At 51.6% G+C, this 56,176-nt stretch overlaps 4 protein-coding genes across 11 annotated transcripts; 2 read left to right on the top strand and 2 right to left on the bottom strand.

Moving 5' to 3' along the window:
- Positions 1–10,703: 10,703 nt before the first annotated feature.
- Positions 10,704–19,073, bottom strand: AP5S1 (adaptor related protein complex 5 subunit sigma 1). Of its 3 annotated transcripts, none has more exons than XM_087853731.1 (3): positions 18,802–19,073; positions 13,134–13,325; positions 10,704–11,838 (listed from the first exon to the last, which is right to left on the bottom strand). In XM_087853731.1, exons 1-3 carry the CDS (start codon positions 18,915–18,917, stop codon positions 11,412–11,414), a joined length of 735 nt encoding a protein of 244 aa, XP_087709857.1. In that variant the 5' UTR covers positions 18,918–19,073; the 3' UTR covers positions 10,704–11,411. The 3 variants fall into 3 exon arrangements, with proteins under 3 accessions (XP_087709857.1, XP_045664403.2, XP_045664411.2); XM_045808447.2 differs by lacking the exon at positions 18,802–19,073 and adding an exon at positions 14,396–14,717; XM_045808455.2 differs by lacking the exon at positions 18,802–19,073 and adding an exon at positions 14,033–14,384.
- Positions 19,074–22,629: 3,556 nt separating this feature from the next.
- On the bottom strand, positions 22,630–32,333 carry CDC25B (cell division cycle 25B). Of its 4 annotated transcripts, none has more exons than XM_045808376.2 (16): positions 32,007–32,332; positions 31,041–31,150; positions 30,199–30,250; positions 28,336–28,377; positions 28,083–28,119; positions 27,713–27,835; positions 27,439–27,606; positions 27,153–27,287; positions 26,678–26,758; positions 26,401–26,577; positions 26,143–26,238; positions 25,500–25,562; positions 25,244–25,342; positions 24,897–25,030; positions 24,083–24,194; positions 22,630–23,935 (listed from the first exon to the last, which is right to left on the bottom strand). In XM_045808376.2, the coding sequence occupies exons 1-16, from the start codon at positions 32,204–32,206 to the stop codon at positions 23,795–23,797; spliced, it is 1,770 nt and encodes a 589-aa protein (XP_045664332.2). In that variant the 5' UTR covers positions 32,207–32,332; the 3' UTR covers positions 22,630–23,794. The 4 variants fall into 4 exon arrangements, with proteins under 4 accessions (XP_045664332.2, XP_045664335.2, XP_045664341.2 ...); XM_045808379.2 differs by having other exon boundaries at positions 27,484–27,606; positions 32,007–32,331; XM_045808385.2 differs by lacking the exon at positions 27,713–27,835 and having other exon boundaries at positions 32,007–32,333.
- Positions 32,334–40,381: 8,048 nt separating this feature from the next.
- CENPB (centromere protein B) lies at positions 40,382–43,300 on the top strand. The gene has a single exon (XM_045808368.2). It carries the CDS (start codon positions 40,631–40,633, stop codon positions 42,470–42,472), a length of 1,842 nt encoding a protein of 613 aa, XP_045664324.2. The 5' UTR covers positions 40,382–40,630; the 3' UTR covers positions 42,473–43,300.
- A 132-nt stretch (positions 43,301–43,432) lies between these two features.
- On the top strand, positions 43,433–50,388 carry SPEF1 (sperm flagellar and cilia associated 1). Of its 3 annotated transcripts, XM_087853729.1 has the most exons (8): positions 43,433–45,893; positions 46,669–46,783; positions 47,071–47,254; positions 47,449–47,488; positions 47,623–47,683; positions 47,878–48,001; positions 48,110–48,213; positions 48,478–50,388. In XM_087853729.1, the coding sequence occupies exons 1-8, from the start codon at positions 45,785–45,787 to the stop codon at positions 48,800–48,802; spliced, it is 1,062 nt and encodes a 353-aa protein (XP_087709855.1). In that variant the 5' UTR covers positions 43,433–45,784; the 3' UTR covers positions 48,803–50,388. The 3 variants fall into 3 exon arrangements, with proteins under 3 accessions (XP_087709855.1, XP_045664328.2, XP_087709854.1); XM_045808372.2 differs by lacking the exon at positions 48,478–50,388 and having other exon boundaries at positions 46,669–46,780; positions 47,098–47,254; positions 48,110–48,467; XM_087853728.1 differs by lacking the exon at positions 48,478–50,388 and having other exon boundaries at positions 43,433–46,780; positions 47,098–47,254; positions 48,110–48,467.
- Positions 50,389–56,176: the final 5,788 nt, after the last annotated feature.

Below are 56,176 nucleotides of genomic sequence, written 5' to 3'. Positions count from 1 at the left end.
GCTTAGTTTTGCCTGTTCTTGAAATTAATATAAAAGAAATCAAATAATACATTCTGTTCTGTGTCTGGCATCTTTCACACAGCTGTTTTGTGTGTGTGTGTGTGTGTGTGTGTGTGTGTGTGTGTGTGTGTGTGTGTGTGTTTAAGTAATCTCTACCCCTAATGGGGTACTCGAACTCAGGGTTGCATGCTCCACTGACTGAGCCAGCCAGGCGCCCCTCCCTACCCAACATGTTTCTGGCATTCATCTATGTTGTTCCATGTACCAGGAATTTGTTCCTCCGTTGCCGAGTAGCATTCTATTCTATGAATATGTCATAATTTGTTTATACATTCTATTTTCTATGGAATATTTGGGCTTCTCTGGGTTTGGGCTACTAGCAATAAAGCTACTGTGAATTTTCATGTATAAATCTTTTTGTGGAGTTAAACCCTCATTTAAAAATTGCTGGACAATAGGGTATGTTTAGCTTTATTAGAAGCTTCCAGGGGTACCTGGCTGGTTCAGTTGGTAGAGCATGCGACTCTTGGTCTCAAAGTCACGAGTTCAAGCCCCATGTTGGGCATGGAGCCTACTTAAAAAAAACAGAAAACAAAAAACAAAAAACAAAAACTTCCAAGCAATTCCCCAAAGTGGTTACACCACTTTCCACTCCCGCTAGCAATGTACTCATGGTTTCAGGTGATTCAGTTCAGCCCTCTACTTCACCAACACTTAACATGGTCAGTTTCTCTTTTCCCCAGAGGAAGGAATTTAGTACAGAGAATTAGTTTGTTTCAAAACTGGAGGGGGGGGGGTGCTGCAGGCAGCAGAAGGCAGCCAAGGGAGTAACTGAGCTCAAGAGCACATCATAACCACCGTCAGAAGTGAGAAGGCCTCTGCTGCTACCCCCAGCTCCACCCGGCTCTGTTCCAATGTCTAGTCAAGGCAGGAATGCCAAGTCTGGCTGCTGAGACTGAGCTCGAGAGCACATCACCTCACATATTTGTGTCCTTGCTGTCAGCAGAAAGTCGCAGCAGGAAGATGGCCTCCACTCCCCAAATCTCTGATGGGGCATCTAACTGTCCTACCTCATTCTAAATATATATTTGTAGTTCTGTGCACATATATATATATTTTTTTTTTACTCATATATATATTTTTACTCATATATATGAGTGTGTGTGTATATATATATACATATATATATATATATATACTCATGAATTTACTCATATATATACTCATATGTGTGTGTGTGTGTGTGTGTGTGTGTGTGTGTGTGTGTGTATAATTCGAGAGAGAGCACGGGAGGAGTTGGAGGGGCAGAAGGAGAGTTCCAAGTAGATTCCCCACTGAGCACAGAGCCCAACTCGGGACTTGGTCCCATGACCCATGGGATCAGGACCTGAGCCCAAATCACGAGTCAGATGCCCAACCAACTGAGCCATCCAGGCGCCCCCATCTTATATTAACTCAAGATGCAAAGGAGTCTCGTAAGTGTATTTTTCCACTTTCCAGCCTCTGCACCATCTAAGGAGGTAGGGAGGGAGCTGGTTTTTATCAATTGGCTTTTGCTGAGTAAAAAAGCTATCCCAAAATGTAACTGACTAAAATAGCAACCCTGTATTTAGCTCACAATTCTGCAGGTTTGTGATTTGGTACTGGGCTTAGCTAGGCAGTTCTCATCTTAGTTGGGCTCACTGAGGCTGGTTACCAAACCTGTTGGGAACTGACAGACCAAAGATGGGCTCAGCTGGGATGGATCACCTCTGTTCCATGTGGTCTCTCACTCTCCAGCAGGCTAGCCTAGGCTTGTTTTCATGATGGCTGGGCAGCTTTCCACGAGGGAGCTCAGTGTTCTTTAGGCCTCAGCTCCAATATAGCACATCCCTTCTGCCACATTCTGCTGGCCAAAGCTAGTCACTAAAGCTGGCCCAGATTCAAGGGGAGTAGAAATAGATCTCCACGTCTTCCAGAAGGTGATGTAAAGCCACAGTGCAAGGGTGTGACTAAAGGGCGGAATGAGGAGTCAGGACAATCTACCACGCTAGTCCACAGCACCCGCCATACCCCCACTCTTGGAACCAGCCGGCAAGTCCCAAGTACCCTCTTTCTTTTCAACAAGCAACAAGATTCCCTGTATCTTACCTTTTCTTTTCCTTTATTTTGTCCTGTTTCCTGGGTTCCTTTATTTTCCAGATCTTCAAATTAATGTTTAATATAAGCAATACCTTAACTTTCTGAGAACTCATTTACTCTCTGTTGTTCCAAAAGGCAAATCTATGGGTGAGATTTTCCTGAATCTAATTACTGATAATAGTAATTACAGAGGCTTAAAAAAAATTTTTTTTTCTACTGTTCCCTGTATGCTTTTCCTCTAAAGCCATTTTATGCTCTTTGCTTAGTTTCTTTTTTTTTTTTTTTTAAGATTTTTTATTTATTTATTCGACAGAGAGAGAGACAGCCAGCGAGAGAGGGAACACAAGCAGGGGGAGTGGGAGAGGAAGAAGCAGGCTCATAGAGGAGGAGCCTGACGTGGGGCTCGAACCCGGAACGCCGGGATCACGCCCTGAGCCGAAGGCAGACACTTTAACCACTGTGCCACCCAGGCGCCCCTGCTTAGTTTCTTTTTTGCGTTGGCAGTCTTTCCCCTAATGTCTGGTGAACATTGTTTGCATTAAGAATGAGGCAATAAAAAGCACTGGGGAAGTTCTGTGCACATCCACTGGTTGGCTTCCTTCTGGGGCAGCCAGATGGGGACTGGCCTGTACAAGAGGCCCTATAGGCCAGAACACAAGGGTCTCATGTATGGGGCTATTCTGTTTCTTTAGAACATGGGTGCTTAACCTGGTTCAGGCCAATGACTCCTTGGATTGTCTGTAAAGTCCAGAGGCCAGAGTAGTGTTTTTAAAGGGATTTAAAAATACATAGGATTACCCAAAAACCCCAATTATACTGAAATACAGTCACTGAACTATTGAACAACATTTTCTCTCTCTCCATGGGCACCCAGGGCTCTTTCTGTTGGTGGGATTCTCTATCTCCTGACCACTACACATCTTTAAAGTGCACAATTTGATGAGATTTGACATACATGCATACCTCCCAAACCACCGTCACAATCAAGATAATGAACATATCCATCATCCTGCAATTCCAAAATTGCCTTTTGTAAATTTCCTTCCTTTTTAAGTGTTCGCCACAAGTGACAATGGTATTAGCAGAATCTGAGACTTGGCCACTAAAAGAAATGATGGATATTTTCATATCACGAAGAGAAACTTCAGATTATCATTTATGCATAATGCTACTTAAGTATGTTATTTACTGAAACAAACATTTGTCAAAGGGTTTTAATATCCTTTTACTTTTGATCAAGTATCCGCCCCAAGCGATGCCCAGAGAGTAAATGCTGTTGCCTGCTGGGCCAAAGGTTTTGGACCCTCAGGCTACCATGCCCTGCATAATTGGGGTGGACACAGAAGGTGTTACTCTGACCACTGGCAGGCTTCATAAACCCAGGTGATTATTTCAGGCAGAGGAGTCCTGACCACTCTTTTACTCACCTTTCCCCGGGGCAGAAATCACAGGCCTGTGCTAATACCCAATCATAACACTAACCTCTCGGAACACTGAAGGGAAAGATCAGTGTAGAAAGCAAGCCAGCCTAAGTTCTGAAACAGGGAGCTTGTAGCAGGAAACTTGCAAAAGCTACACCTTCCTCTGCTGTAACAACCAGTTTATCATCTGGGAAAGGGACATGTGGTCCTGGGTGTACCATCCTTGAGAGATAACAGAGGCAGTGTGTTGTTTCTGCTTCCCAGGAGAAAGAAGTTGTTACATGGTGATGTTGCAGAGTCCCTGGCCCCATGGGGCTCCTATAAACCACCTACTCATTCATGCATTCATGCATTCATTTTTTTCATATATTTTGGGTGCCTGCTACGTGCCAGGTGCTATGTTTAATTGTAGAAAACAAGAGACGTAATGTGAATCCTCCTGGAGGTCATAGCTTGATGGGAAAAAGAAACATTAAACTAAGTAGCACACAGATAAACATAGGTAATGGGGGGAGGGTGAAGAAAACTGATTTTAAAAAGTTAGAATAGCTATATCTGCTTCTTAAGGGGTATATGTAATTCATGCCTGGAAGGATAGATCTTTCTATGGTCCCCTTCAGCCTACAAACATCAGTGGGGAAGGGATTCTTGCTTGAGAATGTAATCATGTCCTGTAAAAGTTTGAAAGAATTGAAAATATGCTTTGAGTTGCTGCAGATGGAGAACTAGAACAGTCTTTTTCTTTCTCTTTTTCAAGTGGGCACAGGTATGTCAATAGGCAGGCCTGGAGACAAAGTGGGTGGGGGAGGAGGCTACACTACTCAGTAGGAACAGGATGGGGGAAACAAACACCAATGAAACAAGGCTGCTGAGCACAGAGGGCACAGAAGGAAGCATGGGGAAGTACTACAAAATGCACGCACGGTTTCAGCTTCACATGATGAAAACATGCCGGAAACAGATACAATGCTGTGACTATACTTAATGCCACTAAACTGTACCCTTAAGAATGATTAAAATGGTCAATTTTGTTATATATTTTTTATAATAAAAAGGAGAAAAAAACCCACAATTTTTAATAAAAAGAAAGAAGGGAGCAGCCTGAAAGTTGATGGGGGGCTGAGGCTCCAGGAGGAGCTAGGAGTTACAAGACCCCTGTGGGGGGAAGGGTCTAGAGATTCAGAGAACAGGAATGTCCAACAATCAATCTTAAATTTTTAGCTCTTTGTCCTTTAAAATAACTCTCCTATATCCTCCCAAACTTTAGTAAAAGTTTACTACACCCAATTGCCAGATTTGAGGGGGCATCAAGGGAAAGAACACATATTCTGAGTCTGGGCAGACATAGCACCACAGAGAAGAGAGGAGCCGCATGTCTTGAGACCCAAGTGAGCCTGACACCACCGCAGAAGCAGAGAAGACTCGGAGACACATATGATGTGCTGAGGCAGTGCTGAGTTTCCCACTGCAGGTGGGATGAGGGCTCACACAACTGCCATTGCACCAACTCCACGGGGTGGAGGACCTGGAACCATCCAGAAGGTAGAGGTCTGAGTCACACAGGTGAGCCTCATGAACTTCACAGTCTACAGGCTCTCTCCTAGGCCAAGCTGAACCGGGTCCAGCGGGGCCTCTGCATGCAGTTCCTACCTCATGGAAAATAAGAGATACATCCTCCGGAAGTCATTTTTCTTTTCCAATGCTTTCTGGGATCTGCCATGTTAAAAGGATAAAGAGGTGGAGGGATGGGTGAAATAGATAAAGGGAATTAAGAGGTACTTCCAGTTATAAAATACGTGTCGACAGAGATGAAAAGTACAGCATGGGGAATAGAGTCAATAATATTGTTAACAGCGGCACCTGGGTGGCTCAGTCATTAAGCGTCTGTCTTCGGCTCAGGGCGTGATCCCGGCGTTCTGGGATCGAGGCCCGCATCGGGCTCCTCTGCTAGGAGCCTGCTTCTTCCTCTCCCACTCCCCCTGCTTGTGTTCCCTCTCTCACGCCTCTCTCTCTGTCAAATAAATAAAATCTTAAAAAAAAAAAAATAATAATAATAATAATAATATTGTTAACAAGACGTATGGTGACAGATGGTGACTACACCTGTGCGGAGCATTGCATAATGTAAAGAACTGCTGAATCACTCTGCTGTGCAAGTGAAACTAATATAACATTGTATGTCAATTATACTTCAATAATAATTTCTTTTTACCTTTTTTTTTTTTTTTTTTTTAAAGTAGGCTCCATGCCTAGCGTGGAGCCCAAGGCAGGGCTTGAACTCACAACTCACAAGATCAAGACTTGAACTGAGACCAAGAGTCGTTCACTTAACCAACTAAGCCCCAATAATAATAATATTTAAAAAGGATTAGGGAGAAAAAAAGATAGCCAGGGATAACAGGCAAGGAAGAGCCAACTAGTACTTAAATGGAATCCCTGAAGGGAACAAAAACAATGAAATACAATAGCTATTAAAGATATAATTCAGGAAAGTGTTTCTGAAATACACAAAGATTTCAATCTACATTTGAAAAAAAACACATCATGTTTACACTGCAAGATATATTCTAGTGATGCTATTGGAAAATAAAGAATCTTTGGGGCACCCAGGCCAAAAAGAGCAAGTACACAGGCTCCAAATTCTTCTTCTTTTTTTTTTTTTGAACATACAAGAACTCAGGAATATTGTTGTTATGAGGCCGTGCAGAAATAGGAAATCAAAGGGGAAAACACTGAAACTGCAGATTTTGTAGAAAATATCAATAGTGAAAACACCATACCACAGGATACAGCTAAAGCAGTGGTCAGAGGAAAATTCGTGACTTAGAACACAAAAGAATTAAGTGCCCTTAAAAAGTTACAGATAATAGAAGGAAATGAAAACAGAAGGAAGGACTTAATAAAAATGGTAGAAATGAATGAGTTAATGCTGGGGTTTTTTAAAGTTTAATGATGGGTACTTGAATTATATAATTCCAACTACCTTTTTGTAAACATGAAATATTTCACACTAATTTTAGATTTGTTAAACTAACTATAATATAGTCACATAATGGATAAGAATAAAAAAGAATAAGAATCTTACGTACTGCTATGAAAAGATCTCCAGGCTACACTGTTACGTAAAGTAAGCAAGTGCAGAATCCTACATGAAGCTGGCAGCCTATTCTGTAAGAAAACAGTGCAGGCAGGAAGTAGGATAAGAACACAAGTTCATATTTGCTTGTAGTTGTATAAAAAGAGATAGATATGTAGAAAATCTAGAAAGCTATTACCCTTTGGGGCAGTGTGGGGTACAGAATGGATGCGGAAAATAAAATCTAATTAAAAAATAAAGTAACAGGGGCACCTGGGTGGTTCAGTGGGTTAAGCATCTGTCTTCAGCTCAGGTCATGATCCCAGGGTCCTGGGATTGAGACGCAGGTCAGGCTCCCTGCTCAGCAGGGGAGTCTGCTTCTCCCTCTCCCTCCTCCCGCTGTGTTCTCTGTCTCTCTCACTCACGCTCTCAAATAAATAAATAAAATCTTTAAAATAAAATAAACTAGGGGCACCTGGGTGGCATAGCGGTTAAGCGTCTGCCTTTGGCTCAGGGTGTGATCCCGGCGTTATGGGATCGAGCCCCACATCAGGCTCCTCCACTATGAGCCTGCTTCTTCCTCTCCCACTCCCCCTGCTTGTGTTCCCTCTCTCGCTGGCTGTCTCTATCTCTGTCAAATAAATAAATAAAATCTTTTAAAAAAATAAAATAAATAAAATAAAATAAACATTTTAAAAAGTCAAGGCTGGTCCAGATTGGTTCACTGGTAATCCTACCAAACATTAAAGGAAGAAAATATACCAATTCTCTAAAATCTCTTCCAGAAGACAGAAGCAGCTCATTCTATGAGGACAGCATTATCCCAGTAACAAAACCAGATGATATTATAGGAAAGGAAAATTAAAGACCAATATTGCTCATGATCATAGATGTACAAGTCCTCAACAAAATATTAGCAAATAGAATCCGACAATGTATAAAAAGAATTATATACCATGACTGACCAAGTGGGGTTATCCCAGGTATTCAAGGCTGGTTCAACATTTGAAAATTAGTTAATATAATCCATCACATCAACAGACTAAAGAAGAACAATCATATGGGGCGCCTGGGTAGCGCAGTCGTTAGGCGTCTGCCTTCGGCTAAGGGCGTGATCCCGGCATTCCGGGATCGAGTCCCACATCGGGCTCCTCCGCTGGGAGCCCGCTTCTTCCTCTCCCACTCCCCTGCTGTGTTCCCTCTCTCGCTGGCTGTCTCTCTGTCAAAATAAATAAATAAAATCTAATAAATAAATAAATAAATAAATAGAAGAACAATCATATGATCATAAAATAGATGCAGGGAAGGCATTTGATAAAATCCAACACCCATTCATGATAAAAACTCTCAGCAAACTAGGAACAGAGGGGAACTTCCTCAACTTAATACAGAATATCTACAAAAATCTGCTGTCAACATCATAGTCAATGGCAAGAAACTAGAAGCTTCCCCACTAAGATCAGGAACAAGAAAAGGATGTCCCTTCTCACCACTCCTTTTCAACACTGTACTGGAAGTGCTACTTATTCAATAAGACAAGAAAAGGAAATAAAAGCTATATATGTGGGGAAGGAAGAAATAAAACTATATCTATTCACAGATGACATGATTACCCATGTAGAAAATATGAAAGATTCAGAAGAAAAAACTGTTGGAACGAATAAATGATCACAGCAAGGTTGCAGGATATAGAATACTCAAAGGTCATTCACTTTCCTCTTTACCAACAATGAACAAACGGAATTGAAATGAAAAATATATCACTGTTCACACAGGTACCATTAACACCCTCAAAATGAAACTTAGATATAAACCTAACAAAATATGTACAAGATCTATATGAGGAAAACCACAAAACTCTGATGAAAGAAATCAAAGAACAACAAAGTAAGTGGAGAGAGATTATTCCCTGTGCGCGGATCAGAAGACTCAACAATGTCAAAATGTCGGTTCTTTCCCAACTTGATCTACTGATCTACAGATTTAATGCAATCCCAGTCAAATTCTCAACAAGTGATTTTGTGGATTTGACAAACTGATTCTAAAGTTTATATGTAGAGGCAAAAGACCCAGAATAGCCAACTCATTATTGAAGGAGAACAAAGTTAGAAAACTGACACTACCTGCCGTTAAGACTTACTACTGTGTAAAGGCACAGTAATGAAGACAGTGTGGTATGAGCAAAAGAATAGAGAAAGGGATCAATGCAACACAAGAGAGAGCCCAGAAATAGACCCCCATAAATACAGTCAACTGATCTTCGACAAAGTAGCAAAGGCAATACAATGGAGCAAATATACAGTCTCTTCAACAAATGATGCTGGAGTAACTGGACATCACATGCAAAAAAATCAGTGTAGACACAACTTATCCTTCTCACAAAAATTAACTCAAAATGGATTGTAGACCTAAATGTAAAACACAAAACAAGAAAACTCCTAGGAGATAACATAGAAGAAAATCCTTTAGATGTTTAAAGCACCTTGGATCAATTTAGAGATGCTTAACCTATGCCGCTTTGCAGACGTCTGTGCCCAGCTGTCTCCTGGATTCTTGGGGGCATCTCACACCCTAACAGCACCTAGGCAGGTTTGCTGAACCCGACGTAAGCAGAAGAAGTTGTGGTGGAAACCTGGCTCAGAAGTGCTGGGGCAAAAGTGGGAGTATATGGAAAGGGCAATGGGAGAGCTCACAGGGTTAAGGAAACCCACCTACTAACTGGGCATCTGGAACAACAGAAACCAGGGGCTCAATGGTCCCAGGGCAGGGACAAAGTCTCTGCCATTCTCTGCACACCCATTTGCTTCACCTGACGGGAACCAACACCACCAGCCCCACCCAACCCCAATTTCCCACAGCTTCCAAGGGAGCAGGGTCTCACCCTCTTCCTCAAGTCTGGTTAGAAGAATAGGCAGAAAGGTTTCAGACCAGCCAAGCTTGGGCTCTTCAAACAAAGCCAGAGGGGCCTGTTCTTGTGAGAACACGGGCACTCCACCAGGACCACTAACCTGCAGTGAAGGAAGGGACAGCCCAACAGAGCAGACTGTATAGAGCAGGGGTGTCCCACTAGGGATCTGAGGGACATTTCCAGAGGCATGACTTGCCACACACAGGGTAAGGTCCCTCTAGGTCTTCAAAGTCAAGAGAGTGATTTGTGGCACCCTATGATGGAGAAGGTAGCCTTGTCCCAGTGGTGATGGTGGAAAACACAACATGGCTGGTGGCATTGGCTGCAGACTCAAGAAAAGCAAAACCCTGATTATAGGTGCTGCCTCCTGAGTGGGTGTGGGTGGGTCCTTCCTGGGTGCTAAAGGGCAACTGATACTTGGCAAGCATGATGGGGCCAAAATCTGAACCCTGACCACCTAGGAGGCTCATTTCTCCTGTGCAAGAAAGCCACACCTCACAGGTAACATTCAGATCATGAAAACATATTTAAATGGAGGTTTTTTCCAATGGAATAATTTTAAACCACCACTAGGAGCTGCTGATTAAAGACTCTCAATAGCACTTTGGTGCCCCACGCCCATCCCTTTGGGCTCAACCATTGTGCAGCCAGGCCCAGCTCCACACTGCCCTTTTCTGGAGGCAGAAAGAGCCAGGGAATTTGCCCTAGGACCAACTCACAAGTCCTCACTGGAGGGAATGACACACAAACATCCATAGCACTCACCCCTCCAGTGAGGTCATTCAGAGGTGACTGTTGTATTACAGATCCCCAGAAGCACGAAGCTCCCTACCCACCCTTGATAATGTACTTGTATGGGCTGCCTCCCCTTCCAGTGCTTCCTGGAATCACCTCCCACATAAACTGCTTGTACCTCATCCTTATCCAGGCTCTGCTTCTCAGAGATCTACACCAACCCACCACATTTTGGTAGAGAAAACAAGTGCTACCATCCAAAGGAGGCACATAAGGAGACAGGGGTGATGTGGGGCACAAGAGGTAGAGACCTCTCAAGATGCTTCTTGGGGGTATCTCTGACCATGAAGGCTCAGAAAGCCAGCTCAGGGCCATACAAAGAGGCAAGTAATCATCGAAGGAAATATGCATTAGGGAAACTTACAGGAACAGGAGCGTGAAATTACATAATCAGGGCTTTTAATTCAAAATGAGAAAGACAACTTCATCCTGGCCAGACCTCTTGCACCCACCTGATGGTACCTTCTCTCCCTGCAGACGAAGGAAACCTATGATTATCTCAAGGCTCTCTGGTGGGCAAGGGCTGAGCCCAAAATGAGCTACAGAATCCCCCTGCTGAATGAATGACACATTTGTGAACTATGGTGGGGCTGGACACCGAGCAGGCCCTCACTGACAAAATCCTTGGTCATAATGTTGCCTAAATGGGTGCAAAGGCAGCAGCCAGCTCCACCACCCTGGGAGTCTCAGATTCCCTTTGCACCGTGATGACTGTGGGTTTGGAAGCGGAAAGTGGGCTGAGTTCCGCTCCTCATGCTCCAACACTAGCAACTGGTGGACTGTTTTGGGGGCTGGCTGCCGGAGATGGGAGAAACTGGGGTCAAGGACAGGTGCGGCTGGCCCACGGCAACAGGATGAATGAGTCACATGGCAACTCCAGGCACAGGATGTTCTGGGATTCCTCCCCACCACCCTCTGCCCAGCCCCCTTTTCTGCCAGCTTGTGCTGTCCACTTGTCCTGGGTGTGGTACCATGCCAGAGTTGGGAGCAGGCTGGGAAGGAGGCCGATGCCAAGCTTCACCTGGCTCTGTGTCCATCCATCCCTGTCCTCCCTCCTTGCCCTTTCAGAAAGTCCTATCCCAGTGAGGGGTCAGCGGGGCCACGCAGCACTGAATTCCTTCTCCAGACCCTGGACAAACTGGTCATTGAGGAAGAGCAGTTGACCATGGGGCAGGAAGCGGGTGAGGATGCCCTCGATGCGATCAGCCCGAAGCAGAAGGTTGGTGCTGGGGGTCAGCAGGCGGAGGTGGTCGAGAAGGAGGCGTGCCAGCAACCGGAGTGTGCTCTCAGCCAGCAGCAGGTTCTCGTGGGCATCCAGCACCAGGACAAACCCTAATGAGAGCACACCCAGCCATACCACTGTCCGAGGCTCCTGGAAAGGGTCCCCTGCTGCCAGGCGGAAGGCCCCAAGGGGGGCCTCATGCAGGGGCACTGGCTCATCTGAGGACTGAGGCTGCAGGTCCAGGGGGGTCCGGCCAGATGCCTGCTGCTGCAGCCGGCACATGGATTCCACCTGCCTGGGGAGAGTGGATGGGTCACTGACTTCTGTCATCCTCATGACCACCCTTAGAACTGAGAGCTGCTTTTAATTCTGTACCTCAGATGTAGAAACTGAGCCCCCGAGAGATTAAATGACTTGCTCAGGACCACAGAGCAGGAAGCATGAGCCATGAAAGGAATCCAGGCTCCTGTCTCCAGGCCCTGAACTATTTCACTCCATGTGTTCAAGAGAAGGCAGGTTTTGAACACAGCCCCTTCGGCCAGGAAAGGGCACCAGGGGAAAAAGATCCTGCCCCACCAGCTTCACAGAGGCCTCCTTAACATAAAGAAAAGCAAGCCATGAGAAGTAAAAGCCATGTTCAACTAAGCTGTCCAACTTCTCCACCCCCATCCCACACTGCAACCCTCTCCAAACGAAAAAGAAAGACCTTCCACTTGGCCATTTAGGCTTTTGAAATCATACTCTGATCCCTCCTGAATCACCTTCTAATTTGGGCCGTGCACAGGCTGCTTTTAAAGGCCTTTGGTTTTCTGTGCCACAGGAGGGGGGTGGAGGCCCAGAGGAAAAGAGGGATGGCAAAAGGCTAGCACAGGGCTGCCCCAGAATGTTAATCCCCCCACCCCACCCCGCACCCACCTGCCACAGAATGCAGAGAGGCAAAGAGATTCTGGCACTTGCTGGCTCCATCTGGGTCAGGGATGGGAAAGTCCAAGGCCAGCCATCACATCTGGAACAGTGTTTCCTAAACTGTTCTCTGTGGATCCCTGGCTTTCAGGAGGCTCTGGGCTCAGAGTTCCCATGTACCACATTCTCTATCCTCCTTAGGGATTCATAAAACCTACACATATACTAATAGCTCTGAGAAGTCCTACACTGCAAAACACACTTAAACTGTTCCAAAGTTTACTGCCTACACTCAAATCCCAGCTCTGCCATGTTCTAGCTGCATAACCTTGGGCAGCTTAAGTTCCTGTGCCTGTACCTCAGTTTACTCCTCTATAAGGTGGGGTAATAACTACATCTATCTCAATAGACTGTTACAAGAATTAATGAGTTCATATACATGAAATGCTCAGAACATAAACACAGCACAGATGTACAAGCTCCATTAATGCTAGCTATAATAGTAATGATGATGACAATAGCATTATTATTTCTTTAACCCCTTTTCACAAAATACTTGTGAACAACTGTGGATGACTCGTGGAAACACTACTCAAACTATCTCTCTGCTTCTTAGTCTGATTCTCTGTGCCCTCTCAGAAAGCCTACAACAATCAGGCATGTGTTCAATGAAGGTCTGTGTGTTACCTGGCCACAGCCAAAATCTGCTCCTTTCGGAGGAGCCTGTCCCTCTCAGCACCATGTGGTCGTGGGTCATCGGCTGAATTCTCAGCACCAAAGACACAGGAGTAGAGCACTCGACAAAGGCCCGTGTCCTGGGCCTGGGGAGCCCGCAAGGTGTGGATGAGGAAAGCGTGGACCATGGCTCCGGGGTGGGCACTACAGGGAAGCCAGAGACTTTGGTGAGATGAGTGTGAAAGCCCAGCAGGGGAGGTAACCACAAAACGGGTCTGGGAGCATGTCCAGAGGCTGCTGTGGCTGGTCACTGGTCCTCCTCTGCCACCCAAGACACACTCCCTGCCCCTGAATAATGGTGTCTGGTCAGCAGCACTTCTGTCCACAGCAGAGTCAAATGGTGAAGAAATCGCAGATAACCCCAAACCCGGTTCTACAAAACAAACGGCCAGGAATCTTCAAAAGTGTCAAAATCATGAGAATCAAGGGACACCAGGGAGCTGCTCCAGACTGACGGAGACTAAGGAGATAGGGCAGCTGAATGCACGGTGTGATGGGGTCTCCATCCAAAAGGGTAGTTTCAACATACAGCATCATTAGGACAACTGGAAACATTTTAGGTAACAGTCTTGATCAATGTTACCTGGTTCTGAACGTAGGCGAATGTCCTCGTTTTTAGAAAATACACACTGAAGTACCTCTAAATACAGAGGTAAAACGGCATCGTAGCTGCAGCTAACTTAACTATCAAAGGGTGTAGGGAAATTCTTTATAAGAAAACTGAAATTTTCTACAAGTTCCAGATTATTTAAAAATAAAGTCTACTATATAATGACACTAATAATAGTAGCGTCTGGCTGGTCAGTGGCCGGCCCAGGGTGGGAAGCAGCGGACACACTGGAAGCAGATACCTGGATCTGTAATTAAGAGTAAGTGGATCGTCAGTTTAAATTGGTCAAGCAGGAAGGTTCGCGAAGGCGCTTTGAGAACGGCAGCCCGCTGACCCGGCGCTGACCTCCGGTGACCCTCCAGCCTCATGAAGAGTGCGTCATCAGCCTTCGCCACCGTGTCCCTCCCCCCGGCCCCACACACACTCACAGAGAAATGGTAGCGACCAAAACCCTCACGTCACTGCCTCGCTCAAGCCTGCGGCGCAGTGCATTTGGGGGATTGTAGTTCCTTGCTCCAGTCAAACAGACCTAAGCGGAGCACCCCGCCCTGAGTGTGCTGCCCCTTCAGCCCCGGGGCCGCTGTCCTCCAGGCGTCCTACTCACCCTTCCTTCCCTGCTCGCGGACTTCTGCTAACGGGCCGCTCCACTCCGCACCAGAAGAGCAATGGCGGGGGCGCGGCTCTTGAGCGCCTGCGCACACCGGTCGCGGGCGCGCGCAAATGCGCGCAAGGGGCCCGGGCGGGGGCGACGCCCCCCACGTCAGGTGTACTGTTCCGTGAGTGGGAGGGGTCGTGTTCTGACGCTTGAACTCCGGCGCGGGCGGCTTTCGCCCTCCGACCAAAGACCCCTTGATTCGAACTCCCAGCAGGGCCCACGCGGGCTATTCCCAGACCCGGTGTGGGGGCTCCCGCTCGGAGCCCTGGACCAGCCGAGTCCCAGGCCACCGCCCCCGGCAACCGCGAGGGGGCGCAGCGGCCCAGCGTGTGAACCTTCGGGAAAAGGCCGGGTGGTCGCGTCGTCCCGGGCGGGCGGGGTTCGGACCTCTGCGGTCCCTGCCAGGCTTGTGAGGCTCGTGGGGCCTAAAGGTACAGGGCCGGTTCTCGAACTGGCCAGTATGCGTGGGAGTCACTAGGGTGCCTGTTAAAACGCAGATTCCTGGGCTTTATTTGTGGCAATTGTGACTTTAAGGGAAAGATGCATGTTTAGGCAGTTAGTGGGGTAGGGTTTGGGGTTGTGGATTCCCGCAGCGGATTAAGACCGGGGTTCGTTTTGGAGTAGAACGATTCAAATTTGTCCCCACCCTGTCCCCGTGTGTTCCTGGCTGGTGAGTCACTTCCTTGGGCCCCAGTGAAACTCCATAGGGTGTAGCAGGCTGACCCGTTTTTCCTTTCATGCTCCGGCTCTAACAAGGTGACCCCTCTTTGAGGGAGGCCATCAAAGGTATAGTGAAGAGACTTACTTCAAACTGAAAGGGGCGCTGCCAAGCACCAGCATCCGGAGCCAAGCGGTGGGATGAAAGCCCCAGTTCGAGGCTTGGCCCAGAGGTGTTTGAGGCCCTGCAAGTTCTGTCCTTAGCCTCACTGCCTACCCTGGGCATTCTCACACAGGCATGTGCACGCTCTTTTACCTATTGGCATGTGAACGCATCAAGACTCCCAGTGTTCTGTGCCTCAGAGCCTCTACACTGGCTGTTCCCTCAGCCTGGAATGCCCTTTCCTCCCCTTCTTTTGCCCTTCAAAATGTGCTCAGACCAAATTTCAGGGGAAACCTTCTTGCCTGGACTGCCCATTAGCATTCAGTTGTCCCCTTTGCACCCATTGTTGAGGGTCTGCCTGTGGTGGTGGTGTCGCCCATGGGGCATACCCAGGCTATGGCACTCATCCTCCCTCCCCAGGGCCATGCACGCTCCTTGCTGAGAGAAGAAATGCAAAGCAGGGCAGCCCAGGCAGGGACCCTGGAGCCAGGACCCTCCAAGGGCAGGGCATGTATTCCGGGCCCCTTTGGCCATAGGACATGGGCAGGGGGACACTGAAGGAAGGCTAGAGGAGGTGCGGCCAGGGGCAGACCAGGACATCTGGGCATTTTGACCACAGGTACAACACATAAATATATTTGTAGATGGAGGGACAGACCCAGAGACGGTGTGGGGACTCAGTCACAAGGCTGGGAGTCATGTTGGCTCAGTTCCTGTTTCCTGGTCCCTATCAGTCTCAGCCAGAACCCATGTCTGCTAGCTGATTACAGCAGAGAGCTGGCAGAGGGCTCTGGTTGCTTGGGGCCACCTGGCATCTGGAACACAGTATTCCAGCCTCTGTCCACTCCTTGGGCAGTGAATCCACTCCAAGTCGCAGGCCCCTGAGGGGCTGGTTGGCCTTGTATGAGGTATGTGAAGGAGACAGCAGTGAGAAACTAGCCTGAGCCACTACCATGGAGGGCTGTGGAAGACCCCAGATGGAGGTGGTGTCCTGATAAACAGCAGAGCAGACTCAGGTGTCATTCCTGACTTTTTGCAGCCCTCTGCCAACCTGTGCCTTCCAGGTCAAAAGCCCGGTGCTGAGGTCAGCGAGGCAGGAAGGAGCCTGGGTCCCCCAAGATGTTGCAGAGCCTTCCTGCTGAGGGAAGAGCACACAATGTTGATTTTGCTAACCAGCTGTGTGGGGTTGCTGTTATACACAGTCTAATTCATTCCTAAGTGAGGCAGCATGTGGTGAAGAGGTCAGGGTGTTGCCTGGCATATGGTAGGCACTCAGTAAATCAATAAATGTTGACAACCATTAATACAGAGGCAGGACAGGAAAAGGTGTCAGAGAGGTGTTGGTCAGCACTGGAAAGCAAGTGAGGCCTTCTGGTCTGATGGGAGGCAGAGGCAGAGGGATGGGCAGGCTGAACTTCCCGGTGCTTCTTGGAGTTATAAGACCTGCCCTGAAGACAAAATGGGACAGTCTGAGTGTGATGGAGGTAGCATGTGTTCCATGTTCATGTGTGTGAGGCTTTCAGAGTGGTTACCCTACAGATTGCAGCCAGGCCAGGCGTACGATAGGCACAGATATGGGTTTGTGGGATATGGAACAGAGAGAGGTAGAGACAGAAACTGAGTAGAGAAGGAAGAAAAGTAAAATTAAAGCACTACAAAAAAATTAGAGCTTTAAGGAAGCAGGTAGCTGGGTTTAAGGCCCGGCCCACCTGTCTAGAAGTGGCTGGGGACCACACCTTCCTGTCATTTCCCCTCCCCTCCCTCTGGCTGTGGGCAGATGTGCCATCACCCCACTCCCCAGCCCTGTTCTTCTCAGTGGTCCTGTGAATTGGGGGGGGGGGGGGCTGGTATGCCTACAGCCTCTTGCATCGGCCCCTCGCCCAGACTCCCACCCTCCACTGCTGTCTGCCCCACGTCAGGGCGAGGCCTACCCCACAGTGCCCCTTTTCTAGTACCCCTTGGTGCCCACCACTGCGATGTGTGCACAGTCACTGATACTGATTCAATTTGGAAAGCAGGTCCCATTCCCCACCAACCCAAGCCACAGCAGTATCCTGAATCACTGGTAGGCAGCCTGGCTTGGGAAGTTCTGCTGCTTCTCCTGGACATCAGGACCAACTCCCAGGTCCTGCTTACACACCCCTAAGGACAGGGAACTCACTCCTTAGAGACAGCCCCATTGGTTTTTGACAGCTGGAAACCCTTACTGATGATCTTGAGTCCTCACATCAGACTAGTCGAGCAACCACCTACTTCTGGGTGTGGGGAGGGCAATTGGGTGGAATCTGCCAGCCTCAGGCAGTGGATTTTTTGAAGGACTCCCTGATTAGGATGTCTAGCCATTTCTTGAAGAGTATAGCAGCAAACTAAGAAGAGGGGATCTGCTTTTTTGAGAATCCAGGCAGGCTGAGATTAAGTAGATAATGTTAATGCCCTAGAATAAAGCGGGCCAAAGTCAGACAAGCCTTGTCCTTTTGTCCCCCCGCTCCTCCCTAGGCCTCCTCAGAGATGGCATTGCCCTGTGTGGGCAGCCTCCCACCGACCACACAGACGGCTTCCTCCTCTGTCTCCACCACATCCCCTTCCACAGCTTCCTCACTGCTGCCTGGACTGGTGCAGTAGGCCACCACCCTACACACAACAGCTGGGGTTTTCTCCTGCAACCCATCACCCAGGGGACATGGCACCTGACTGCTCTTGCCCATGTGCAGAAAGGGAGGAAACCCTCAGCCTGGACCCCTCTCTTTTGATTGTCTTCAGGCTCCTCCTTTTTACCTGTCTGATCTTGTAATCCTGTAATCCTCACACTGGCCCTAAGTCATAACAGCCCCAGCAGACTGTTGTATGGCACTTGCTATAGACAGGCTCTGTTCTGAGTGCTTTACATACGCTAACTTTTGATCCAATCCGCAACCCTTTGAAGGAGGGGCTTTACAACCCCCATTTTACAAATGTAAAAATTAAGGCACAGGGAGATCAAGTAACTTTCCTGATGTTACACATGTGCTAAGGGAGATGTGCATGTCGAAAGATTTCAGATTGCTCCCTCCCTTCCCCTGGTGTGTCCCCTTCTCCCCTGTCCCCTCACAGTCACCCCAGGGGCTGGCTCGGCCCCTGCTCCCAGCTCCAGAAGGCCATAAGCCTCCTCCAACCCCAGCCCTGCTTACTTTCTACAACCCAACCCTGGGAGCTCCATCCCACCTTCAGGGAGCCCTGGGCCCCATGGAAGCAGTCTTGGCTGGGCTCCAGGAGGATGAGGCCCTGTGTGATTCGTCCTTTCAAACAGCCACGCTTCCTGCAGGGCTGACAGCCAGGAGGCCCCACGAGGCGGCTCAAGCCCAGCCACGTGAGGCTCCCTCCCCTCCTGCTGCCCCGGCCCCGCTGACTCAGAGCCTGGCTGCCGGAGGCCTGTGCAGCCACCCCCTCCCAGGGGCGTGTGCTAGTTGCAGGCTAGGTGGGGCAGAGGCAGCCCTAGCCTCACACCCCCTGGCACCCACATGAATTCCTGCGTGGGTTGGGTGGGAATGCCTCTTACCTTCTGTCCCATAACCAACTGTCTTCTTTGAACAATCGACTGGAACAAATCCACATCCTGCAGGGTTCTCTCAAGGCATGACTTTCCTGGCCGTAGACCAGCCACTTCTCCATCATTACTCAACTTCCCTCTCCTGATTGTTTCCAGATTCCACAAGGCTGTGGACCTCCTTGTCTAAACATTGCTCCTTTCTGCACCAACAGTTTTATTGCCTCTGGAAAGCGGGTGCCTCTGTGTTCAATTCCAAGGATGAAGACTTTTTAGAAACCCCAAGTTTTCTAGAAGACTGGGAGCTGTTGTGGGGGGATGAACTCAAGCCAATGACATCCAGCCAATGAACTCCAAAGAGTCACTTGAACTTTTTAAAGAATCTGACGGGAGGAAAAAACTGAAGACTAATATTTCCACCTAGTAGAGTCAGAGAACAGGCTGGGTTTGTGAGGCTTGCACCCTCGCTGCCGCCGAGCCGCAGAGCGTAGGTTCAGCACTTAAGAGAGCACTTTGCCTTATACAACAACCCAGTTTTCTGGCTAAGGGAGAGAAATTAAAATTCACCCCATTTTGCTGAGCATATAGAACAAGAGAACCCTCAGGCTCCACTGGTGGGAAGGTAACAGTATAGCAAGCACGCTGAAGCTGAACGAACACACGGCCACCCAGCAGTTCCACTCCTGGGTATACTCCCAGTACCATTGGAAATCATCCCAAATAATCTACCAAGGGCAGAATAAAAATGCTCTATAGCCTGATTGTGCTGGTGGTTATGCAACTGCATGCATCCATCAGAACTCACAGAACAGAACCATACGCTCAAATGGGTGAATGTGACTGCATATAAATTATATCTTAGTTTTTTTTTTTAATGTGAAAACCAAAAGAAATAGATGCAGAATGAATAATTCAATTCAGGACTATGTCTGTCTGATGGAATACTATACAGCAGTGAGCAGGAACAAAAACCCCTGCAAAAGGAAACATAAATGAACCTTGACATCATGCTGAAAGAGGTTAGACATGAGAGCATGAACTGTACGATTTCATGGGTATGAAACTCAAGAACAGGAGAAATGAATCTACCGTGATGGAGGTCAGAATAGTGAGGACCCTTGGAGTGCAGGCAATGGGGAGGGAGCATGACGGAGCCTCATGGGATTCTAGAAAGGTCCTGTATCCTGAGCTGTGTGGTGGTTCCTTGGGTCTGTGCTCTGTGCTTAAGAGGTGTACCCTTGATGAAATGTTGATTATTCTTCAATCTAAAAACATTTTTTAGGGACACCTGGGTGGCTCAGTCAGCTAAGCGTCTGCCTTCGGCTCGGGTCATGATCCCAGGGTCCTGGGATCGAGTTCCACATAGGGCTCTGTGCTCAGAGGGAGCCTGCTTCTCCCCTCTGCCTGCCACTCCCCCTGCTTGAGTGCACGCTCTCTCTCTGACAAATAAAATCTTTTAAAAAAATAAAAACATTTTTAAAAATTGTTATTACAAGGGACCCAGTGAGCAATTCAGATGATGTCCAGACCCCACTAGTGCCGACTGACTTGGCCAGCTCCCCGCCTGTGCCTGGCCCCACAAAGCTCTTTAACCATGTAAGCAGGCTTCATGCGGCTGCTCCCAGGCTGGAATTCCTGCCCCACCCTGGCCCAAGCAAAACAACCTTTAAAACTGGCCTGCAGCCCAGGTTTTTAAACTGCTTCCTTGCCTGATCTGCTCCCCTTTATGAACATTCAGGAAGAAAGTTACAGCTTCTCTTGCTGGGCAGGAGGAGGAATCGGAACACCTCTGCCCCATCCCCTGAACTTCCCAGGAGTAGATGGGGTCCTGGCTTGAGTTGGAGGGGCAAACCTCTGGCATCCCCTTTCCCAGGCTCAGGCCCGTTCTCCTCACGGCATATGTCAGCACCAGGACCTTCTCTGGGGAAAGTTTTGTTTCCCAGCTTAACCAAGGGCCCTCTCCCTGCCTCCTCCTCCTCTTCCCCTGCAAAATGAGCTATATACCTCCCTGGTAAGCTTAGGAGACAATATGTGTCTGGAAGAGTCTACATGCCCCATGACCACAGCTGTGATTCTGATGGTGGGATATGATGGGGACAGATGTAGCCTCAGATGTCAGCACCTGGCACACAGCTCAGGTGTGCCATTGCTCTCTCCTCCCCACGTGGCCTGATCCTGACCCATGGAGTGGAAATTAGACACCCAGAACAGAAGCCAGGCAGCCTAACCCCACCCCCTTGGCTGGGACCAAGGCAGGACGTGAGGAATGGGAGAATCCTAGGCAGCTGAAATGCCTGCTGTGTTTGAATCTGCTGTGTGACTTGGGGGCAAGTGTATGCCCTCTCTGAGCATCTAGCAGCCTTCCTCCTCTGTATAACCAGAAGGGAGGGAGGGGGACTTCCCAAGGCCACCTAAGCAGAGTGGAGCTGGCAAATCTCAGTGGGACAGTGCCCAGGGCCTTCTCCCTCCCTGTTTCTTACTGTTTCTCAGGGATCTACACAACACTTTTTCCTTTTCTGGGGAAAGTCCCCTTACCCAAATGAACGTTATCCTTGGTATCAGCTGCCTGCTCAGTGGAGAGGGCTTCTGGAGCTTTCAGAGCCCCTCCCGCCCTGAGCAAAGGCCCAGCATCCCCAGACCATCAAAGCCACACTCCGACACCGCCCACCCATTGTGCCCTTGTGGGAGGGGTGTGGGGGGGGAAGCCCCAGCCTTTGGGCATAAGAATCTTGGGGGGAAAGCTGGAGACAGGGCAAACATCATTTCGACTCAGCCTAGGAATCTGGAATCCCTTGTTGCTCTGGTAGAAAATAGCCTCCATTTTCTCATCTGCAAAATGGAGTGAATAATCACTGGCACCACCTAGTTCAGAAGGTAGATGAACTTTGGCAGAAAGTGATAATGCTGGCCAACATGTTGTCTGCACTCTGCATCAGGCAGTTACCTTGTTTGTACACGTGCAGAGGAGGCCCTACAATCACAGACTCACATTTGGGGGCAGGGGTCACCTGCAGGGGTATTCTGAGGGAATTTCCTGAGATACCAGGTTTGGGCCTGGGACCGGTTCTCCCAGATGGGTCCTTTTCCACTCGCTTGATCTTGAACTCAGCCTCTCCTAGGTGATGGAACCTCTGGTGGGGTTACTGAGAGGAAAGTCATTTCTCCGATGGGGCAGGAAGGAAGGCTTCTGGGAGGAGATGACATTTGAAATTGAGTCTCAAAGGAGGAACAACAGATGGGGGAAGAACGTTCCTGATGATGCAAAGGAAGGAAACGTGAAGAACAAGGTATGGGGATTTGAGTCAAAAGAGGTGAGGAATGGGGCTGGGGAGGGCCCGGGTCCTAAAGGGCCATGCCAGGAGTCTTCTAAGTTCATCCTGAGGGCCGTGGGGAGCCACTGAGGGTTCTTGAGCAGAGACAGGGTTGCTTTGGCTCTCCCGATGCAGTTTAGGAAAGGGGAGCACAGGGGCTCCTGGGTGGCTCAGTGGTTAAGCGTCTGCCTTCGGCTCAGGGCCCAGAGTCCTGGGATCGAGCCCCACTTCGGGCTTCTATGCTGGGAGCCTGCTTCTTCCTCTCCCACTCTCCCTGCTTGTGTTCCCTCTCTCGCTGGCTGTCTCTCTCTCCGTCAAATAAATAAATAAAATGTTTAAAAAGGAAAGGGGAGCACAAAGGGTCTGGAGTAGCCACGTGAAGACTAGGCGAGGCTGCCTGGGGCAGAGAACGTGAGGCTACCTCCGCAGGAGTCTTCTGGCCCCCATCTGCTGACCTGCCCTCGCCCTATCCCACCGCCAGGATCTGCCAAGCTCTTGTCCAAGGCCCACAGGACACGACGCCGGTCACTCAGCTTGCTCAGTGCTTTATTGAACCAAGGCCTGAAGAGATGAGTCAACAGGGCCTTCACGCACAGCCCTCCACACGTCCTGAGATTCAGAATCCAGACGTGGCTCGGTCCTTGGCTTCGCTGCTTCCACATTTCGTCTTGAATATTTCCAGACCTTAACGTGTAAAGATTTTTGTCCACACAGACAGACACACATATATTCTTGCCGCAGGCGGTCACGCTCACTGACATGCTTCCACTCAGCAGTCTGCGTGTGCAGGACATTGCGCATCCGTCGCTCTCCATCCATCCACCATCCATCCGTTCGTCCATCTGTCCATCCACAACAAGAGAGCAGCAAGTTCTGACCGGTCAGACCCCGGGGTTCACAGCAGTGGGGGCTGGGCTGCCAGGGGCTGAGGATACAGACCTTAGCCCTCACCCGACAGCCCCCCAATGAGGTCCTCCCTTTCCGAGGCAACAGAAGCTGGGGTCGAGTGGCTAATGAATGTTTGGAGTCTCTAACCCCAAGTGGAGAGAGGGCCCTAAATCTCAGCCTGTGCCTCCCCTGAGATGGGCAGCAATCGGACGAACGAGTCAAGCATTCAGGTAACACTGAAACAGGAAAGAGTAAGAGCTTCTGTTTGCGTTAGAGGCGTTCTCGCAGGACAGGAAAGAGAGGAAGAGAAAGGGGACGGGCAGACACACCCAGGAGTGCCAACGCCCCTGGTTCTGCTTTAGCCCATCCCCGGGGGGGGGGGGGGGGGGGGGAGGGGCTGTGGCTTTCCCCCAGCCACATACAAACAGAGCCTCTAGGAAAGAGGGGGCTTTTCTGGACACAAGAAGACAAAGGGTTAACTCAAACAAGAAAAGGAAAAAAAGCAAAAATCTTCCTGCTGGACACAAAATATTTCCTTTGAGCTGCACTTAATCCAATTTCACCAAGTCAACAGGCTGGGCTCTCCCAGGGGCTGGGCTGGGCTGGGGGGGGTGGCACGAGGATATGGGGTAGGATTGAAGTGAGACATGCGGATCAGGGCTGGGGGCAGATGGACAGGCCCGCCTCACTGTCCTTCCCCTGGATGGCAGCGGGGGCCTCCAGCAGACCCTCAGCCCCGCAGGCCCCCGGGTGGCTGGCACCAAGGCAGCAAGGCCAAGAAGGCAGACAGGACCGGCGCTGGCCCCTCACTGGTCCTGCAAGCGGCTGCAGAGCTCCCGCCGGCTCCGCTCCCCAGCCCAGCTGCGGGTCTTGAGGCGGAAGGTCTTCAGCTCGTCCCTGAAGGCTTCATGGTTCATGGGCCGGTAGTCCTGGGGCTCACAGAAGGTCTAGGGCAGGATGGGAGGATCAGGCAATGTGGGGGAGTGGGAACATTCAGAGGAAACCTCCCTTCTCCTTTGGCTACCGGCTGGCTGAGCCCATTCCCTGCAGTCCAGCCCTCCCGCGAAGGCTCCAGCCACCCTGACCCACGGTACCGGGTGCTGTGGGAAGAACTCCTTATAGCCGCCCTTGAGGATATACATCTCAGGGTAGTAGAGGCGGGGGTAGTCGTTGGCAGCTCTGTCGCGTTCCCTGATGAAACGGCACCTGGGACCAGCAGGGGTGTGGGGGTCAGAGCTGGGTGGTGTGGCAGGATATACCTCAGGGGACCTGTTCTTTGCACCCACGCCTTTGTGGGCCTTGGGGAGCCACAGAAGGCTTGAATGCAGGAACGTCAGCCGTAAGAATGCTTTTAGGCTGTTCGGCTACTGGATCCAGAGGAGGTTGAGAAGGTGAAAGGAAGGAGGAAAATCAAGGGGGTTGTTTCTAGAAGGCAGATCACAATCTTTGTTAGAGATAACTGACCTGGACAGAGAAGGGGGAAACATAAAGGAGAGAAGTGGACAAAATTCGAGAGATCTGTTCAGGAGGTCTGGAGAAAACTTGGTGAGCATGAGAGGTGGGGAGCAGAAAGATCAGTCAAACCGTGGAAGGGTCAGCATCACTGAGGCCTGGGACAGGGCCCTTGGATATTAAGGACACTGCTGGAGACTTGGAACCAGATCTTGGGGGGGGGGGTGACAATGGAGGGTGGACATAAGGCCTGATGGGAAGGATGGGGAGAGGGAGGTGGGAAAAGGGTACCATGCACAGGAAAGGAGGGTGAGGTCTGCTCCAGGGTGCCAGGAGACTAGAGGTCCAGGTCTAGTAGTGGCTGGGGCTGGGCTCAGGCCTCTTGGGCATCAGATGGCTCCAGTACCCCAAAGCCTGGGCAGGAAGGTCAGCAGCAGACACTAGCTAGGGACTCACATGCGGGGACCGCGCTCCGATGAGAATTCACAGTGGAAAATGAGGATGATTCTCTTGTCCAGATTACAGGGGGTGATGGGGCTCTGTAGCAGGAAGGTCTCAGCGTCCCGTTCCAGGGGCAGGTTCACGGCAGTCTGCCAGAGAAGCTGGAGGTCAGGCCACAGCCCTGGGGCTGGGTGGCAGATCCCTCCCAGTGCCGTCCCCACCTTTCAGACGGGCGATTCCACCTTTTACTGGACAGAATCCTTCCCCATGAGAGGGTGCTGCCCCCCTCCACTGATTCACCCTCCCCGCAGAAGGACAGAACTAGTGGGTCTTCGGGGCCTGTCCCCATCAGCCCACCTCACCTTGATGTGCCCGCCTTCGTACTCGTAGGGGTACCTGCAGTCCACAATCACAAACCTCTCCACGATGTTGCTGAACTTGCCTGCCAACAAGGCTGCCATCTGTGGGCCACAGAGGTGGGTCCCAGCAGGTCAGGCTGGCAGGAGGGGACTGACCCCAACCCTACCACCGGTCTGGCCTTGCAGCCCATCCCCAAGGAAGGTTAACAGGCAAAGAGCCATCCCAAGTGTGCCTGGAGAATGGCTCATCCCTGCGTACCGTTTCTGGTGAGATGTACTTGAGATCTTGGTGCTTTCCATCCACAGTCTGCAGAAGGAAGGCCTGAAAGGAAGGGGAGAGAGAGATTGAGAAGGGGGGGGGAAGGAGAGGGGGAGAGAGAGAGGGAGGGAGAGAGAGAAAGGAGAAAAAAGGGGAAATTGGCCAGACTAGGAGCCTGGAAAGGATGGAGTTTCTTTCCCAAGCCCAGAAGGCCACACCTGCTTTGACCTTCAAATTCAGCTCTGGTTCCCACAGCAACCCTATGGCACCTCTTGGGTCTGACATCTAGGGAACAACCCCTTCCAAGAGGAAATGAAGAAGGGAACAGAAGAGATGAACTCCTCGCCTCCTGCCCCCCCACTCTGCAGAGCCCCCCCCACCCCCCACCCCAGATGAGGCCTGACAAGGCTCCAAGCTAGAGGTTAGCTTGGAAATGTTTTCCAAGGTTGAAACACAACTGATGCCCCAGACAGATCTGGGGTAGAGTCAGGAGACCAAGGTCAAGGTGAGAATAAAGAATAAGCTGTGATGGACAAAGCCGGGGGTGGGCCGGGGGGGGGGGACGAGGTAACCAAGCCGCTGCTGAGCTCAGAGGGCCACACGGTAAGGGACCGAGCCTCCCGAGGGTCCCCACCACTCGTACCTTGGAGTAATCCCCGATCAGTTCTCGGTGGTCACTGTCCAGGATCGTCTCAATCTCATCATGACACAAGGACTTGGAGCGGAGGACACGGGCTTTCTGCAGGGTAGATGGTGGCCAGGGTCAGGGGCCAGGCTGCCTCTCAGTGTGGCTGGCACCTCTTTCCCTGCACCTTGCCCTCTGCCACAAACCCAGCCCAGAAGGGCTGGCAGGGTCTACTTGGACAGTGGCCGCCCAGCCCCATCCCAGAAGGGCACCCACAGGTTCTTCAGCCTCCCGCTGCTCATCTGGAGGGGTCCCGCTCTTCCTCCGCTTGCTCTGTACGGGCAGGTCCCTGTCGTGGGGCCGCTCCAGCCTTTTGAGGATGGGTCGGATCACGCTGCAGGGCATGGACGGAGAGCGGAAGAGCCGCTGGCACTTGCTGTACATGATGAGGTCCTGGCGGGGGGGAGGGGGAGGTCGGGGGTCAGAGTACCCCGCCCCTGCCCCCTACCAATCCCCAAGGTTTGAGGTGGCGCCCCCACCCCCAGAGACCCACCTGCTCTTCTTCCTTTTCTGAGGTCTTGACCAGTGGGGCGCTAATGAGGCTCTCCATGCCTGGGGGTACTGCATTGTCGTCCTGAGGCCAAATCAGCAAAGGGTATGGTCACACCCGCGGGCAAAGGCCAGCCCATTAGGCCCCAAGTCCTCCAGCATGGCCCTCTTTGGCCCTGCCAGCACCTCCACACAGGGCGGGCCCCCAGCACCAGGAAACTGCAGGGCCCCGCTTGCTGAGAAGTGTGGCCATGTGGGAAGGTCAGACTCGCCTCTGCCCTGCAGCGCCCTCCCTCACAGCAGCACCAGCCACCTGCTAGTCTCTGGTAGACCAGAGGCTACGACGACTCTGTTAGCACCGACTCCTCTTCTGACATCGGGATGAAGTCATAGTCTCGTGGAGGGAGGTCAGGGCTTTCCTCTTTTGGGAGATCCCAAGGAAAGGGAGGCCGATGGCCTGGTGGGGCAAAACTAGTTACCTTTAAGTCACTCTCCAGGATGTCCACAAAGCCATCATCTTCTTCGGAGGCCCCCTGGGTGGCAGTCAGGGAGCAGCGGCTTCGGGCAGGGGGACTCAGCTCCTGTACTTCCATCTTTCGCTCGGGGGTGAGACACTGTGCTCAGGACAGACACAGGCTGCTCAGGGGTGGGGACCCGAGGCAGCCCCCATCCCCACCCTTCTGAGAAAAGGTTCCTGCTGCCTCAGGGTTCAGGCTCCCCCTCCCCCACCCCCTCCCCCCCCAGGCTGCCTTCAGGGGCACCCACCCTACATGCAAGCCTGCTCTGCAGAGTTCCGCTCTCCCAGTGTACCATCAGGTCGGGGGCTGAGTTTGGTCTCTGGGCAAAGGCTTCTCTGCGTTCGGCCCACTCAGCCAAAGCATGGGCATGGCTGGGATGCGGGGGTTTCCATGGCATCTTGAAGATGAATCCATCCTGTGGGCAACATGGGTAGGTGTCATCAAATGCCAGAGAACCATCCCAGCACACCCCCTTCCTTCTCGCCCTGAAGTGCTCCCACTCCAGCCTTCTGGAAGCGCACATTCTCTTTGTCCTCCCCAGAGCTGCGGGCAGCTCGGCCACACGCCTCACTCTTCCTCCAGCTGCCAGGCGCTTGGGAGTTGGTGATGTTCCGTAGCACAGGGCTGTGGCCCAGAAGCCTCACCTAGAGAGCCAGGTAGGGCAGCAGGTACTGAAGGCTGCATTCCTCTGGCACCAGCCCTGGCCCTGCCTTCCCCCGTCCCTCCTCCAACTCCCCCAGGTTGCCCGTCCACCTCCAAAACCCCATCTCCCGCAACCAGACCAGGGATACCAGACCATTTCAAGTCTACCCTCTGGGATCCCTCCTGCCCCTCCTCAAGCCTGGCCAGGGCCTGAGCCTCCTCCAGTGTCAGGCCTCAGAGGGCACTCACTGGCAAAGACTGGAAACGTCGAATGGCAAACTGCTCGCTGCGGGAGGAAAGGGGGAGATGTCAGGGCTGGAGAGTAGGGGGCCCATGCAGGAGAGCACACAGGATGCCCCTCCACCATGGAGCCCTGCGCGTCCCTGTGGGAGGCAACGGGAGAGCACCCTCCCCATGTCTACTCCATCCAGCGGGGGGGCATGGGGAAGGCCTGGGGTAGGTGGACCACTAGAGCCCGCATGACGAAGGCTGGAACACTTACTTTCGGATGACTCGGCTGGCTGCCTGGATGGCCTGCTCAAACCTAGGAGAGAGAAAAGTCCCATGCAGCCCCCCTCCCCCTACAGCCCAATGCCCACCCCCAGCCTCAGGCCCCGGTCCACAAGGCCTGGCGGTCAGGGCTCAGGCCAGTAGAAAGGGAAGGGAAGAATGTTGACTTGCAGGGGTCCAGGTATTGGGGAGGGGGGAGAAGAGAAGCAGCCTGGGATTTTGAAGGCTGCCCTGAATGGAAGAGGGCCCAGAGAATGGAGCAACGGAGACAGCTGGGGCAGGTCACAGGGTGGCTGAGGCGCTACCAAGGCAACGGTCTTGCCAGCTTGCCCACAGGCTTTCCACCTGTATGCAAATCACCTCAGCGGGGCCATATGGCCGCCAGGAAAGGCATCCATCCGTCCCATGATGACAGACCGTGGCCGACCTTATCTCCAGGGTCTGGATGCCAGCAAGACTGGGCTTCCCTCCCCTTCGGTGGGGCTGTCCTGGCTCCCCCCAGGACAGGGGCCTGGTTTAGTGTGCCCCTGGATCAGCCACAGTGTGCCATGCCAGACCCCCTAGTGACAAATGTTCAGGGTCACATCCTCTCCTCCCTCCTATGGAATTTTCTAGGACCCAGCCTCTGTCCCACCCCCTTCTCCTGCCTTAGAAGAGGCCAGCAGGCAAAGAATTCCAACAGATGTTCCTTTTGAGGCTGGGGCACAAGCTTCTGTAGATAGGCCCCACCCCCTAGCTATGTTACCAGAGACCACCTGCCATGCAGGGCTTTTGTGTGTCTATGCGAACGCAGGCGCGCGCACACACATACACACACACACACACACAGAAACTGTAACCGTCAAAGCAGGTGCAGAGGTGGGGGGGCCACTGAGGGCTAGTGTCAGGGGGATAACTCCCAGGGGTGGGGAGGGGTTGTGCCCAGACAACCTGGCATCAGGAATGGTGAATTTTATTGGTTTGGTTTCCAGTCTGCACCTGCGCCTCAGGAGTAAAGCAGGGACGGTTCTGGGTTGCCACAAAAAACCAACCTGCCGTCCCCCCACCCCCACCCAGTTCTCTCCCTGTTTCCTGTTTGTGAACAAACCCTGTGGCCCAGCCCAGTCTGATCAAAGGCAGTGGGAGGAAAGACAGCCACTGCCCTAACCCCAAAGCCATAGTCCCTCGGCCCAGTCTGGGGATGCCCAGCTGTCCCCACTAATGCCTGGCAGCTGTTCTCCCCGCTGGGGCTCTAACAGCTGGATAGGGACAGCTGTGCTCTAGAAGAGACTACTCATGCCCCACAACCGAGGGGGAAGGATCTATCCTGAGTACAACTCCCTCTCCACTCTCTCTCATAAAGGGCCTGGTTCAGGGGTTGGCCAGAAAGGGTCACTGAAGCCAGAGGTTGCTGATAGGATGGCCAAGGGCTGAACCAAACCTGCCATAACTGTTTTGTTTGGCCTACAGGGAATTAAAATTTCAAATTAGTTGGACCATATTTTTAAATTGTGATCGTTCACAGGGTAAACAAACAAACAAACAAAACACGTGTATAGGTGAAAGAAAAAAGGGAGACACAGCAGACCTGTATTCCCACAGGCCAAGGGCTGGCTGAAGTATCCACTGCTTCCAGAAGCCACTAACCCCCCCGCCTGGCCCTGAGACCACACTCAGCTGCTCCTGTGGAAGCAGACCCTTCTCTGAGACAGGAAGCAGAATCTCAGGACTTGGGAGGTCAATGGGTCCCCCCGACATGTGGATTGGAGGGATCTGTCCACTCTCCCAGACTTCCATGGTGGGTTTATGCTGGAACTGGGATCCCCAAAGGCAGGCGCCAACTCCTTGGTAGTGGGGATCCCTTTTCTCTACTCACGTCTGCTCTGCCATCTGGGGGTCCATGGGGCTGGGAGAATCCATACACAAACCTGGGGGGACAGAGAACCTTGGTTTTGAAAGTAGTAGCATCTTTTACACACATTCCCCCGCCATGTCCCAACTCTATTCAGAGAAAGGAAAAACCTGTTTCTATTTTCGAGCTTGATACATTAAAAAAATGAAACAAAAACCCGCCCATGAACCCCCCTGAAATTGGGCAGGGCTCTATTCCCTGTTTTCTATGAAAACTCCTCTGTATAGGTTTTATTTTTTTTTTAACATTTTATTTATTTGAGAGAAAGAGAGAGCACACAGAGGAAGAGGGTGAAGGAGAAGCAGATTCCCTGCTGAGCAGGGAGCCTGACACGGGGCTTGACCCCAGGACCCTGGGATCATGACCTGAGCCGAAGGCAGGCACTTAACCAACTGATCCCCTCCTCTGTATAGGTTTTAACCCAAAACTTCGCTAAGCATTTTTCTTAAGCTGGTTTAAAGTAATTTGTTCTAGAAGAGATAACACCTTTTTAAAGAAAAAGGTTACAGCTGAAGGCAAGTGAATGTTACAAAATGACCAACTTTCAGCCCTCATGCCTCCCAGCTGGGGCTGTGGTTTAGGGACTTTGGCGCCTGGTTTTAAACAGGTAAGATCTCATCGCCCCCAGAGGGCCCCGCCCAGCTCAGCCAGTCTGGGCTGGGTGTGGTGAGCCCCACCAGAGGTGGGCAGGTGGAGGCTCCTGGGCCCACCAGGCTGTGGGGAAAATGTGAGTCTGATAAGCAGGGAAGTGGAGAGACCCAGGCAGCACCCGCCTCCCCAAGTCCCCTGGTACCCTTGAGCCTCACCTGCATCAGAAGCTTCAGAGGACTCAGAGGACAGGGAGGATTCAGATGCCCGCCGCCGGGACAGGGATAGACATGTGAGCAGGCTGCCCACCTGACGCTTGGGAGTGTCGCTGGGAAGGCAACAGGGACCCAGGGAAGGGGAAAGGTAAAGGTGGGGCTCAAGGGCTAGCAGGCCCATGTTCCCACCAGCCACCCAACTCTGAAGGGCCCACTCCTGTCCCAGGAAGGTGATGGCCCTGAGGGTCTGCCCTCTTCTCAGGTCTTCTGCGGAGGCTCTAAGTAGCTTGTCTCTGTTGATTAAGAAAGGTCCTCCTGGGTTCAGAGGGAGGTGAGCCCAGGGCAAGAGCAAGGAGGTGCGTTGAGGGCCATTCTGGGGGTGGCAGGGCAGCAGAGTAGCCCTGGAGGGCCTTCGCCAGAACTCTTCAGACCCCTACCCATCCACAAGTCTTTCTGGAGCAAGGGCAAGACTCAGGTCTCCATTGCCGCTGAGGGCAACCCAGCCTGGACACTGCAGGTTGCTCAGCAAGCAGGACCAGGGTTTAACCCCTTAACCTCAAGAAAGAACTGGGGGTGGAGGGAGCAGGGGCATGGATGTAAGAGAACCAGCCACCCTCCGCCACCTTCAAGTTCCCACTCCGGGGGAGTGGATCCCCTGCCTGGGGCAAAATAATGGTGATTAGGGCAGAGATTAGGGAGACAGCATGTTAGAGGCACGCGCCGGGGGGGGGGGGGGGGGGGGTGTCTCCAGAGGCTTGTGCTGCCAAAAGCAAGTCACCTGGAGAGTGTGCTCAGCACAGACCTGGCCTCATCGCCCTAGTCCCGGGTCCCTGAAGCAGGCACTACCCTGGACACCTCCCCACTCCGCTTCTCAGAGTCGGCTCCCACGCCGGGTTCCACGCGAGGCCCGGGATCAACACCCTTGTGCGGGCCTCTCACCCCGCACCCAGCGTCGATGGGGCCCCCTACCTGCCAAGCCCGGCGAGGTTGTGCATGGTATGGGTGAGGGTGGTGACCGGCGAGGAAGCGGCCGCGCGCTCCGGGGACCCCACGAGGCCATGAGCTCCCAGCTGGAGGCCCAGGAGGTGGCTGGGACGCTCGGCGCCACCGCGCATGCCGGCCGGACTGAGAGCCGGGCCCCGCGCGGGCTCCGGCTGGGGCAGCTCCATCGCGGTGGGGTTCGCCGAAGGCCGGAGGGAGGGCCGGGCGCGGGGCGACGCCGGGCACAGCTGGCCGGGATGAGGTGGGGAGCGGGCCCGGGGTGGAGGGGGGGGAAGGGAGGGAGGAAGAGCCACGGGGTCGGAGCAAGGGAGGAGAGGGAAGCGGGGAGGGTGGGGCGGGGTGGAGGGACGCAGGGACCGGCCACCAGTCCGGGAAGCCTCTAAGCAGCGGCTGCCACCTCCACCTCCTTATATATTCGAAAAATAACAGCGGCCGCGCCGCCGGACGCCACCAATGGGGGCGCGGGTTAGAGGAGGGCGGGACCGAGGGCGGGGCCCGCGGGGTGAAAGGCGCGGAGGTTGACCAGCCCAGCCCAGCCCAGTTCCAGGCTCTGGTCGGGACTAAGGAATTGGGGTTTCTCCTAACCCTCCACGCGCCGCCCCCCGTCCCCCTCCCCCCCAGCCAGGACTTGAGGATCTTGGCTTCCCAAATTCTGCTTCTCGGGATGTGGTTTGGAGTTACCCCCGGCAGAGAGGGTAGCCGCACCCTCTAGGGTGGCCTCAGAGAGAAACCTCCCCCCCCGCCCCCCGAGATTTAACATCACCTACACTCACCAGTAGGCACCATGAGAGGCTCCACTCCGGGAGTTTGCCAAACACGGCTGCACGGTGCGGTTCGTGTTCGCCACTCTACTTTATCGACCGGGACGTTGAGGCGTGGAAAACTTCATTAACTCGTTCAAGGTCACACGGGGCAAGTGGTAGAGCAGAAATTCACCCCAGGCGCTCCTGCAGCCTCTCTGCCCTCTGGACTGGCAGCACGGAGCGTCGGTAAAGCGTAATTGCCAAGCCGAGCCTCCCCCCACCCCGCACAGGAGGTAGACCGGAGGTGGGGGCCTCCGTATAACTCATGTGACCGCAAGGGGTCCAATTTTCTCCAGCAGCCTCAGAGAAGGCTCTCGTGCTTACCTAGCCATAGGTTCTGGCGATTGCGGCCAAAGAAGTGTCTTCGACCTCAGAACCAAGTTATGGAAATATCTCATGACAACTGACGTTTTGGCTAAAGTGATGTCAGTGGCATCACATTGATTAATTGGTGTTTCTTCGACGACCAGGGAAACTGAATCTGTCACTAGTTTAAACTGAGCATCTTCTAACTGATCACTTCCCAGCAAACTTGTTTTCCTGGAATGAGCCCTGGAAGGCTGCACCCAAAAGTGAATGGGCAGTAAGTGCTTTTGCATCTCATCTCCCCAGGGAAGAGGGGGCCTCTGGCTGGGTGGAGCAGAGCTCAGGAGAGCAGGGGCCCAGGCTCTGCTTCCCTTCCCTGCAGCCTCATCCCTCCAGCCAAGGTGCAGTGGGTGGGAGTGGCAGAAGGGAGGGCCTGGAGGTGGTCGGTTGGGTGGGCTAGGGGACTCGTGGAAGACCCTAGTTCTATCTGAGAGGTAGGAGGGTGCAGATCATGACTTCTTCTTCTCCCAACATTTTGTTCAGTTTCTGTGATGTGTCAGGCGCTATGCTTCATGCTGGACAGGGCTGAGGTTTCAGGTTCACCCACCCTGGATCAAGCATCCAGTTCCCAACCTCCAGCCACTACTCACAGCCCAGGATGTGACTGTCCTGGGGAGGGGGATGGGTGAGGGTGTGGGTGAGAGGAGGGGGGTGGATGAGGGAGGAGACAGTCCCACCTCCAAGACCAGAAATAAAACTGAGGGGTTACATTTTCAAAATCAACCCAGCAGGGATTACCTTCATCCAACACACACACGCACGCACACGCACACACGCGCACACACACACACACACGCTCGCGCACACACACGCGCGCGCGCACATGCACACACGACACACACACGGCACACACGCACACACACACGCATGCACACACATGCACACGCACACACACACACGCACACACGCATTTCTACAGGGTGTGGGGAAAGGGGGTGTGTGCGTGGCCAACAAAAGGTGGGGGAGTATTATACTCTTGAATCCTTTCCAATTCCACACTCAGAGGGCAGTGAGGAAAGGCCAGGACCACAGAGGGGTCATTCCAGAGCATCCCACACATCAGCTGTGTGTCTTCCCGCATCTCCTTTTGCCAATTAGATCACAGATTATGCGCTCAATTAAAAAAAAAGCAAGTCAACAAAAATAAGGTAAAATAAATATTTGCAGTCATATCGTAAGAGGAATTACTCCTCCCATCCAGCCAGGTCCTGGTTACAATGACGATTCTGGGCTGTAGAAAGCTCCACTCCCCATGAAAGGAATACCCTGGCTCTGGACTATACACATCAAGCTCTGGGCTTGCTTAAGGGGGTTGGGTGTAACCCCAGTGCCTTGGCAGAAAAGAAGGGGAAATTATCACATGTTTGCAAAATCCTTCTGCTTCTCCAACCCTGTTCCCACACAGCATCTTCTTTGTGGGACTCAATTTTCTAGGACTTTTTCTGTCACTGCTTGTGACATGTTAAATGGTTTTTACTTTTATTTTTTATTTTTTTAAAGATTTTATTTATTTATTTGTTTATTTATTTATTTATTTGATAGAGAGAAACAGTGAGAGAGGGAACACAAGCAAGGGGAGTGGGAGAGGGAGAAGCAGGCTTCCCACCAAGCAAGGAGCTGATGCGGGGCTCGATCCCAGGACCCCAGGATCATGACCTGAGCCGAAGGCAGACGCTTAATGGCTGAGCCACCCAGGCGCCCCTAAATGGTTTTTAAAAATTGGTACATGGTACCAAAAATTCAAAGAAAGGAGAAAATTCAAATGGTGCGAAACAGCAGTGAAAAGTCAGTCTCCCACCCTACACAAACCTTCAGGACACCTGCCTGGAGGCAGCCACCAATATGAGTGTGTTGCATATTCTGGACATAGTGTGTGACAGTCCTAGACAATCGAAACATAACGGGGAGGCACCGATATGAGTCACATACATAATTTAAGGAGAAGGAAGGGAAGAATGAAGGGGAGGTGAAGAGAAGGGGGAATGAACCACGAAAGACTATGGACTCTGGGAAACAAACTGAGGGCTTCAGAGGGGAGGGGGGTGGGGGACTGGGATAGACCGGTGATGGGTATTAAGGAGGGCACATATTGCATGGAGCACTGGGTGTTATACGCAAACAATGAATCACGGAACACTACATCAAAAACTAAGGATGTACTGTATGGTGACTAACGTAACATAATAAAAACTTATTATAAAAAAAGGAATATGGAAAAAATAAAAATAAAATAAAATTGCCTAGTAGCCACATTAAAAAATGTAAAGAGAAACAGCCGAAATTTTAATATTTTATTTAACCTCATATATTCAAAATATTATCGTTTCAACATACTATCAAAAATTATTAAATAGATATTTTAGATACTTTTTTTTGGTACCAAGTCTCAAAGTCCAATGTGCATTTGACACTCACAGCACATGTCAGCTTGGACCTGTCACATTTCTGAACATTTAGGTTATTAGCTTTCACACTGATGAAGCAGGTATACACAGAATTAATTCCGAAAAGGAAACTATTGGGGGGAACCTGGGTAGCTCAGTTGGTTAAACACTGACTCTTGATCTCGGCTCAGCTCTTGATCTCAGGGTTGTGAGTTCAAGCCCCACACTGGGCTCCATGCCCAGCGTGGAGCCTACTTAAAAAGAAAAAATAATAAAAGGGAACTATTGGAAGGTATGGCTCTATTTATTGAAATCTTTTCCCTTTCCTGAATTTCATTTCCTCAAGCTGACTGAGCTGTTGAAGAACAGGGACCAAGTCACTTGCCTCTCCTCCCATCTACCAGTACCTTGTATAGACCCAAGTCCAAGGTTGGCCTCTGATCCAATATCCCACTTCTAGGGATTTCTCTCTCTCTCTTTTTTAATATTTTATTTATTTGACAGAGAGAGAGAGTGAGAGAGAGAGAGCTTGCAAGTGGGGGAAGGGGCAGAAGGAGAGTGAGAGGCGGACACCCCCCCGCTGAGCAGGGAGCCCACGGAGGACACCTGGCTCAATCCTAGGACCCTGGGATCATGACCTGAGCCAAAGGCAGATGCTTAACTGACTGAGCCACCCAGGCACCTCTAGGGATTTCTCTTAAAAAGATGATAAAAGTACACACAGATGTATGTTCCTTGAGTCACCGTTAATAGCAATGAAACACAGAGAGCAAGCTGGGTGTTCTTATAGGGGAGCAGCTAATGAGGTGACTCCTCTATAGTTTGTAATACCTGCAACTTTTAAAGAGAACAGGCATGGGGGCAGGCAGGGATGCTTGGCACCTGGCAGGGGTGCCAGGTAATTAGTAATTGTTGATATCTGAGTGATTATATATTGGGCTTTTGGAAAATGGTCTTTTGAAGAAGGGGTTCCTAGAGTAAAATAAGTTTGAAACTCACTGATGGAAATAATCATTGACATGAAAAGATGATCACAATATGGGCTACAAAATATCATGCCAAGTGTGGTCCCATTAAAAACAATATGCGCAGAAAAGTATCCCACAAGGATATTCTCTAAGTAGTGGAATTAAATGTTTCTATCCTCAAAATTTTTGGTATTTTGGGGTGCTGGGGTGGCTCAGGTGGTTGGGCATCTGCCTTCAGCTCAGATCATGATCTCCAGGTCCTGGAATCGAGCCCCATGTCAGGCTCCCGGCTCAGCTGGGAGTCTGCTTCTCCCTTTCCCTCTGCCTCTCTCCGTACTTGTGCTCTCTCTTTCAAATGAATAAATAAAATCTTTTACAAAATTTTTTGTTATTTTAAAATATTTTTCAAAGAACAGGTATAATTTTTAAGTTAATTAAAAGACCATGACCTCAATCTGGCAGTTCCTCAAACAATTAAAGAGAGTTACCGTATGACCCAGCAATTCCACTCCCTAGGTATATACCCAAGAAAAATGAAAACATATGTCCACATGAAAACTTGCAAACAGTGTTTATAGCAGCATTATTCCTAATTGCCAAAATGCAGAAATAATCCAAATGTCCATCAAATGACAAATGGTTAAAAATGTCATATATCTATACAATAGAACATTAGTCAGCTGTAAGAAAAGCATGAAGTACCAATAAAGGCTTCATCATGCATAAGTGTTGAAAACATGATGCTAAGTGAAAGAAGCCAGTCATAAAAGACACATATTATATGATTTCATTCATATGAAGTGTCCCAAGCAGGGAAATCTATAGACAAAAAGTAGATCAGTGGTTGCTTAGGGCTGAGGAAGGGGCAGGGAGTGGATAGAGAGATAGTAGCTAACGGGTATGGGATTTCTTTCTAATGTGATAAAAACGTTCTAAAATTTACTGTAGTGATAATTCATGTGTTTATGAATTGTATACGCTAAATGGGTAAATTGATATGTGAAATATATCTCAATAAAGCTGTTAAAAATGAAGGCGTGAATACAATTATGGAGGACTGGGGGAGAGATGAGGTATTTCTCTTGCGACTCTTGGCTCTAGGAACTCTGGAGATGTCCTCAAATGGCTGGACAACCTCTTTCCTGCTAACTGTATCCACCTCCATCAACAAGCTCACATTGTCTTCAACTTCCAGGCCCATCCTTGGTGCCATATGAAAGATACTGGTATGGCCATTTCTAGAACAAAAAGAAGCCACACACATGTGTTGATTACACGGCCATTTCTAGACATCTGGTTTACCCACTCCCTGTAGCAGGGCATAGGACCCATTTCCACTCCCTCTAAATTGAGCAATTCCCATGCGAATCCATCTGGAACCCTGGGATCCCCCCCCACTTCCATCTGTAAGCCCTATCTTTCCAATTCCCTACTTTAGGCAAGTCCAAAGTCCACCTTCTCTTCTCTTGGCCCAGCCTGTCCAAAGTTGCCCACTATGCATAGTACCCATTCCACTTACCTAATCATTACTTTTCATGGCCCTCAGCAAGCTTTCCATTCTCCTTTTCATTTTAAAGGGACTGTTGTACTTGCTTATTAAAAAAACTTGGAAAATTCAGTGAAGTAGAGAAAAACCCACCCACACAACATTCACCCAACATACATTGATTATAAGCCAGGATGGGTGAAGAGGCAGGAGGGACATATGTGCACATGGATGAAATCACCAAAATGTTGACATGGTTTCCTGAAAATGTGTAGTAGGGAGTCTCAGACAGGTAGCCCTATACTCACTTTTGCACAGGGGACCATATACCCATTATGGACCAAGAACTGATCGGGCTCCTGTAGTGAAAAGTCTCCCATGTTTTCTCCTGGACCTTGTGGTTAGAAGAATATTTTTTTTATGTCTCAGGAGTGGGAAAGGCCTAAGTAAGACACAAAACCCAGAAACAGGGGCGCCTGGGTGGCACAGCGGTTAAGCGTCTGCCTTCGGCTCAGGGCGTGATCCCGGCGTTCTGGGATCGAGCCCCACATCAGGCTCCTCCGCTATGAGCCTGCTTCTTCCTCTCCCACTCCCCCTGCTTGTGTTCCCTCTCGCTGGCTGTCTCTATCTCTGTCGAATAAATAAATAAAATCTTTAAAAAAAAAAAAAAAACCCAGAAACAGTAAAGGGAAAAAATGGACAGACCCGTCTACTTAAAGATTACAAACTGGAGCACCTGGGTGGCTCAGTCAGCCAAGTGTCTGCCTTTGGCTCAGGTCATGATCCCGGGGTCCTGAGCTCCTGGGGTCGTGTTGTGTTGGTTTCCCTGCTCAGAAAGGAGTCTGCTTCTCCCTTTGCTTCTGCCCCTCCCTCCGCTCGTGCTCTCTCTCCCTCAAATAAATAAATGAAATCTCTAAAACAAAATAGAGGTTACGAACTTCTCATATCTAAGACTCCCTAGGGTAAGTTAAAGGACAAGGCTGGCAGAACGTATTCGCAATATATTAACAACGACTTTGTGTTCAGAGCCTAGTAAGAGCTCCTGTAAGTCCACAAAAAGACAAATACGAGAGAAAAATGGGTAAAGAGTATGACTAGAAAATTCACAGGATTCAAACGGCCGATACATATACGAAAAGAAAAATACACACTAACACAGCAGTGAGTTACCCTTTCTTCCCTTAGCCTCCAGAAACACCATGCAGGCTTGGTGTTCCTCCTTCAGCTGTTTTTCATGAATTTCTTGTTAGTCCTTTCTCGCACCCTTAACCTTGGAGAGCCCAGGGCCCTGTCCTTGGTCCTCTTTTCTTCTTTGTACACACCCACTCTCTTGAAGCCTTATCCAGCCCCAGGTCCTCAGCCCATCCCCCTGGGTCACAGCCTTCCTCTTTACCTCCACCTCACCTGACTCTAAGAGATTTTTTAAAAACACCGCAATGCATTTATTGTTTTAAGAGTATGTCATTTTTATGTGTACGGTGGAGGAAGAGGTTTCAGGGATTCATGTGTATGTATGCTTATATACTTAAATACATGACATTATTTCTGTAGGTGAAACATAAACATTGATGCCTGTATGCATGGAAAAGCCCAGAAAGTGACACACAGAGATGTTATCAGTGTTTATCTACGGATTGTGGGATTACTAACAAATAGATTTAAAAGTGTAATGTTGCTTATAAAAATGATCTAAATGTGTAACAATAGGCTACATAGATTAGTGTTCATCCATAACCGGAACAATATACAACCATAAAAAAGCATGTTGGCAATATTTTATCGATGTGACAAAATTCTCATCACTCGATGCCAGGTAAAACAGCAGGAGATGCCAGGTATAAAGTCTATACATCGGATGCCAGTTTGATGCAATACATTTTTAAAAAGAAAACTGCTTGAGCCTACAGAAAAGACTGGAAGGAAACGTATCAAAATGTTACCTGCACATCTCTCCAGGTGTTGGGATGAAAGGTGATTTTTAGTCCTGTATTTTTCAGTTTCCTCGAAAAGCGTGCGCTATTTTTGCTGTAACCAAACAAAAACCACTAAACACAGTTGTTATTCCTCATACGCAGCAAATCGCTGCCCAACGGGCGCGGACGCCGGGCACCGCGCCCCTGCCCGCAGGTCACCGGACGCCCAAGCGCCGGCGGGTCCAGCAGGCCGCAGCGCCCTCCCGCGGTGGGTCCGGGGCAGCGGGGAGGAGGGAGTGGGCGCGGAGGGCGGGGAGGCGGCGCCGGGCGTCCCCGCGCTTCCCGCGAGATCCCGCTCCGCCCGCTCCGCCCCGCTCGCCGCGCTCCCTGCTCCCCGCGCCGCGGCACTTCCTGCCTTCCGCGCCCGCGCCGCCCGCCCTCGCCCGCGCCCGCCGCCTGCCGTCCGCCGCCCGGCGCCGCGCCCGCCGGCGCCCCCGAAGGTGCCCCCCGGCCCGGCCGGGTCGCCGCCCCGCCCGCCGCCCCGCGAGCCGCTTTGTTTCGGGCGGGGCGTGCGGGAGAGGCCGCCAGGTGCCCCCCCGCCGCGGGCCCGGGCCCCCCCGCCCCGGGGCGGCGGCGGTGGCGCCGGGCCCCGGGGCGGGGGGCGCGCCGGGATGGGCCCCAAGCGGCGGCAGCTGACGTTCCGGGAGAAGTCGCGGATCATCCAGGAGGTGGAGGAGAACCCGGACCTGCGCAAGGGCGAGATCGCGCGGCGCTTCAACATCCCGCCGTCCACGCTGAGCACCATCCTGAAGAACAAGCGCGCCATCCTGGCGTCGGAGCGCAAGTACGGTGTGGCCTCCACCTGCCGCAAGACCAACAAGCTGTCCCCCTACGACAAGCTCGAGGGGCTGCTCATCGCCTGGTTCCAGCAGATCCGCGCCGCTGGCCTACCCGTCAAGGGCATCATCCTCAAGGAGAAGGCGCTGCGTATAGCCGAGGAGCTGGGCATGGACGACTTCACCGCCTCCAACGGTTGGCTGGACCGCTTCCGCCGGCGCCACGGTGTGGTGTCCTGCAGCGGTGTGGCCCGCGCCCGGTCGCGCAGTGCTGCCCCCCGGCCCCCAGTGGCTCCCGCCAGCCCGCCTGCGGTGCCCTCGGAGGGCAGCGGCGGGGGTTCGACGGGCTGGCGTGCCCTGGAGGAGCAGCCGCCGTCGGTGGCCGAGGGCTACGCCTCCCAGGACGTGTTCAGCGCCATTGAGACCAGTCTATGGTACGACTTCCTGCCCGACCAGGCTGCGGGGCTCTGCGGCAGCGATGGACGGGCACGCAGGGCCACCCAGCGCCTGAGTGTCCTGCTGTGCGCCAACGCAGACGGCAGCGAGAAGCTGCCCCCGCTCGTGGCCGGCAAGTCGGCCAAGCCCCGTGCAGGCCAAGCCGGCCTGCCCTGCGACTACACCGCCAACTCTAAGGGTGGTGTCACCACCCAGGCCCTGGCCAAGTACCTGAAGGCCCTGGACACTCGCATGGCCGCAGAGTCTCGCCGAGTCCTGCTGCTGGCGGGCCGCCTGGCTGCCCAGTCCCTGGATACCTCGGGCCTGCGGCATGTGCAGCTGGCCTTCTTCCCGCCCGGCACCGTGCAGCCGCTGGAGCGGGGAGTGGTCCAACAGGTGAAGGGCCACTACCGCCAGGCTATGCTACTCAAGGCCATGGCCGCGCTAGAGGGCCAGGATCGCTCTGGCCTGCAGCTAGGTTTGATGGAGGCCCTGCACTTTGTGGCTGCCGCTTGGCAGGCAGTGGAGCCTTCGGACATAGCTGCCTGCTTCCGCGACGCGGGCTTCGGGGGTGGCCCAAATGCCACCATCACCACTGCCCTCAAGAGTGAGGGGGAGGAAGAGGAGGAGGAGGAAGAGGAGGAAGAAGAGGAGGAGGAGGAGGAGGAGGAGGAGGAGGGTGAAGGGGAGGAGGAGGAAGAGGAGGAAGAAGGCGAGGAGGAAGAAGGCGAGGAGGAGGAAGGGGGGGAAGGCGAGGAGTTGGGGGAGGAAGAGGAGGTGGAAGAGGAGGGTGATGTTGATGACAGTGAGGAAGAGGAGGAGGAAGAGGAGGAAGAGAGCTCCTCTGAGGGGTTGGAGGCTGAGGACTGGGCCCAGGGGGTAGTGGAAGCCGGTGGCAGCTTCGGGGGCTACAGTGCCCAGGAGGAGGCCCAGTGCCCTACCCTCCATTTCCTGGAGGGTGAAGAGGACTCTGAGTCTGACAGTGAGGAAGAGGAGGAAGATGAGGATGATGAGGAGGATGAAGATGATGAAGATGAGGAGGAGGATGGTGATGAGGTGCCTGTGCCCAGCTTTGGGGAGGCCATGGCTTATTTTGCTATGGTCAAGAGGTACCTGACTTCCTTCCCCATTGACGACCGAGTGCAGAGCCACATCCTTCACTTGGAACACGATCTGGTCCACGTGACCAGGAAGAACCACGCCAGGCAGGCGGGAGTTCGGGGTCTGGGACATCAAAGCTGAGCCTCTGGGCCTAGTCATGCCCGACCCGGATGTGGCAGCACCAGCCCAGGGCAGAGGACTCTCCCGGCAGCCGCTGTGGATGGAGCCAGAATGGGGAGCTCCAGATCCTTTAGTGATGTTCTCGGGCCCTGTGACAGGCCCAGCCACCTCGGTAGGGCCCGGGGCTGGGGTCAGCCTCACTGCCTGCTTATTGCCTCTTTCTCAGAGTCCTCTTTCCTCCCCATTTGCCCCTGGGCTTGGGGGACCAGGTGGGGAGGGTGGGGAGCTGTCCGGTGCTACCACACCGTGCCATCAGTGGACTAGGCTACAGGAGCAGCCGGGGATGGGCCCTGGAAGCTCCCGGCCGGAGAGTGCCTCTCCCCTCTGCCGTCCACACCAGGTCTTTGGTGGGGGGGACCCCAAAGCCATTCTGGGAAGGGCTCCAGAGGAAGGTCCAGCCTAGGCCCCCACAAGGCTGGCAGCCCCCTACCCCTGCCCCTGGGCCGCCTTGAGAAGCACAGTCTAACTCACCGCAGGCTCCTGAGCCTGCCTCTGCCTGCTTCCCCATCTTCCCAATCCCTTTCTCTGGCCCAGTCCAGGTTACTTTGGCCCTTGGTTTTCTTTCCAGATTGGAGGTTCCCAAGAGGCCCTCGGGGGGAGTGATAATGGGCACTTCCCTTGTGGGTAGCTGCAGGCCCCATGCCTCTCTTCCGTCTCTGGCAGGGCCCTATCCTGGGCAGGGGGCCTGGGGCTGGGCCCATAGTCCAGCCATCCAGCCGCTCCTTTCCCAGTCTGAATTCAATAAATCTGTCCACCCCCTTTTGTGGGGGTGAACGTTTTAACAGCCAAGGGTGCATCCTTCATGGTCTGGGCTTGCGTCTGTCTTGGGAACACATCCTCTCCTGGTTCCCTTTGGTCCTTGTTCTGGTGGGACATGGAACCAAGTGTGGAGAGGGTAGCCACAGCTTAGGGCCTGACTGTAGTGAGGGGCCACCTTCAGATCTAAATATTATCTAGGCTTGGGGAGGAAGGGGTCTTCAATGTACCTGCTTGGGTTTGAGGAAAGCCGGGCCTTGCACTGCTTTGGGGTTAGAAAGAAGCTTGGGGTCAGTTGGCTAGGAGAGGAGGGAGGGAGGCAACTATCCCTGTTGGACCAAATTAAACTCGGAACGAGGCCCATCAAGCTCTTTAAAGAAGGTCCTTGTAGGAGTGGGGCCGGAGGACAGAGCAAGAGGGGTGCTGGGGCAACTTCTGTGGTCCAGGTTAGAGTTTGGAGGGACATACAGGGCATCCCTTGGTTTACCTTTGATGCCTTAAGAGGGAGCCTTTAGACCTTTCAGTGATTGGCATCTCCAAACCTGGTGGCTATTGTGGGGGCAGTGACAGGAGGAAGATAAAATTCTTGGGACAGATTGCACCCCCAAGAGGCTGGGGGCACCGCAGTCCGAAGGTGAAGACTGTTGTCTCTGCTGATCCTACCCCTTTTCTCTTTTCACGGCCCAATCCCTCCCTCATTGAGGCCCTTAGGCCCCAGCGGTTCCAGCCAGGGGAGGGCCTGGGCTTGAGGAGGCAGGGCAGCCCTGGGCCCCAAACCGGTTTTCCCACCTCCACTGGGGCTGGCACATCTCAGCTGTGGTTCCATCCCCACCACTTCCTTTCAGTTCTTCCTCTCTCCACCCTGGAATGTTAAGGAGGGGGGTATATCTAGGTCATCTTTTGTCCCTTGCCTGCCCTGGGTGTGGTCTCTTCTAGAAAGGCAAGGCCACCATGCATGACTTTAAAACAAGAAGGTAAGAGTGACAATTCCACACTTGGCCTTCCACACTCCTGGCGCTCAGATTTCCCCTGTAGGCCTTGAAAACAACCTAAGTGACAGCAAAAAGTAGTTGGGATTCCCCTTACCATCATCCCCCACCCTCTTCTGAGCTGTGGAGGAGGAAACCAGAAAGTCTTAAGGAAGCCCAGCCTACCCCCGCTCCCTGGCCTGCTCTGGAGTTGGGGGGGGGGGGCGGGGAGCAGTAGCCTTCTCCCTGTTCAACCCAGCCCCTCACCTCAAATACCAACAAGGCAAATCATTTCCATTTGTCTCCTCTTCTGCTGGAACTGAGGTCATCTCATTAATGATAGCACCAACTGATGTTAACAGGGCCCTTGCTATGTGCCAAGTGCTGTGCTAAGCGCTTGAGATGCTCACAAATCCCCTATGAGGTAGGTAAAACCATGAGAAAACAGGGACAGAAAGGCTCAGTAATGTGCCCAAAGCCACATTGCTAGTCTTTGGTGGAAGCAAGCTTTCTTCTCTGGCTGACCCTAGAAGTGTCTCTTTACAGCTACTCTGTGTCCCTTCGCTAAGGACCCATATCCCTAATCCTTCTACAAGTAGTGCTCTTTTGAAATGGAACTGGCTATTGAAATCCATTTCTAACCCATGGAAGAATAGCTCTTTGGAGGGAGATGAGGAGTTGTGGAAGTGTCTACGGGAGCTCTTGCAGCTTTTACTCCCATACCTCCCCACCCCACCCCCGTCCCCCCCACCCGTCCCCATAGAAACAAACGCATATCTTCAGTAAATACCCTTCCCATTTTCCTCCCTATTACCCCATTGGGACAAATAGGTGACAGCCATTCCCACTTCACAAAGGAGGAAATAGGGTTAAGGAGTTAAATAACCCGCTGGAGGCACTGGCCTTGAGCCCTGGTATTCTCCCTGGGAATCTGGATGACATACTAAATGCCCTACCAGGACCCTGCTGGGAAGGGCAGTAGCGGTGATGGCCCTAATAGCACAGAGCTCTGAGGAGGGACCCAGCAAGGAGGCACTGTCACACAGCCTATCACACAATCCAGATGGGAAGCAGATGATTAACAGTGGATGCCCAGATAAAGCTGACAAACATTGGGATGCTGCTTTCACTTGGGACTGATCACTAAAGGATCCAGAAGGGGAATCCGAGCCCTGGGGAGGCTGGTGCAGGGATTCTGAGGGCCTGGTTGGCTTTGACAGGTTTCAGAGTGGGCCAGTGGCTGATCAGGTGGCGCAGATGCTGGAAAGACAAGGCCACCTAATCGCCTCTTCAAAGCCGGGGCCTGAGAGTAAGTGGAAGGAGAAAACCACAACTCCCATAAATCCCTGCTCCTCCGCCCAGTGAAGGATAGTTGCCATGGTTTCAGAAAACAATATGGCTGCTCCCAGCTGGGAGGAGAGTCTCCCGATTAGAGAGGCAGAGGCAGGTCTGGTCGCCCTCAGTGGCGAGAGAAGAGGCGCCTGAGGGATCGTGAGATTGGGGCTGGACGCTGCACGGCTGGAACGGTCTGGCCTTGCCGAGGGTGCCAATGGCGGGCAGCGTGGACGAGGAGGCGCTGCACCAGCTGTACCTGTGGGTAGACAACATCCCTCTGTCTCGGCCCAAGCGAAATCTCTCCAGGGACTTCAGTGACGGAGGTGTGCATCTCAGTATGTGTGCGCTCCTGTGTGTGTCCCGTGTGTTCGTGTTTGTTGACACGTTCTTTGTGATTGTTAGGTGTCTGTGTGTCTAAGGCTGTCTCCTGAGATTTTAATAATAGAAGTATGTGTCTCTGTATGGTACATTGGTGCCTATGTGACTTATTGTGCTTATGTGTGTTGGTGACTATCTCTTGGAACTTCAGTGATGGAAATAAGTGTCTGTGTGTGTGTGTGTGCATCTCTGTGTGTTGTAGGTGTATGTGCTATATGTGAGCCTGTGTATGTATGGGCATGTGTGTGCCCTGTGTGTCTACACACTGTCCTATGTGCATATCTGTAGGGGCATCTTATCACATATGTCTGCTTGTGTGAATCCGTGACTCTTTCCTGGGACTTTGGTGTTGGAGTGTGTGTGTATTCATGTAAATGACTAGGGTGGGGCCCCAGACTCCTGATGGGCTCTCTTGGAGACTCATTCTCTACAAGAGGACCAGAGAACTTAGTTTTCATATGCCTGACCTAATGGAGATGGGATGCCTCTCCTCTGGGGTATGCTGGAGGCTGATAACTGATTTCAGATCTTGCTTTCTTGGACCCCTTTCCCTCTCCTCCACCACCCCTCCCTCCCTCTCATCTGTCCCCTTTCCACATCACCTCTCTTCCTGGCCCCACCGCTCTGCAACCCTTGATTCTCCCATCCCATGCACATCTTCTCTCTACTCCTTTTCCCTTACTTCCCCCCCCCCCGCCATGTTTGCTCTCATTCCCTCAGTCCTGGTCGCAGAAGTCATCAAGTTTTACTTCCCAAAGATGGTGGAGATGCATAATTATGTCCCTGCCAACTCTCTCCAACAGAAGCTCAGCAACTGGGGTCACCTAAACAGGTAGTAGAATGCCTTGTGCACTGCCGGAATCTCCATCCCCAACCCCGGGATCCCGGGAAGGGCTGCCCCAGCGCCCCCCCCCCCTCCTATGGTCTCCAAAGCCCAGGCTGGGATTCTGTTGGTGACAGAGTAGGGAGGACAACGCAGACAGAATCCGGTAACAAAATCAAAGGACTCCTTTATCCTGGAGGAGACAAGGAAACGGGACACCCAAGAATCGGGCTCATCCCCCCAGGGTTGCACCACTTCCTTCTCCTCCACGCCCCTGACCTCACTCCCCGAGGACCTAGTCCATCAACCCTGGGCCTGTCTCCCAGGAGGGTGCTGAACAAACTGAACTTCTCGGTACCCGAGGATGTGATGCGCAAGATCGCGCAGTGCGCGCCGGGCGTGGTGGAGTTGGTGCTCCTTCCGCTGAGGCAGCGCCTGGAGGAGCGGCAGAGGCTCAGGAAGCAGCGCTCGAGCTCCTTACAGGTGCCACCCCACTCGAGCTTTCTCCCACCGCTTTTCGGGAGCCTCCCAGGCAGCAGAAAGTCCCGCCTTGCCGATAGATGTGGGAGAGGGTGTCTGGCAAAGGGAGCCTGGCCTTGGGGAACACGGAGGAGACAGGGGACTCCTTGGGCAGGAGCGAGCCCAATCTCACGGTAAACCCCCGGGGGTTCTTTCAGGAGCTGGCTCCCCAGGATGGCACTGGCTACATGGATGTGGGTAAAGTGGTCTTCACTCTCCTTCCCTCCCAGGAGCAGCTTTCCTTCTGTCCTACCTATGGGGGAGGGGAGGGAGGCAGAAGTCAGGAAAAGAGGACTCCAGCACCGCTAACTCCTCCACTTGCCTCCTCTCAGGTTTGTCCCAGAAGGCCCGAGGGGAAGGTGCCCCGGACCCCCAGGGAGGGGGGCAGCTCAGGTAAGGAAGCTGGGAGTTCCTATCTCACCAGGCCTGGTGATCCCCCAACACAGGGCTGGCAGGTAAGGGTGGGGGCAGGCTGTTCCTGGGTAGCAGGTTAGGGGGTGGGGGTTTGGGGGAGGGAAGGCTGGACACTGAAAGTTTGAGAGTGGGGCCCCAGGTTCGGGCCTCCGCTAAACTGCTTCCCACCCCAGGGGGGGGCGGCTGCCCGCGCCCAGGCCTCCAGAATATAGCCAGGCAGTGCAGGGCGACCCAAGCTTCGTCCTCCAGATAGCAGAAAAAGAGCAGGAGCTGTTGGCCTCGCAGGAGACTGTGCAGGTGAGGGTGACTGGGAAGGAGCGGGCGGTGGTGGGGCAATGGGTGCTTGGGGCCTACGGTGGTGGGGACAGAGGGCAGCTGGCTTCACCTCCGTGCCTCATGGCCCAGGTCCTGCAGATGAAGGTGAGGCGCTTGGAGCACTTGCTTCAGCTCAAGAACGTGCGCATCGAGGACCTCTCCCGGCGGCTCCAGCAGGCAGAGCGTAAGCAGCGGTGAGCGGCGGCCCGGGCCACGCGGGGACGCCCCAGTACCCGCCAGAGCCCAGACACCGCGACGACGCACCCACCCACGCACCCACCGACCTACTGACTGACGAATGGGTGGGCGGAGCCAGCAGCTCCAATGAGCCTCCTGGGGGGCCAGCGCGCCCCTCCCTTGGGATGGGGGGCGAATATGGGGGGGAGGGGCAGTGAGGCAGGCGCCTTCAGAGCAGCGCCCCTGGACTGAGTCACCTCCTTCCACTCCATCCGGGTCAGGAGAATGGACTGCTTTCCAGAACCCAGAAGCCACGTGCAGAGACCTCACATGCTCCCCAAAGCAGTGCCCAACACCAGGGACTCCTCCTTGGGGCTCCCTGCTCTGGACCTTGGGGGGCGGTGCCCCGGCTCAGTTCACACCCCTAGAAACAGGTCCCAGCTCAGCTCTGAGGACAGCAGTGTCTCCATCCAGACTAGTTCTCTGTGCTCTGGGCTGTGGGGGGAGCTGTCCCAGGCAGCTGAGGGAGACCCTCACCTCTCCTGGGAGCTCACCTGGGACCCAACTCGAGGACGGAGAACACAGCAGCTGGAGAAGAAGGGGTGAGGAGCGGGTTCAGCCAGGAGTGGGGAAGACATGGGCTGTGTCTGTCCCAATCGTCCTTCCCTCCGGGGGAGGACCTCTGAGAATGCTTGGGAGATATGGGATCACACTGCTCCCATTAAAGAAGCTGTGCTATCTTTCCTGCGACTGCCTTCTCTCTCCCTCCCGATTTCTTGCCCCTCTTAATGCTGTGCTCCACCCCCCCCCCCTTTGAGTGAAAGAGCCCTGTAGGCCCAGAGTGGCTCTCACCGTGTGCACGTTGGCCCTGGGTGGCCACTGCCTGGTAGGTTGATGATACCACAGGGGTCAGATCTCGTGCACGAGAACAGCCTACCTTCTAAGTCTGGCCTTAGACTGACCCCCAAACCCACCCTCACAGTATCTTCCAACACTGTCCAAACCCAACTCCAAACCCAGTCTTCACATTCTTCCCAAATGTAACCACGCCCTCACCCTCAACCCTGCCCACGGACTGACCCCTAAATCTGTCCTCTGTATGGCTCCCAACCCTGCTCACAGACTGATCCCTAGTTCTATGCACTCAAGCCAAGCTTGACTCTCAAACCCGACCAACACCCTTGGCCATGATGTGACCCTAACTCTGATAACTTACTGACTACTAGTAACATTCTGAGACCCCACAATTCTAGTCCTACACATATACTCAGCATCTACCTAGGGGAAACTGAAGCTCTTGTGTCCTCCATTCTGTGACACCTGTACAGCAATGTTCATAGCGATGTTCTCTGTTAATAGAAGATAATTGAAAAGAACTTGTATTAGTGTCTATCACATGTAAGAAATTTCCACAAACTTAGTGGCTTCAAACAGCACATGTTTATTATCTCCTATTTTCTGTGGGTCGAGAGTCCAGTAATGGGTGAGCTGGGTGCTGTGCTTCACAGTTTCTCCTAAGGCTGCAATCAAAGTGTGGGCTAGAGCTGTGGTTTCCTCCGAAGTCTTGACTGGGGAAGGTTTCACTTGGTTGTTGACAGAGGTCAGTTCCCTGTGGGCTGTTGAACTGAGGGTTTCACTTTCTTGCTGGTTGTTGGCTGGTGCTGCCCTCCTTTCCTTCCCCTGTGGTCACATCCAGTAAGCATGCTAGCTTACTTCACCAAAGCCAGCAAAGGAGAGAGTTAACAGAATCTGCTGGCAAGATGGCAGTTACAGTCTTGTCTGATGTAATCACAGAAGCGACGTCCATCATGTGTGTTGTATCCTAGTTATTAGAAGTAAGTCATGAGGTCCAGTCCACATTCAAGGGGAGAGGTACACGTGGGTGTGAATACCGGGAGACAGGCATCATTGGGAGCCATTTTAGAACCCGTCTATCACAAGGGGGAAAAGCAATAAAAGGATAAAAGCTAGGGTAGTGGCTACCTCTGAGAGGAGCAGAGAGCAGAGATGCAAGAGGCACATGATTTATTTGTAATGTTTTAGTCCTTGGGCATGTGGTGGGTTTACAAGTGTTCACAGTGGGCTGTTTATGGACAAGCAGGAGAGAGTGTCATGAACTAAGGAGTATGTGCAGTCCAATTCTGTTCACCTGAGTTCCTCAAATAATAAATAAACATAAACATTGATGACTACTCCTGACCTTGGTCCGAGCCTCTTCCCTGCACTCAGCCTGGTCTTAGGTTAACACTGGCTTCAGCCTGATCTTCCACCTTCCCCAAATTAACCACCAGCCCTCACACATATTGACCCCAGCTCTAGCACTGTTATCTTGCTACTGTCTGCATTGTGTTTCTAGAGTTCTGCTCTGAATCCATCATCACGAACCACACCTGTAAACTCCTGTGTGTGGAGCTGGCAGGATTGGTTTGTAGAGGGGCTTGGGGACCAGGAGGTGGGGTAGGGCATGGTTCCCCCTGACAGGAGCACAGTGGGCCCAGAATACAGGTTTGGTGGCACGGGTCACCCTCTCAAGAGTCTGCTAGCTCCCTCCATGTCAGAGGCTGGGCCAAGTCCTGGAGGTTCCTCTTCCTTGAGTTCCTCCCCTGACCCCAGCTATTTCTAGTATCCAGATATGCCTGAATCTAAAATCATATTTGAAACCCTACAAATTAAATCCTCAAAACAATGGAGAATTTTATTGAACGTTTCTTGGGAATAAATATGAAAGTGGATTACATCACACATTATAATCCTATAACTCTTCTTGAAACATCTCTTATTCCCCAAACTTCTCCTCTGACAGCCATTGCCATATTTCTCCCCCTCTGATCTTCACACTCCTCTTGCCTTTCTGACCCATACTAAATCTGATTTCCTCTGGTTCATTCATTCATTCCTCAAATGTTTATTTAGTGCCTACTACGTACTAAACGCCAGGAACACAAAGATGAGTATAAAACATGATTTGTCTCCCCAAGCGTTCACAACCCTAGAAGAGGAGAAGGCATGCAAAGGGGTACTTAAAATTTTTCGTACTTAATGTTTTGAGTAGATAAAACATACATAATTAAAATAATATCCATAATATAAAAAGTAAAAAGTCTCCTTGGTGCCTGCACACCTCCAATAGGGTTAACCTTTATCTTTAGTTTTTGTGCATTCTGCCAGAATGTCTTTTTGTGAATACAAGCAAATATGCACCTTTATTGTTATTCTGCCCCCCCTTTTTTTACCACAAAGAGGAAGCATACTACCCACTCTGTCCTGTATCTTGATTTCCACTCAATATGATCTCTCATTTATATGTGTTGGTCAATGTTATATGCCAGCTTGACTGGGCCACAGGATGCCCAGATATTTGGTCAAACATTCTGCGAGGGGGTTTTCACATGAGATTAACATTTAAATTTAAAGGTAGGCTGAGTAAAGCAGATTGCTCTTCCTTCAATCAGTTGAAGGCCAGAATAGAATAAAAAGGATGTCTCTTCCCTGAGTAAGACAAAATTTCTTCTTCTTGGTGGTCTTTGAACTGGGCTTTTCCCCCTGCCTTTAGACTCTAACTGAAATATCAATTCAATTCTTCCTGTGTCTTGAGCCTGCCAGCCTTCAGATTTGACTCTCCTAGGTTCCAGCTTGCTGAGTCATTCTGTAGATCTTGCAACCTGGCAGCCTCTCTCATCACATGAGCTAATTACTTCTTATAAATCTCTATCTGCATCCCCTGCATCATCTGTCTCTATATCAGCTCCCTTTAGTTTCTCCAGAGAACCTCAACTAATACAAGATTTTACCATATCAATACATTGACAACTTCCTGTTTTTAAAGCCATATAAAATTCTATTGTCTGTACAAAATGTAATTAATCAGTCCTCTATTTGGACATTTAAGTTGTTTCTAACCTTCTGTTATTAATAACAGCAGGGTAACAATGAAGAACCTCATACATTCATAGTTCAGTATTCTTTTCAAGTATATCTGCATGATCAATGCCAGAACTGGGTTAGTTAGGACAAAGAACATGTGCATTTCTGATCTTCATATTGTGAAATTTCCTCCACAAAGGCATGGCTCAGAGCAGAGGCTGAAGACTGGTTGCCCTGCTTTGGTTTGCACAGTGTCATGTTTTTACAAACCTAACTGCTAATTTTTGTATTGATGAGGATGCGAGGCAACCGGAACTCTTGTACTCTGCTGATGGAGTATGAGTACAACCATTTCAGAAAACAGTGTGGCGGTTTCATACGAAATTAAACATATGCCTATGCTATTGTATCAGTTAGGGTTTAATTGGGGGAAGCACAAAGGATTTGTTACAAGAATCTGACTTGGGGTAACTGTTAAACAGTCTCTGTAAGACTGTTGCTTTACACCCAACGCTGAAGCTTAAAGTCCACAGGTCAGGCCAATGGGAAGGAAAGATGGATATAAAGTGGGGGAGAGAAAGGACAAGCTGGAATCCATGGGCATAAGCTGGAACCTTTGATGACAAGCCAGAACTCGTGTTAGTTCCCACTACCTCCAAACTTGATGATGTGGGTATCCTGCAGGAGAGGCTGGTGCCCTCTGGTATCTGGCCCAGGAGTCAAAGAAGCTGAAGGAGGATCCCGGGAAAGGGAGAGTAGGTGCAGGCCTGACTGTTATCTCAGGTCAATGACGTGAGCTGGCAGATCAGCAACAAAGTTTATGGGCTACAAACCTCCTCCCTAGATTTTGCAAGTGTACCAATACAGCCACTGCTTTTCTTCCACCCTCCAAAGGTCATGCAAAAATGCCTGTTGTGGCCCACCCTAATTGGAAGGGAATTCTGGGAAATGTAGTTCACCATAGCTAAGTTAATACATTATAAAGCTGCCACAGCTATGTTCCAGCAATTTCATTCCTCAGTATATGCTCAGGAGAAATACATATGTATGCTTATGAAGAAGACAGGTACTAGAACATACAGTACCGTTTATACTATTTTGGGGCCGGGCTTCTTTTGCTCAATATTGTCTGTGAGAATCATTCACGTTGTTACATGTATTCAGCAGAGGTGGTTCTTCGTCATTGCTATAGACATGAACACAGTACGGGTTTTGAACTCATTCTATGGTTGATGGACACTTGGGTCGTCTTCAGTTTGGGGTTATTACCAATAGTGTTGCCGTGAATATTTGTATACATGTCTTTTGGCATGTAACCAAACCAGTGGATTGCTGGGTCAAAGCGTTGGTGTTTTCAGCTTTATTAGATACTGCCCAAAAGTTTTCCAACAAGGTTACAGTTTAATTTTTATTAAAAAGAATAGAGTCCATAACACCACGTGTTTGGAGCTGGAATGGACGTTTTACAGGTGTTCAATCTGTTCTCCTAAATTGGACTTGTTCTTAATTCCTTCCCATACAGCCCCAATCTCCAGGGAGCCTGTGGCTTTCCTCAAAGCTCTGCTAAGGCCCTCTACACAGGAAGTCCCAGGACCTGGGCACCACTCTGATGTTTAGTAGCTCTTGGTACACAGACCCACTGAACTGCAATGGGACAGCCATGTACCATCTAATCTAGTTTCCTTCCAGCACAAAGAATCACATTTTCTCTTGGAAGCTTTCCAGAACCATCTGTACTTACTGTGTTCTTGGGGTCTTCCCTGGGAGCCTATAGTCTCCCCAGGCATGGACAGCTGTGTATTGCAGGTCCTTCCAATTGGCTAGTCAGCGAGACTGCCCAGCACCGAGAAGTGTGAGGAGTGTTTGGCTGGGACAAGAAACCAGAGCTCTTTTTGTGTGGTGTACCTCCCATCCTGAACTGCAAGTACCTGTAACTCCAGAGCCTAGCACAGTAACTTGCTCACCATACACATTTAGTAAATATTTGTTTAAAGAAGCTGACAGTTAGGGGGGCGCCTGGGTAGTGCAGTCGTTAAGCGTCTGCCTTTGGCTCAGGGCGTGGTCCCAGAGTTCTGGGATCGAGCCTCGCATCAGGCTCCTCCGCTGGGAGCCTGCTTCTTCCTCTCCCACTCACCCTGCTTGTGTTCCCTCTCTCGCTGGCTGTCTCTATGTCAAATAAATAAATAAAATCTTAAAAAAAAAAAAAAGAAGCTGACAGTTAGGAAACGGCCCCAGGCAGTGCCCAGTTAGCAGCTAGTCTCTGTGTCTGAAAGAGCCTACACCAGGGAGAGTTTTGAGGTGAGTTGTCTAGAAAGATATAAAAAAGGCAGGCCTTAGGGGCACGGGTGGCTCAGTTGTTAAGCGTCTGCCTTCGGCTCAGGGCGTAATCCCAGGATCCTGGGATCGAGCCCCCCATCGGACTCCCTGCTCTGCTGCGAGCCTGCTTCTTCCTCTCCCATTCCCCCTGCTTGTGTTCCCTCTCTCACTGGCTGTCTCTCTCTCTCTGTCAAATAAATAAATAAATAAATCTTAAAAAAAAAAAGGCAGGCCTTAACTTGGTCTTGAAGGGAGGGTGAGTTTTGCCTATGAGAGGAGAGTGGGAAGGGCATTCTACGTAGAAAGGTAGCATAAGGTAGGTATCAGGAAATCAATGTCTGCACAGACCCAGAAGGTAAAATCAATGTCAGAAAATAGGGATTGGTGGGGACAACAGCAAGTTGATGTGCCAGCCTCTGGTGCCAGGCTAGAATTTGAGTCCATGGAGTTAGATCTTCTGATATTTCAAAAGGGGAATAAGAAGAGAAAGAGGAGGAAGAGGAAAAAGAGGAAGAGGGAGAGGAGGAAGAAAGAAGAATAATTAGAATTTTTAAAAGCCCCATATGGGCTAAACAAAATATATCTATAGTCTGCTTTGGACCCATTGTCTGCCAACTTTAGAATTTGTAGCCTGCTTTGGACCCATTGTCTGCCAACGTTGAAGAATAGAATAGACATGGGCATGCAGGGTTTGTTTGTTTGTTTGTTTGTTTGTTTGTTTTGCGGGGGGAGCATAGTGGGGCACATGGAATGGTGGGGCTGGGTAGTTAGAAAGCATCTGGCAGGAGTGGACGGGCTGGGATTAGAATGTGGAAATCTCCCAATGCCCACGCTGGAGGGCAGTATCTCAAACGCCAGAGTGCGCACGAATCACCCAAAATGCTTCAAAAAGTTTGTGAAGCTCTGCTGGAGACAGTCCCAGCGCACGGAGGTTTTGGAGCAGGGGAAGGTGTAACGGAAACAATAGCTTAGGCAGATTAATTTACCAACAGTGAGGAGACCAGACACCATGGGATAGGTTAGGGACCATACAGATCCCGCGGAGGATAGGAGCCTTGGCGGTTCCCCAAAGGCAGAGACCGAGGTCCTTCTTAAAGGAAGCCGACCCTCAGCCCCGCCATACCATTTCTCCCCTAGGTACATTGGTTGGAAGGAGGGAACCTTGCGCAACGGAAGGCTCCCCGCAGGCAGTTTAGAGACCCTGTCACGGCCTGAGAAATGGGGGAGGGGAACTGTTGTTCAAGGACCGCCAGGCTGAGCAAGGGCTAGAACTCCTAAGGACCCTAGGGCCACGCCTTTCGCTCCAAGGCTCGGTGCAGGTGCCCACACCCTGCGGGGCGGCGCTGGGCTAGGCGCCTCCCGCTGCCATGGCGACCGCCTCCATGGAGACCAGGAGCCGAGGCTGCGGTCCCCTGAGGCTCATCCCGCGTGCCTTCTTTGTTCAGATGCTTATTCCGGCCGGCCCGGCTCCCAGGACGCGTTTCGAGTCCGCGCGAGAACCCTTCCTCCAAGGAGGGGGGATGGGTGGAAGGGGAAGAGGCTGAAACTCGGGGGTCGCAGAGTGGGAAGGATGGCGGGTTCCTCAGCTCTGGAACAGCACCTAGAGATGCCCATAACGATTACTGATGCAGGCTTGGAAGCCTAGGGAGAAAGGCGACCTTCAAATGCCCCACTATTCTGAGTCCCGCCTTACGGGCCCTCGAGGACACAGAAGCCAGGGGAGCCTCCTTCCGAGTTGGGGCCCAGGCGGGAGGTGCAAACTCCACAGTTGAAGTTGGGACACGGGCGGGGACTCTTCCA

Source organism: Ursus americanus, chromosome 22, assembly GCF_024610735.1.
Source record: "Ursus americanus isolate L20-20 chromosome 22, mUrsAme1.1.p, whole genome shotgun sequence".
Lineage (NCBI taxonomy): Eukaryota > Metazoa > Chordata > Mammalia > Carnivora > Ursidae > Ursus > Ursus americanus.
This window is presented reverse-complemented; position numbering and strand designations above follow the sequence as displayed.

Bases quoted from the DNA above. Each gene is read 5' to 3' on its own strand.
- CENPB (XM_045808368.2), top strand. From the start codon at position 40,631: ATGGGCCCCAAGCGGCGGCAGCTGACGTTCCGGGAGAAGTCGCGGATC.
- SPEF1 (XM_087853729.1), top strand. From the start codon at position 45,785: ATGGCGGGCAGCGTGGACGAGGAGGCGCTGCACCAGCTGTACCTGTGG. The intron at 45,894-46,668 runs GTGTGCATCTCA...TCATTCCCTCAG, and splicing joins CAGGGACTTCAGTGACGGAG to TCCTGGTCGCAGAAGTCATC. The intron at 48,214-48,477 runs GTGAGCGGCGGC...CATCCGGGTCAG, and splicing joins CAGGCAGAGCGTAAGCAGCG to GAGAATGGACTGCTTTCCAG.
- AP5S1 (XM_087853731.1), bottom strand. From the start codon at position 18,917: ATGATGGAGAAGTGGCTGGTCTACGGCCAGGAAAGTCATGCCTTGAGA. The intron at 13,326-18,801 runs GTAAGAGGCATT...GCTTCCCTGTAG, and splicing joins AGTTGGTTATGGGACAGAAG to TGCCCACCCCGGAGCCATGG. The intron at 11,839-13,133 runs GTAACACACAGA...CACTCTCCCCAG, and splicing joins CAGATTTTGGCTGTGGCCAG to GCAGGTGGAATCCATGTGCC.
- CDC25B (XM_045808376.2), bottom strand. From the start codon at position 32,206: ATGGAGCTGCCCCAGCCGGAGCCCGCGCGGGGCCCGGCTCTCAGTCCG. The intron at 28,120-28,335 runs GTAAGTGTTCCA...TTCCTCCCGCAG, and splicing joins GCCAGCCGAGTCATCCGAAA to CGAGCAGTTTGCCATTCGAC. The intron at 26,239-26,400 runs GTGGGTGCCCTT...TCTACCCTGCAG, and splicing joins AGCGGGAGGCTGAAGAACCT to AAAGCCCGTGTCCTCCGCTC.